Source organism: Lynx rufus, unplaced genomic scaffold (assembly GCF_022079265.1).
Source record: "Lynx rufus isolate CCGP_SWC_20201006 ecotype Redwood Valley unplaced genomic scaffold, mLynRuf1.p SCAF_9, whole genome shotgun sequence".
In the NCBI taxonomy this organism is placed as follows: Eukaryota; Metazoa; Chordata; class Mammalia; order Carnivora; family Felidae; genus Lynx; species Lynx rufus.
This window is the reverse complement of record NW_025814897.1, coordinates 60,569,909-60,641,997: the sequence shown is the minus strand read 5'-3', so window position 1 is coordinate 60,641,997 and position 72,089 is coordinate 60,569,909. Positions and strand designations below refer to the sequence as shown.

General features: G+C 40.3%; 5 protein-coding genes across 6 annotated transcripts; 2 read left to right on the top strand and 3 right to left on the bottom strand.

The window, feature by feature from the left end:
- Positions 1–1,537: 1,537 nt before the first annotated feature.
- Positions 1,538–2,488, bottom strand: LOC124506455 (olfactory receptor 52K1-like). The gene has a single exon (XM_047072522.1). The coding sequence runs from the start codon at positions 2,486–2,488 to the stop codon at positions 1,538–1,540; it is 951 nt and encodes a 316-aa protein (XP_046928478.1).
- Positions 2,489–23,087: 20,599 nt separating this feature from the next.
- Positions 23,088–24,035, top strand: LOC124504576 (putative olfactory receptor 52P1). Its single transcript, XM_047070012.1, has one exon. It carries the CDS (start codon positions 23,088–23,090, stop codon positions 24,033–24,035), a length of 948 nt encoding a protein of 315 aa, XP_046925968.1.
- Positions 24,036–38,628: 14,593 nt separating this feature from the next.
- Positions 38,629–39,582, bottom strand: LOC124504855 (olfactory receptor 51H1-like). The gene has a single exon (XM_047070449.1). It carries the CDS (start codon positions 39,580–39,582, stop codon positions 38,629–38,631), a length of 954 nt encoding a protein of 317 aa, XP_046926405.1.
- A 12,358-nt stretch (positions 39,583–51,940) lies between these two features.
- Positions 51,941–59,516, top strand: TRIM21 (tripartite motif containing 21). 2 transcript variants are annotated; one of them, XM_047071483.1, is made up of 7 exons: positions 51,941–51,983; positions 53,059–53,513; positions 53,996–54,091; positions 55,174–55,404; positions 57,198–57,220; positions 58,331–58,431; positions 58,714–59,516. In XM_047071483.1, exons 2-7 carry the CDS (start codon positions 53,106–53,108, stop codon positions 59,262–59,264), a joined length of 1,410 nt encoding a protein of 469 aa, XP_046927439.1. In that variant the 5' UTR covers positions 51,941–51,983; positions 53,059–53,105; the 3' UTR covers positions 59,265–59,516. The 2 variants fall into 2 exon arrangements, with proteins under 2 accessions (XP_046927439.1, XP_046927440.1); XM_047071484.1 differs by lacking the exon at positions 51,941–51,983 and adding an exon at positions 52,053–52,480.
- Positions 59,517–70,282: 10,766 nt separating this feature from the next.
- LOC124505716 (olfactory receptor 52B4-like) lies at positions 70,283–71,221 on the bottom strand. Its single transcript, XM_047071726.1, has one exon. The coding sequence runs from the start codon at positions 71,219–71,221 to the stop codon at positions 70,283–70,285; it is 939 nt and encodes a 312-aa protein (XP_046927682.1).
- Between the last annotated feature and the right edge of the window lie 868 nt (positions 71,222–72,089).

Here is a 72,089-nt window from a genome sequence, read left to right as displayed (position 1 = left end):
TCTACAGGCTGGTGACATTCCTCATGTAAGTCATCAGAAGGACAAGAAGACCTCTGTTTGGAAATAGCTTCTTTCAAGTTATACACTGTGTTGTTAGTATTTGCAGTTTTTAAGCTTTCCACCTGTACCAACTATGCTCAGAAGAAACGAGAGGTTTTAACAAAATAGAAACTAAAGGTAGAATACCATTTCCGTGTGTGTGTGTGTGTGTGTGTGTGTGTGTGTGTGTGTGTGTGTGTGTGTGTTTTGGTGTCAGAGGGAATTATAAAAGCAGAGATGTGAACTAAGCATAAGATCCTGGGTTCGTGCTACAGTCTCCCCTCTTTGAAACTTCCATCCTTCCATACCCCACCTGACATAGGCTCAGATTCTTTCAAAGCTAAATAATGTCTAGATATATATGTAGACCCAGAGACAGAAATTAAGGCAGAATAAGATAGAGATATACAATTTCTAAAGAGTAGTCTGAGGAAACAAGGGACTCACAAGATAAAAATAGAAGAATGCATTTGTGGAAGATGGTGTATGAGGGCCTATATGATCACACACAAATTCTAGTTGTCAGGATTAACATTAAAGAAATTTTCTAGCATGTAAGTTTGCATCGGATAGAAGAAAAGAAAGAGAATACAGTTCGATATCCCCATCTCCTGTCTGTTTTGCCTACCTAGGTCTTTCATGATACTGAGCCTTGTGATGGGCAGGTCAGAGACAACAACCTATTATGTTTAGCATTTCCTCCTTTGTCCTGGGACATAGACATAAGTGCAGCACCCCCACCTTAATATGTATTCCCAGCACAGATTTAGGACTCAATAATGTTTTGTGACTGGATTATTGAATGAATAAAGAATTCACATTCTTGGTGAAAACATAAGCTAGATCTGTGTGCAAAGAGTTGCATGATGTGTAAAGAAATGGCAGGGGACATGTTTTACTCAGAGATTGGTCATGAGAATATAGAGGTCAAAATAGGTCAAAAAATACATAGGCTGACTCAACTGAAGAAATAAATTTTAACAAGCAAAACTGTCTGACTTGGAACCTGTAGCCCAGGAAGATTATGAGTTCCCCAAAACTGGTAATGTTTAGCTAGATACTGGACATCAACTTTCAAACTGTATAGGTACTCTTGTCTCAGATGAAATGTTGGTCTTTCCCAGCTCATGATCCCAGTGGCTCTGAATAGAAACTCAGATTCTCACAGTCTTATTAAATGAACTTGAAAGCATCTTTGTGTCTTTGGATAATGTTACCAAGAGGAGAGTGGGTCAAGGCTTTGTCAAGCCTCCTAATAGAGTGGGCTCTTTGAGAAGGCAGCAAAGTCAGCAGTCAGCCTTTGAATTCAAAGGCAACCAAAGAATACAGCCCCATGAGTCCTGATCAGACTGGTGACTGAGTTTCAGGACATCATTAAATTTTTTCATTACACCAGGAAAGAACTAAACTGGCATCCCTCCACTTCCTATCATACCCCCACCCCCAGTTCAGCATTCAGTCTGTCCCACTCTTTTTCCACCTGTCCCTAACTCTCCATTTATACATCCTTTCTTGAGAATAGTCCTAAGGCTCGCTTGCGAATCTGCTTGGTCTTGACACCATAGATGATGGGATTAATCATGGGTGGGAAGAGCAGATAGAAATTAGCAAAGAGTATGTGGACATGAGGGGCAGCCTGGCGAGCCACACGGTGCATGACTGAGGAGATGACCACAGGTGTGTAGAAAGCTAAGATAGCACCTATGTGAGACACACATGTCCCAAAGGCCTTGTAACGGGCCTCCTGAGAGGAGAGCCGTAGAACTGCTCGAAGGATGAAGATATAAGACAGGATAACAAAGAGCAGGTCCAACACCACTATAAACATGGCCACAGCAATGCCATAGATATTGTTGAAGCGAGTGTCCCCACAGGCAAGCCTTACCACAGCCATGTGCTCACAGTAGCAGTGGGCAATTAGGGGGCCTCGGCAGTAGTGGAAACGTCTGAGCAGAAAGGGGAGTGGAGTCATTAGTGTCACAGCCCGAGTCACAGCAGCCATGCCAATCCTAGTGATAAGGGACCCAGTCAGGACTGTGGTGTAGTGCAGTGGCTTGCAGATAGCCACATAGCGGTCAAAGGCCATGGCCAGAAGCATTGCTGACTCCATGATAGAGAAGGAGTGGAGAAAGAACATCTGGACCAGACAGGCATAGAAGTTGATCTCCCGATCTCTGAACCAAAAAATAGCTAGCATTTTGGGAAGTGTTGTAGAAGAGAGAACCAGATCAATGACTGCCAGCATGGCCAGAAAGAGGTACATGGGCTCGTGGAGGGCTGCATCAGTCTGGATGATGAAGAGGAGGGTGCAGTTGCCTAGCAAGGCTAGAGTATAAGCTGAGCAGAAGGGAATGGAGATCCAATTATGTAGGTGCTGCAGGCCTGGAATCCCCATCAACACGAAGACTGACGGATGGGTTGAGGTGATGTTGGAGGCTGATGTGACCATTGGAAATCCTCTTCTGTTCCTATTGTCTACTTCCACAGGACCTGTCCAGAGAGTATCCTGTGTCAGCAGAGTTCTAGCACTCAAGTTTAAGCTCTGATCACTCACATGGAAGGATTAGCCCTTGATATCATTCTAGACCTTAAATTAGAAAATAATCCTAATATATAAATACCATTTAACTATTATCACAAGGCAACCCTCATTGAGGAGTTGAGTGGAAGAACTTTGTTATCTTTGTGTGACTAAGGACCACTTTGTAAAGGTCTAGCTTGTCTGTACGAAAAATAATTAAACCTAGCCCCTTCTAATAATTTACTTTCCTCCAAGTTCTATAAATTTTTCTCTAATAGGGGCTCAATAGGCCTTTGACACTCAGAAATTTCACCAACTAAAGCCCTACTTCTAGCCAATTTGAGAACATGAGAAGATCTATTATTGTTTTCCTTCACCTAACTTTAACTTCCATTCTACATGCTTCTACCTTCACCCACTTTGCTTTCTAGCATCCATGACATTCAAAGGAAGAGATCCTCCACCCCCATCTTTTTGCAAGATTGACCTCTAAACTTCATACCATTCTTTTTCATTCTGGTGTCCTTTATCTTTCTATCTCATTTTTGTCCCTTTTATCGTTCTCTTTGAAAAAGCGTAAAGATTTGTGTCCCACAATTTTATCTGTGCTTCCCCCTTTATCAGTTTATATCTTAAAAGTTTCTCCTTAGAATTGAGATATTGTAAAACTATTAGCACAATGAATGAATGGATAAAGAAAAGTGATACACATAGGAATATTATCAGCCATAAAAAAGAATGAAATCTTGCTATTTGCAACAACATGGATCTATCTAGAGAGTATAACATTAAGTAAAATAAGCCAGTCAAAAGAAAGACAAACAGCATATGATTTCATTATGTGTAATTTAAGAAGAAAAAACAAATTAACAAAGGGGGGTGGGGGGAAGAGACAAACCAAAGAAATGCTCTTAACTATGGAGAACATTGGGTTAGTGGAGGGTGGAGGTAGGTGGGGGATGGGTAAAATAGGTGGAGGGGATTGGGACTATTTTGATGAGCACTGAGTAATATATGGTCTCTGCTCTCAAGGTGCTTTAAAATAAATATGGAATTGTTGAATCACTATATTGTGCACCTGAAATTAATATAACTGTGTGTTAACTACATTGGAATTAAATTTCTTAAAATGAAACAAAATGGACTTGTAGCTGCTAGGGATGGGAGAAATACGTGAAGGTAGTCAAAAGGTACAAACTTCCAATTATAAGTTCTGGGGATGTTATGTATAGCATAATGACTACAGTTAACAACACTATATCATACATTTGAAAGTGGCAAAGAAGTAGATCTTAAAAGTTCTCATCACCAAAAAATTGTCATAACTATGTGAAGTGATGGATGCTAACTAGACTTTGGTAACATTTTGCAATATAAACATATATGAAATCATTATGTTGAACACCTCAGACTAATACAATTCTATGTCAATTATGTCTCAAAACTTAAAAATAATTTTAATTTAAAAATAAAAATAAAAACCATTAGCCTAGATCTGGAATTTAAAGATGTGCTCAGTAAATATGGGCATTCTTTTTCATTGAGAAAGTTAAGGTTAAGTTACTTACTGACAATCATATGTTTGAAAAATGTCAAATATTAAACTTTGAGAACTCGTTTCCTGCTTTCAAATCCAATGACTCAAATCACTATATTCTTCTGCCTCTACCTGGTTGTTCCACAGACAGTTGAAATCTGGAGTGTTCAAGTTAAAGAAATAAAACTCTAACTCATCACCATGGTACAGGGAAAAGTTTTAGAATCTAAAGACTTAGTCTCAAGTAATGATTGTGCCATCAGTCTACCTACTAGCAGAAACTGACATTAATCTGATATTTTTTAAGTTTTAGCTTCTTGATCTGTAACTGGAGACAATAACCATACCTCCCATGATCATCTCACCATGTTATTGTGAGGAAAGATGAAATCATATAAGAATAAACCTTGTAAACTGTGAAGCATTTTGCACATGCTATTTGTCATTACTATCTTACACACAAATCTGCCCCCCTTTCTACAGTGTTGATCTTGATTAACATCAACACCATCCTGTATTCTTCAGCTTTATCTCTTCCATCTAACAACCCCTTAACTCGATTCCCCTTCACAGCACAACTTGAATAAAAACTTGACTGTATTTGATCTCTACACCATTTACAACCTCATTTAATTTCCAATCCTTTCCAAGCTAACTTCCATCTCCACTCCTTCCCTTATACTGACCTAGCTATTGCTACTTTCCCCTCACTCTTTCTTTTCTCTCTGTTTTTATTTTCCCTTTTATTGTCCTGCTACCTTTCTAGGTCCTCCCTTTTTCCTCTCACTTTTTTCTTTTGGTTTTTTGTCTTTTGTGAGTTTTGTTGTTGTTGTTGTTACTATCTATGTTCGGGGAATTGCCAATTGTATAGCTTCTACTCTGAGTTTCAGACGAGTATATTCTACTGCCTTGGACCTCTCCAATTTAGATGTTCCATGACAATCTTAAACAATACAGCCAAAATTAAAATCTTATCTCCCTACAAACAATTTCCTTCCCATGCCTTGCCATCTTAGCACATATTCTGGCCATCCATCCTGTAGCAAGGTCAGAAACCCAGGGATAATCCTTGATTTAATCCCTTCCCTCTTCCATAGTATCCAGTTCATTAGCAAAGCCTATCAATCTGCAAAATGTATTTTACTCCCTACTCTTTTCCTTTCCCCTGACAACGTTCTTATTTAATTCACCATCTTTCGGGGCGCCTGGGTGGCGCAGTCGGTTAAGCGTCCGACTTCAGCCAGGTCACGATCTCGCGGTCCGTGAGTTCGAGCCCCGCGTCCGGCTCGGGGCTGGTGGCACAGAGCCTGGAGCCTGCTTCCCATTCTGTGTCTCCCTCTCTCTCTGCCCCTCCCCCGTTCATGCTCTGTCTCTCTCTGTCCCAAAAATAAATAAACGTTGAAAAAAAAATTAATTCACCATCTTTCATCTAGACCACAAAAGGCTCATAACTGGTCTCTGTGGTCTGAATCTTGGGCCCTCTAGGCTCCACTTTCTATACTGTAGCCAAATAATCCATTTAAAAATGCAAATTATACTATTCCAGGCCTTGCCTCAAGACCTTCATGGAATTACCATTGCACTGAGAATGAAATCCACATGCTTAACTCTGGCTTACCAGTCCCTGCATAGCCTGGTCTCTACTCACTATTCAGCTTTATCCCCTTCCACCTTCATTATGCTTAAGTCATAAAGCCTTCTACCAGATGCCAAAGCTTCTGGTGTTCTTTCTCAGTCAATGATACCCCTTGATCCTGTCCCTAAATTGTCTCCATGCTGCTTTTCTCCTTTCCATACTTCTTGTCTTCCCAAATTCCATCTCTTGCCTGTGTCATTACAAAGACCTCCCATTTAAATAAATTGAAGATGACACAGAAAGGAAGATATACCATGCTCATGGATGGAAGAACTAACATTGTTAAAATGTCCATACTATGCAAAGCAATCTACAGATTCAATGAAATCTCTATCAAATACCCACATCATTTTACACAGAACTATAATAAACAATCCTAAAATGTGTATGGAACCACAAATGACCCCAAGTAGCCAAAGGAGTCTTGAAAAAGAACAAGGCTGTGGGGGTATCACTATCCTAGATTTCAAGATACACTACAAAGCTGTAGTAATCAAAACATTATGTACTGGCACAAAAATAGACACATAGATCAATGGAACAGAATAGAGACTCCAAATATAAACCCACAATTTATGGTCAATTAATTTATGACAAAGGAGGCAAGAATATGCAATGGGGTAAAAGTCTCTTCAACAAACAGTATTGTGAAAACTAGACTACTTGTTTCACCATATATAAAAATAAATTCAAAAAGGATTTAAAACCTAAATATGATACCTGAAAACATAAAATTCCTAGAAGAAAACACAAGCAATAATTTGTTTGACATCAGCCATAGAAACATCTTTTGACACCTTGTCTCCTCTGGCAAGGAATACAAGAGCAAAATTAAGCTATTGGGACTATACCAGAATAAAAGGCTTTTGTACAATGAAGGAAATTATCAGCCAAACAAAAGGGCAGCCTACTGAATGGGAGAATATATTTGCAAATAACATATCCAATAAGGGATTAATATCTATAAAGAACTTATTCAACACCAAAATAATTGGATTAAAAAATGGACAGAGGACCTGAATAAACATTTTTCCTAAGAGGACATACAGATGGCCAACAGACACATGAAAAAATGCTCAACATCACTTATCACTGGAAAAATGCAAATAAAAACCACAATGAGATCTTACTTTATACCTGTCAGAGTAGCTAAAATAAAAAAAAAAAAAACAAGTGTTGGCAAAGATGTGGAGATAAAGAAACCCTTGTGCACTATTGCTGGGAATGCAAATTGGTACAGCCACTGTCAAAAACTGTATGGAAGTTCCTCAAAAAATTAAAAATAGAATTACCATATGACCCAGTAATTCCACTACTGGGTATTCACCCAAAGAAAATGAAGATACTAGTTCAAAAAGATAGACACCCCAGGGCACCTGGGTGGCTCAGTCAGTTAAGTGTCTGACTTCAGCTCAGACCATGATCTCACAGTTTCTGGGCTTGAGCCCCACGTTGGGCTCTGTGCTGACAGGTCAGAGCCTGGAGCCTGCTTTGGATTCTGTGTCTCCTTCTCTCTCTGCCCCTCCCCTACTCAAGTTCGTTCTCTCTCTCTCTCTCTCTCTCTCTCTCTCTCTCTCTCTCTCTCTCTCCCCCCTTCAAAAATAAACATTAAAAAATATTCACCCCTATCTTATTACAGTATTGTTTATAATAACCACAACATGGACACAAACCAAGTGTCCATCCATTATGAATGGATAAGATGTGGTATGTATATACACACACAATATGGAATGTTTCTCAACCTTAAAGAATTAGATCTTGCTATTTGCAACAACATGGATGGACCTAGAAAGTATAATGCTAAGTGAAATAAGTCAGAGAAAAACAAATGCCATATGATTTCACTCCTATGTGGAACTTAAGAAATAAAATGAAGAAAAAAAAAGACTCTTAAATGCAGAGAACAAACTGGTGGTTGCCAGAAGGGAGGTGGGTGGAAGGATGAGAGAAATAGGTGGTGGGGATTAAAGAATATACTTATCACGATGAGCACTGAGTAATACACAGAATTGTTGAAACATTATATTGTAACACCTGAAACTAATATAACACTGTTAATTATATTTGAATAAAAAACCTCCTCTTTAGTTTTCCACCCCTACTCAATCTACCACTGCAACGCAACAGACCACATGTTCTATCCCTACTGAAAACCACTTATGAGACCTCATTGCTACAAAAACAAAAAAACAAAAAGAACAAAAAAAGACTCACAACCTACTTAATACACTTACAAACTTGTTCCTGCCTAAATTATTAGCCTCTCTTCTTACCATTCCCCTAAACATTCATCCTAGATCCAGCTACAGTGGATTATCTGTCACTTCCTGAAAGTTACGCTTGTGGCTCATACTATGTATCTGGAATGTTTCCTCTGCCCATTTTTATACCTGGCCAAGATCCTGCCACCTTCTTGGTGAAGTCTTCTCAGATTCCTCCAGGCAGATTTTCTCAGTGTTTTCAATGAGGGCTCATTAATGCACTGAATTAAATAACACAAGGAGAGCATAATCTGTGTTGCCAGTACACATGCACTATCCACTCACCAGACTGAGTACTTTTAATACAAGAGCTCTGACTTATTTCTATATTCACACTCTACTGAATATTGATGCTCAATAAGTGGTTTGCTTTTAAAATTTTTACTTATTTTGAGAGACAGCACATGCACACACAAGCAGGGGAGGTGGGGAGAGAGGGGGAGAGAGAATCCCAAGCAGACTCTACACTTTCAGTGTGGAGTCTGATGCAGGTCTAAATCCCCTGAACCATGAGACCATGACATGAGCCAAAACCAAGAGTCAGGTTCTTAATCAACTGAGCCACCCAGATACCCCTAAATAAGTGCTTTTTAAATAAGTATATGAATGACTCCCTAAAGAAACTTTCTCCACTCCTTTGGTGGATAATATACTACCATCTAATCCAAATTGAAGCTTACTAAGTAACCCCTGATTTTAAGCACGTCTACAGATGGAAATTCTATGAAATCTTCCATCAATTTTGGTTAACTAGATCATCAAAAATCCTCTTATTAGAAACTTCTCCAAATCTAATGTGTATCTGCATTTTCTCTAAGATAGCATTGGAATGGGCAGTGTGGAAGCCCCATGACAAAACAGGGCTGTGCTTTTTTAGATTTACTGCCACTGTCTTTATGGAACCTATAGAGGGACTTGCTAAATATTTCTTGAATAGTTGAATATCCTCCTATGCATGTTGTCACCTGTGCCCTAAGTTAATGTACTTCTCCAATTTCAAATAGGTTTCTCCCTTCCCTGAGCGCCCCTGTCTCTCTTCCTGTGTGTTCTTGCCACCTGTCTCTGGTCTTCCAGTTTATTTTCCCCACACACCTCAACCTCACAGATAGCCTATTCTGTTTAAAATGCCTAATAATCCATCAACCTTCCCTCTTTCCAGGTTTAACTGAAATATACCTCTAATTCTGTTCACAATCCTACTCTGCTTATCCAGTCTCCTCCTGCCCCAGCACCCTTAACCTGCTTGGCATGAGTGTTTGGTCCAGTCTGTACATGTCATTGTCCTATGCTTCCTGTTTTCAGAGTCAAGACATCAGCAAATAACAAAAGGAAGCCTGTTTCACTTATTTCTTTGTCTCCCCCAGAAGTGTGTGTGGCTCCATACCTATTCAGTCAGTGCTATAAACTATTTGATAGACTACACCTTTAACCTGAGAGGACTTTCAAGTGATAGAATTGAGAATCTGAGTCCCCAGGTGATCACAGAGGAAGTCAGTAGCAGAGCTAGGACTAAATTTCATAACTTCTGACTCCTGTGCCAAGATTCCATTTACAGGACCATGCTGCAAAGATATAGCTAGTTGTTGCTAAAACCTTTCTTTTTTTTTTTAATGTTTATTCATTTTGAGAAAAAGTGTGCATGAGATGGGGAGAGGGGGAAAGAGAATCCCAGGCAGCCTCCACACTGTCAGCACAGAGCCCAATGCAGAGCTCAATCTCACAAACCTCGAGACCATGACCTGAGAAGAAACCAAGAGTCAGATGCCTAACTGATTGAACCACCCAGGCACCCCATTGCTAAAACCTTTAATAAGTATAACTGGCCTGTCCCTTCGATATCCTTATTTCAGATTTTTCCTTTTGTCCCAGGACTATTACAGCAGCCAGGACTGTGTTGAGGCCAGAATATGAAGTAGGAGGAAAGAAGGTAGCACTAATGAGAGATTAACTAACCTGGTCTGGGTTGGTTAGTTAAGGCTTTCTTGAGGTGGTCAGTAATACACAATACAGGAGCACAGGCCTGGGAGGCAGAAAAAGATTTCTTCTAATGCTGGCAAAAGAGGATCTGAAGCTTATAGAAGATAAAGTCTTGATGAGAATAGAAAGCAGGTCCTCTGTTAGATAGACAAACATTGGATGAGAAGGCTAGAAGACAAGAATCAGGAGGTCAGACAATTCCTGAGATAAGGATAAACTGTTTGAGCATGAGAGGCATTGAGAAATGAGCTCTGCCCTATGAACTCCATGGCTCCCCACCTACACACACACACACACACACACACACACACACACACACACACACCCCTAGCCTATTCCCTTCAAACATTAAACAACTCCTTCCAGAGGTTCTCTACTCAGCCTTTGGGTATTCCCTCTAGTCATTACTATTTTCAGTCTGATTTCTGCTATTATCCTGGTTATTCTAGTTTCCTCTGCTAGCCCAGCTCACATGGCCTCTTTCCTTGACCTATGACCCCCAGGTACCCTGTTCCAGCCCTCTAGTAGCCAGCTGACTCAGCAGAAGCTTGCCTCCCTGGTCTGCTTGCCCCTCATCCCACTTGCGCCACCTCCCTTATATGCTTGGTCTCTCCTACCACCATGGGCCCGATGTGTTCTCACCCCTCAGCATGAGGCTCAATTCATTTTCTGTAGGCTTCAGGAAAAGCTGATGCCAATTTGACAATAAATTTCATATTTTTTAAAAAACTGATGCAGTTTTCCTTGTGAGAGAAGGCTGGAAAAGACCGTTGGAAAGGAGAGGTCTGGCTATATTCTCATAATAAGCTACTCTTGTCCCAAAAGAAAAAGAAAGAGCAGGTCTGATCCCTGAGGAACATCCTGAAAACAACCCATGATGGGCCTGGTGTCTTCTCTGGAGGTGACTTTAGAGACCTCTGTCCCAGTTCCCATTCTTCTGGGATTCCTGCCCCTGGCTTCCTACAGATCCTACTCCCTCACCATTCTCTGGCATTCAGTGCCTCCCTTGAGGCAGAGTGTAGTCTGGTTTTGACAATTATTGTGCCTCTCTCCACCCTCTCTTCCCTGCAGTGCCTTCCTTCCCTGCAGTGCCTGCTGAGAAATAAAGCCTCCTCAGAATATGCAAATAGATGCCTGCTGTGTGCTTTGGATCCTGATTTAGAAAGGTGGAGTTCAGTTATAACTAGGTCAACGTTATCTGTTTATTTGGTTTGGAGTCTTGATGTTTTGTTTCATTTTGTGGACAGAGCTGTGAGTTGAGGTTATGAATGGGAGATTAGGTTTAAATCCCAGTTTGTGACTTTGATGAGGCACTTAACCTCTCTGTTTCTTGGATTGTTTCCTTACTATTCTATGGGGACAATAATCCTAACCCTGCCCATCTCTCATCATTTGGGAAGAATCCAATGAGATCACTGAGCTGTAATAATCCATGTTATTATTCAATAACTATCAACCATTAATAACAATACCAAAAGGGATATTTTTCCTCCCATGACTAGTCTCAGCATCTGCTTTTTGCCATAGTCCTGAGAGGGGAAGTTGATTTTCACAGGGACTCCTCTGTCATTTAACCTGAATTCTCCATGAAACATCCCAACAGTTCCTACTGACACTGTATACTTCTGGCTTCCCCTCTCATCCCACAGAAACATCCAGATTTTGTACTAGATGTCCTAAGCCTTATCCTTCAGGAACAAGCACTCAACCCTCCACCTAGAGTCTCCAGAACACATTGGGTTGAGGTGAGCCTTCTACAACAGGGCTTATATTGAAGTCTGAGTTAGGCTGAGGAGATGGACTATGTAGAGTTGGTGAACCTGACTTGAGGTTCACAAGCTGATACTGGGAGCAGTCAGGGAAGGATATACCCAGGTTGAATTAGGGAATGATCATAATTTTATGTTTAATTTTTTGAGAAATTGCCATGCCATTTTCCACACCAGCTGTACCATTTTGCATTCCCAACAAAAAGGTACAAACTTCCTATTTAAACACCTCATTAACACTTAGTATTGTCTGGGTTTTTTTTATAATAGCCATCCTAATGGATATGAAATGGTAGCTCTTGGTGTTTTTGTTTGCTTTTCCCTAATGATTAGTGATGTTGAGCATCTTTTCTTGAGCTAATTGGCCATTTGTTTTTGTTTTTTTAATGTTTGTTTATTTTTAAGAGACGGAGTGTGAGCGGGGAAGGGGCAGAGAAAGAGAAGGAGATACAGAATCCAAAGCAGGGTCCAGGCTCTAAGCTGTCAGCACAGAGCCTGATGTGGGGCTCAAACCCACCAGCCGTGAGATCGCGACCTGAGCCAAAGTTGGACGCTTCACTGACTGAACTACCCAGGTGCCCTGCTAATTGGCCATTTGTATAATTAGCTAAATGGCTAATTGACCATTTGTATATCTTTTTTGTAGAAGTGTCTATCCAAGTCGTTTGCCCATTTTGAATTGCATTTTTTTGTTGCATTGTAGGAATTCTTTATATATTCTAGATATTAATCACTTATCATATATGACTTGCAAATACTTTCTCCCACTCTTTAGGCTCTCTTTTCACTCTCTTGGTAGTGTCCTTTGAACAAAAAAATTTTAATTTTCATGAAGTTCAATTTATTTTTCTTACCTGTATTTTAGGTGTCCTATTCAAGAAATCATTGCCAAATCCAATGTTAGGAAGCTTTTTACCCATGTTTTCTTCTAGAAGTTTATAATTTTACAGCTTCCATTTAGGTTTTTGATCCACTTGAGTTAATTTTTGAATAAGATATAAGGTGGGAGTTCAACTTTATTCTTTTGCATGTAGGTGTCTAGAATTTCCAGCATCATTTATTGAAAACACCAATAATCAATTTTCCATCTTTATTGAGGTATATTTGACAAAAATTGTATGTTTAGGGTGTCACAACTTGATGTTTTGGTATACATCTACACTGTAAAATCCTCACAATCTAGTAACATTGTTATCATTTTTATGGTAAAAACACTTAAGATCTACTATCTTAGCAAATTTCAAGTATATGATACAGTATTGTTAACTATCAGTAATCAATTCTTAAACCCTATGTTACTCAACACTCTGGTAGCATTTGGCAGATATGTGCACTCTCTACTTCCTGATTTCCTAAACACTCTAAAGGTTTTCTTCCTACTTCATTGTGTCACTTTCTGAGTATCTTTTACTGTCTAGTTCCTCTTTTCCCAGCTTCTGATGTTGAGGTCTCTTGTCTCTACTCATTCCTTAGGTGATTTTTATCATTTCTCATGCCTCTAACTGTTCTTTCATGCCTCCCAAATGTACATCTCTAATTCAGATAGTTCCCCTGGACTTCAAATTTGGTAAATATAACTTGGTTACCTGACAGCTATTCTTGAAGGTCTAACATATATTTCCAAGCTTACATATTTAAAACAGAATTCTGATTCCTTTCTACCTCTACTCTTTAAACCTACTTTAATCTCAGTGTTTCCCATTGTACTGAAGCCCTTCCATCCATCCATCCATCCATCCATCCAATTGGAAGGCTAGAAGTCTCCAACCTGAAGCCCATCATATCCTCATGACCCTGCATTCAGTGAATCCATCAACAAATTCTATTTGCTGCATCTTCAAAGCATATCCCAAGTGTAATCACATTTCGTTGACTCTGCTGCTTCTACTCTGGTTAAATCACCATCATTTCATTCTATGGCTATAACAATAATTTTTGAACTAGTTTTCCTCTTTCATCCTTATTTCCCTTATGTAGAATCCAATATAGACCTTTTATTTTTATTTTTTTTATTTTAGAGAGCACGAGTCGGGGAGAGGAGCAGAGGGAGGGAGACAAAGAATCTTAAGCAGGCTCCATGCTCAGCGTGGAGCCCAACACAGGGCTCGATCCCACGACACTGGGATCATGAACTGAGCCGAAATCAAGAGTCAGATGTTCAACTGACTGAGTCACATAGCCACCCCAGTGCAGACCTTTAAAAACGTAAGTCACAGCATAACAGAATCCTGTTCTAAATCTTCAAATAGATTTCTACCACACTTCAAACAAATTCCAGTTTTCACCATGGCTTACAAGACCTTTTATTACCTGGACCTTGGCTACCTCTCAAATGCATCTTCTTTCTTCTTAGTCACTCCACTCAACCAAGTAGCCTGGTGTTATCCCTCAAATTCACCACATTTCAGACCTCAAAGTGTGTCCATCTGCTGTTCTTCCTGGAGCACCGTCCTTCATACAGCTGCATGCCTTGCTCACTGATGTCCTCAAGATCCCTACTCAAATGTCACTTCAGAAAGTTCTACCATGGCTACTCTAAAACTATGCTCCTTGTCACTTTCTATCTTCCTGTTTTATTGTAATTAGCACTTTTCAATACCTATTTGTTACATGTTGACCGTTTTTTTTTTTTCCTTAGGTAGTTACTACTTTTTTCTGTTTTTTTTTTTATATGAAGTTTATTGACAAATTGGTTTCCATACAACACCCAGTGGTCATCCCAAAAGGTGCCCTCCTCAATACCCATCACCCACCCGCCCCTCCCTCCCACCCCCCATCAACCCTCAGTTTGTTCTCAGTTTTTAACAGTCTCTTATGCTTTGGCTCTCTCCCACTTGACCGTTTTAATGAAAGTCTCCCTTACTAGCTTAGAAGTTCTATCAGAACAAGGACTTTGTCTTCGTCGTTCACCACTACATTCCTAGTACTTAGAGAAATGTTGACACATAATAGAAGCTTTATAATATTCTGTAGAATAAATCTCATTAGTTGAATAAAGATCCACCCAATGGTATCCCAAGTTAACAATGAATAACCATGCCTATCCATGAGCTCCATCAAGATAATGGAGATCCCTTCAATAAGGAGATAAGTCTAAAAGTAGCTTAATTAGTAGTATGTCAGTCTTTTCCACCAAATAGTAAAAAGAAGAGAATTTTAATTATAACTAAACCATCATTCTCCTCCAAACAAGAGGAATATCTTTAATTCCAAAAGGATAAAAGAAGGAAAAATATCCCGCATGCAGCTTTTAGAATGACCTCTCACAATTTTCTGCTATTAACAATTTCACTTAATAGACGGTCTTCATTACCCTAGAGATAAAGGGTAGCAACAAGGAACACAAAGCTTTATTTTGAGTGTAGCCCCAAACCCATTAGTTTAAAAGTGTCAGTGTTTTATGCTTTTAAGAAACTGTATAAATTGCACATGTTTGTGTAAGTTCAAATGTGTGAACACAAATGTCTATTGTCTATGAGGAAAGTTCACACTGAGCTTCGAGTGAATTGTACAATTGAGCTCTAAGCTAAGCAGCAGCCTCTGCCAAGCTAGCCATTTTGGTAAGTGGTCCTAAATTTCATACAGGAGCAAATAATTTTTTGTTTTCCCAGGGGGAGAAAGCTCTGTTCACAGAGTGCAGACCAGTAATGATTTTTCTTTCTTGTTGACTTTGCTTTTCTTTTTTAAACAAAAGAATCAGGCTGTGATTTTTAACTTCTTTTGTTAAACCTGTGCAAAAGACCTAATAACCTGTGTCCTTAAAGCCCTGCCTTATTTTTGCTCCAGATACCATTAAGATCTTTTTCCACTCAGCAATTTCTCCTTGTTTTTGTTTTTGTTTGTTTTGTTTCTATGGGTTTTTTGTTGTTGTTGTTGTTGTTGTTGTTGTTGTTTTTAAGAAAGAAAGGGAGTGAGTGGGGAGGAGGAGGTAGAGGGAGAGAATGAGAGAGGAGAAAAAAAAAGTCTCAAGCAGGCTCCACGCAGTACCACAGAGCCTGACGCAGGGCTCCATTCCACAACCCTGGGATCATGACCTGGGCCAGAATCAAGAGTCAGAGGCTCAATGGACTGAGCCCACTCAGGTGCCCCAATTTCTCCTTTCTAAAGCAGTAATGGTAGTTCAGTGTTTGTATTCCCAGAGAACTCCTTGGAATTAATGTGGTTAACTTCTTCTGTCTTTTTAGCAATTTAGTGTCTTTCAAAACTATATTAAATACAACATAGCCTCAGAGAAGTTACTCAAATTGGTGAATAAATCTTTTGAGTACATTCTCCATTAAAATTTAATAGCTAGCACTAGGGATTCTTATGATGGAATTATCCTGTATCTTGAGTGTGATGGTGGTCACACAAATCTACACATGTAATAAGTGAATAAAACTAAATATAAACACATACACATACAAACAAATGAATCCTTTTAAGGATGAATCTAAATAAGGCTAATGATCAATGTCAATTTTCTGGTTATGATATTATATTACAGTTATGCAAGATGTTACCATTGGGAGAAACTGGGGAAAGAATATATGGATCTCTCTGTATTATTTCCTATGACTACACATGAACATAAAGTTACCTCAAAATAAAAAGTTTCAAAATGTAAAAAAAAAAAAAAAATGGAGATCCTTGGCTTGGCTCTGAGCACTGTGGTGCTGGCAGAAAATTTAAGAGTCCTCTCATTTATCTGCTATTGCCACTTATTCCCTCTATTAGAATCAGATGTGTCTCTGGAAGAACTAAATGGGGGAATGGCCAAACCTTAGAATCCCTGAAACTGAATTCTTGAAGTATGAATATCCTGTGAGCTACCCAGGGAATATATGCTCAGAGAACAAAGTCTGCACCTTCCTTTCCATCACCTGGGCCATGCAATCTCCCACTAGCTCTTCCCTTCACCATCTTCACCATCTGCATTTAAAGCTCCTTAAAACAGGAATCTTTTCTGTCTCTCTGTCTCTCTGTCTCTCTCTCTCTGTCTCTGTCTCTCTGTGTTTGTTTCCTATAAAGGAATGTATTTGTAAATCATTCATATAATTAAAACTTAAAATAGGATTAAAGAACAAGTCATGTAATAGAATTATCTTAGATCAGTATTATCATACTTCTTAAAATACTAGAATCTCTCAAATCAAATTTCATATAAAACACTGGTAAACACCTGTTGTTTCTCTTCTTTGGTATAGAATTCAAAAATAAGATAGCTTGCTTCCTGGGAACCACCTTCTTTTCACATTTTTTTTTGGAGTAAACACTTGTATTTACAAGAAAATATATAAGGATTTCACATGTTTACTTCATATAACCCTTCTAACCATCCTATGTTCTATCACCATAAATTTTCCCAGGTTTATCACTTTCTTTTTTCCAGTTATTTTATTTTTTACCCCTTTTAAAAAAGTCTTTACTTTAATTCCAGTTGATATACAGTATTATATTTCAGGTGTACAATATAATTATTCAACAATTCTATGCATCACCTAGTGGTCATCATGATAAATGTACTCCTTAAACTCCATCATCTACTTTACCCATAATTCCACCCACCTCCCCTCTGGTAACCATCAGTTGTCTGTAGTTAAGAGTCTGTTTCTTAGTTTGTCTTTCTCATTTTTTTCCTTTTGCTCATTTTGTTTCTTGAATACCACATATGAGTGAAATAATATGGTATTTGTCTTTCTCTGACTTATTTTGCTTAGCATTATACTCTCTAGCTCCATCCAAATTGTTGCAAATGGCAAGAATTCATTTTTTATGGCTGAATAACATTTGTGTGTATGTGTGTGTGTGTGTGTGCGCGCATGTGTGTGTGTGTGTGAGATGATATATCCCCATTTTTACAGATGGGGAACAAGAGGTCAAGAGCTGTTACTTGACTAAGGTCACACCAACAAGATTTAAAGTGACCCTATCACACAAACAGCATATAATATATATATATATAACATAATATATATATAATCTCACACTAAAATGTTCAGCCATAAAAATGAAATCTTGCCATATATATATATAATCTCACATCTTTATCCATCAATCAGACACTTGGGCTGCTTCCATATATATTGTAATGATGCTATAAATAGAGTGCATGTACCCCCTTGAATTAGTGTTCCTCTACTCTTTAGGTAAATACCCCGTAGTGCAATCGCTGGATCATAAGGTAGTTCTATATTTAACTTTTTGAGAAACCTCCATACTGTTTTCCACTGTGGCTGCATTAGTTTGCATTCCTTCCAATGGAACAAGAGAGTTCCTTTTTCTCCACATCCTCACCAACACCTGTTGTTTCTTGTGTGTTGATTTTTAGCCATTCTGATAGGCTTGAGGTGATATCTTTTATAGTTTTGATTTGCATTTGCAGGTATCTTTTCAATTATTTTTATCTCTAAGACCCTGTCAGATAAATATTGAGTCCTCAATAGGTGTGTTGCCTTATTGCCTGAAATCGAGCTTCATGTCTGTCTGCCTAGCCAACGTTTAACTAGAATACTATCTGCTCATACAACAACCTTCTCCCTATACCTAACGCCATTATGATCTTCTTTTAAGTACTATCAAAGACCTTAATTCACCCTGGTCTCTGCCTTCACAAAGCCTATTGAGTAGAAAGATGACTGAAAGATAATAATTTAATGATAGCAAATCCTCAACAGATTGTTGTTACCATGTCACATAAACCGTATTAAGCATCTTCCGTGTAATATGATAGCTCTCCCCATTTTTACAGATGGGGAACAAGAGGCTAAGAGCTGTTACTTGACTAAGGTCATACCAACAAGATTTAAAGTGACCATATCACACAAACGGCATTTGGTAAGATGGTGTATGGATGAGAGGAGAGAAAGGACACTTACTATGGCTCAGAGTATCTCTGATTTGCATTTCTCTGATGAGTGATTGTGAGCATCTTTCCATGTGTCTGACCATCTGTATTTCTTTAAAAAAAATGCCTACTCAGGTCTTCTGCCCATTTTTAATTCAATTTTTTGTGTGTCATATAAGTTCTTTGTATATTTTGAATACTAACCTCTTATTTTCTATTCAGTAGGTTGCCTTTTTGTTTTGATGATGATTTCTTTTGCTGTACAAAAGATTTTTATTTTGATGTAGTCTCAATATTTTATTTTTCTTTTGTTTCCCTTGCTTAGGAGACACACCTATAAAAATATATCTATGACCAGTTGGAATTTCTATTGACTTAAAGAATAAGAAGTAATTTCTGCTGTGTTCTCTTCTAGGATTTTTATAGTTTCAGGTGTCACTTTAAATGTTTAGTCCATTTTGGGTTTTTTGGTCTGGTGTTAGAAAGTGATCTAATTTCATTCTTTTGCATGTAGCTGTCGAGTTTTTCCAACACCATTTATTGAAGAGACTGTCTTTTCCCCATTCCATATAGTCTTCTTTATGGATTAATTGACCATATAAACATGAGTTTATTTCTAGGCTCTCTGCTCTGTTGGGATGGGCAAAATGGGTGCAGGGGAGTGGGAGATTCAGGATTCCCATTATAAAATGAGTAAGACACAGGAATAAAGTAGAGCATAGGATATATAGTCAATGATATTGTAATAGTGTTGCATGGTGACAGATGATAGCTACACTTGTGGTGAGCATAGCATAATATATAGAGTTGAATCACTGTACACCTGAAACTAATGTAACATTAAAAATGTACTTTTTTTAAGTTTACTCATCTTGAGAGTGAGCACGTGTGAGCGGGGGAGAGGGGTAGAGAGAGGGGGAAAGAGAATTCCAAGCAGGGTCCATGCTGTCAGTGCAGAGCCCAACATAAGGCATGATAGTGAGATCATGACCTGAGCTGAAATCAAGAATTGGCCATTTTACCAACTAAGCCACCTAAGCACCCCTAAAAATTTTTTTAACTAAACTTTGAACTAGGATGCACTGACTGCCAGAAAATGCCCATTATCTCTTGTCTGCCATATTTTTACACGTGCTTTTTTTTTCTCTCCTTCATGTGCACCTTCCTCTAAGTCCACTTTCTATTTCTGAATCTTTGACTAAGTTGTACAGCACTAACCCCCTTTCTGCTAAATGAACTTGTGTCTTTTTTATATCTATATATCTCTTGTTGAACTATAATCTTTTATGTCTGCCGATCCCAAACTGGACTGTGAACAAGGGTGCGATCCTTCAACTCTCTGCTCTAACATCTAGCATAGTTCTTTGCATATGGTAGATGCTCGGTCAATGATCATTGAATTAAATAAAATAATAAAATTAAAATTTTTACCAGGTGCTTGGCATAGACCAGGCAAAATGATAAATGCCTTCCATATACCATCTCATTCATTGCCTACCCCTTTTACAGATGAAAAACTAACATTCAGAGAAGCTAAAAAGCATTGAGAAGCAAATATTTGGGACATGTGGAAGGGGCCAAGAGAAAAAGCAAAATCAGCAAATTTTCTAAACAGAATTCCTATGCCAGAAAGCCTTTAGGATTATTTGTGTGCAGGGTTCTGTATGCCTACTCCCTTCCTATCTACTCTGAACTCTCAGTGTAAATTTTCTCCATTATCCTACTCTTTTGGTTGGGTAGGGTAAGGAAAGACCCAAACATCCTAGCTTCAATTTTCTGCCTCTTTCCAGCATCCCAGAGGTGTTTTTAGTGCCTTTATCCCCAGGGAATTTTTAATCTCAGTTAGGGCCTTAATAACAGGATAAATATTCCAGCCTTTTTGCTCCACACTCTCTAATCCCTGCAGGACCTGAGACTTTACTACCACTCCCTGTCCCAGGCCTGGTAAGTCTATCTCTGTATGTCACCCTACAGTAAGCACACTACAAACAGGCCAAAGACCTGGAGAACACTAAGATAATTTTCTCACTGAGGTAGTCTCCACTTCATATAAAAAGGACTTACAAATGAATCACACTTCTTTACCATTGCTATATGCCATGTAGTGCTCTTCAGATGAATGTCTCCCATAAGGATTCCTCACAGTAGCCTCTGAAGTAGGAATGAACTCTCCAGGTCACAGAATCTGAAGCAGGTTGACAAGAGGTTAGGTGACTTGACTGTGATCACATAGCTGGTGAGTTAGCAGAGCTGAGATTTGAAAAGGGCTGCTCTTACTCTTCGACTAACAAAAGTTGAATCCTGGGCAGGTGGCTTCCAGATGCTCATAAGCACTTTCAGTGATGAATAGTGTGTTCCTTTCTTCATGAGACAGCTTTGTTCCTGAACATTTTTCATGAGCTCTAACTCAAATATCAGTGAGAAGGACAGGAAGTGATGACCCCAAGGCCTTCACCTTGATCTCTCTTAGAATCTTGGCATACTGTGCTCCACATGTTTTTCCAACATCATTTTCCCTATCTGTGCAAATGGGGCCGAGGCAAGGGGGGCATGCAGTCATTGTGCTGCGTAACTACAAGGATAGAGCAAACATTCTTTGAGAGGCAGCTCAGAGGCTGAGGAAACTTGATTCAATTATTAAAAGACTGGAAGAAAAGGTGGGGGGAAAAAGCAAGTCTCTCCCATTTATGTCTAGATTATTCAGCTCTCAATTTTCTCCACACCAAAGAAAGGGCATTGAAGTATGGACACTCTAAAAACAATGTCTTATCTAAATGTACGTACCATGTCTGAGTACAGCCTTGTTCATGCATTTTATACAGCAACATATACAGAGTCACATGCTGAACTAAATAAATACATGGTGTGCTCAGAATGGAACAGCTTTACATATACCATTTTACAAGGACTCCCCACCCCCCACCCAGATTTCTCTCTGTCCCTGACCCTTCATCTACCACCAAAACTGAAATACCATCTGAGTATTCTTGGTCCCAAGCTCTCTGGTAGAAACTCAGGAAGGGAAATAGCACAGAAGGAAAATTTTAAATGCATGGAAGAAGGGATGATAAGACATAAAGGGACAAGATGTTTGTCTCCATATCACAGTAACAGCCACATTGGGCACTGAGATGGCATCCTGGTCCAGGGTTCCTTCCCCCAGACCACATGAGAAGACCTTATCCTTTGCCTTCTTGCCTCTTTCTTTCTGGGTATGGATAGCTGATGGAAGCGATTGCAAGGAGTACTGCAGCTTAAGGTTAGGGATATAGATGGACTTATCTCCAGAGGGCTCAAGCAGTTCCACCCTCTCTGTTCCCACTAACAGCCAGAACACAGTCACATCCCATCATATTAGAAACCAGTGTGAGAAAGGTGTACTGTTCTCTCCCGAATATCTCCTGTGTTTATTCCTGTGTCTTGTTCTCAACTTTCCTTTTCATCCTCTTCTCTCCCTCTACTATCCCCTTCCTGACTTTTTAATCAAATTCTTTCTCAAACTCTCAATTACTGGCTGGCTAGTGGATCAGAGAATAGTGAGAAGGTACTTTTAGGTAAGGGAAGATCAGGGAATATAGAAAGTGTGGGTAATAGGCAAAGAGATGGGGTGGACATGTGTAGAAGCTCCATGCCATAATCTGACCAAGCTGGTCTCCATATTTGCTTACAGTTAACAATTGTGTTCCCAGTGATTAAAATTTACTTCTCATACCCTCTTCATGTACCTTTGATTTTTTATAAGACTGTGTTTTCATTCCTCAGTAACTTTATCAGATCACCTATTATGGCCAAATTAACTTGACATCTACCACTGACCAATTCTGCATGATCTCACCTGTTTCACACAGAAACCTATGACAAGCGCAGGATTCTAGTACTAACATAAGCCAGGCAATGTTACGGCTTTAGCAGACTACATGAGACTCAGCCTTTCACCGTGTGTTTGTTGTTCTGAGCCTCATCTGTGAATAACCATGGGCTCAGTGGCTTGAAAAAACCCATCCAACAACACCCCCCCCCACTCTGCTTTCTCTTATCTCTCAGTCTTGATCTTCCCATCTTGAAAAGTAACCACAAATCAAATGTGCCTGACCTTTGATTTTTATATTATTTTATTGTCACATAGGCATATCAGAAGAAAATAAGAGTACAAGGCAGAATTGGGTTCACAGGCATAGAAGATTCTCCATGGTGAGGATAAGTAACAAGAGTGAGTTCTACAACCATGTCACTCACCCTACAGCCTAGCCTAGACATTGTTGAATCAGACTTAAGTGGAAAGGCTCCTCTGATCCCTGGTAATGATAAATTCACCTCCTGTCATGCATCACTTCCCAATGCTATACAACCTTCTTATCCTGGATGTTTTTTATGAGATCTAACTCAAATTTTTTCTGCTATCCTTTCAGTTTCAGCCACAGAATAAGAATGAATCCCAATGGCTTCATCTGTCAGAGCTTCCTAGGGTTCAGAGCAGGGCAGTAAGGTCTTCTCTACCTACCCTACCTGGACCTGACCATGCATTTCACAAACCACAGCCATCAGAACCCAAACTCTTTTCTGCTCATGGGAATTCCTGGCCTGGAGGCATCCCACTTTTGGATTGCATTTCCCTTCTGCTCCATGTATGCCCTGGCAGTGCTTGGAAACATGGCAGTGCTGCTGGTGGTGCGATCAGAGCCTGCACTGCACCAGCCCATGTACCTGTTCCTATGCATGCTGTCCATCATTGACCTGGTGCTCTGCACTTCTACTGTGCCCAAACTCCTTGCACTTTTTTGGACAAATGCTACTGAGATTGACTTTGGGGCCTGTGCTACTCAGATGTTCTTTATCCATGGCTTTTCAGCTGTTGAATCTGGTATCCTGTTAGCAATGGCCTTTGACCGCTACTTGGCCATCTGCCGGCCACTGCACTATGGGTCATTGTTGCCCCCAGAGGCTGTGGGCAAGCTGGCAGCTGCTGCTGTGTTTCGTGGCTTGGGCCTCATGACCCCACTCACATGCTTATTGGCAAGGCTGAGCTACTGTAGCCGAGTGGTGGCCCACTCCTACTGTGAGCACATGGCTGTGGTAAAGCTGGCTTGTGGGGGTACACGGCCAAACAACATCTATGGCATTACTGCTGCCACGCTAGTTGTGGGCACAGATTCCATCTGCATCACTGTCTCCTATACACTAATCCTCCGGGCTGTGTTAGGCCTCTCCTCCAAAGAGGCAAGAGCTAAGACCTTTGGCACTTGTGGCTCCCACCTGGGTGTCATCCTTCTCTTCTATACACCAGGGCTCTTCTCATTCTACACTCAGCGCTTTGGCCAGCATGTGCCCCGGCACATCCATATCCTCTTGGCTGACCTCTACCTTGTTGTACCACCCATGCTCAACCCCATCATCTATGGCATGAAGACCAAGCAGATCCGGGATGGGGCCCTCCGACTGTTGAAGCGGGGCATTGTTCAGTCTTAAATCTCCAACCCCACCCTAGAACCTTGTCTTCTTCCTTTAGGTTTGGGCAATTGTTGGAGTGGGCCATTGGGAATATGTAGCCACCAGTTAAACTGTGAGCTAGACTGGGCAATTGGAGGTTCCTCACGCCTTCGCCTGTCCCTGGAATATACATTCTACCCGCTATTCCCACGGTGAGAGCTGTTCCATGAACACAGCCTTGAGAGAGTAAGGTATTGTTGAGCCCATCTGGCCAATATACATGACTGAACCCAGTTAAGACCTCTCTATAAACTTTTAAGATTTGACAGGTGGGTACTTGGGGTCACTAACACAAATCTCATAAGTAAGTTCCCTTGCTTTTTAAACCTGCCACCTACACATCTGGAGTGGCCTGCCTCTTGCATTGGTCTCCTCTTGTCCTCTGTGTATGAGGGCCAGTTTGTGAGTCAATGGTAATGTTTAAGAGACCAGTGGTTCCCAGCATGGTGGAGAGAGAAGCCCACACTCAATAGTATCCTTACTTTGATAAGGAGATAAGTAGCACAAGTCTGAAGGATGAGGAACCATTAGGTATTTCCCATTTGTGATGTAGATATGATTACAAAGCCTAGGGATCCCATGTTTATTGGGAAACATGGTCACCAAGCTGATGATCACCTCCCAGGGAATTCCACACTGCTGTTCTGACAGGACTCCTCCCTTCTAGGAGACCTTGATAAAATAAAAAAGATAAGACTCACAGTCTGACAAGAAGAAATAACCTTCATCCACAGTCAGGTGCTCCTACCCTGATATGGATACATGCATGCCTCCCTCAGTGAACTCTCAGTTTGACAGGAGAAACACACAGAATTAGAGAAACAGAAATGGAGACCTAGCACTCAGCAATGGGCTTTGGGAAAACTGTGCCTGCTGTACAGAAGAATAGGCAACAAGGTATAATGTCAATCTAGGAAGGTTCTCTGGAAGGTGAGAATTTTCATCTTTTTTACTGAGTATACACTATGTTAAAATCTAGGTATGGACATGATATGGTCAAAAGTGCTCATGGAGACTTTTCACTGTTGGAGGAGACCTACATATAGGAGACAACAGCAAAACCAAATAAGTTAAGCCAAATTAAATGAATATTAGGATAAGCACAGAGACAATGGGTACTGAGTAAGGACATCTAACTTGTTCAGGGGAAAAGAGGTCTTAGGACCCACCTCATCTCATTCCACTTCTGTCCAAATAGGAAAGGCTGCTTTCTCAGAAGCCTTCAACCACACCTGAGTGTGAGGTGTGGGAACAAAGTCTCATACTTCATGACTCAAGTCTGATATCCTTAGTCTTTTCTTCTAGTCCGTGGGGTGGCCATGTGGAGCTGCCACCAAGCCTCAAAGGTCCAGGGAAAAGACCAAACCCCTTCTTTAGAGATGAAATAGAGAAAACATTCCAATTTGACCTCCCGAGCAGGTTTTTAAAAATGAAAGTGATGGCTGTGATTTAGAAGGTCCATTAGGATCCAGAGTTCTCAGTCTCTGGTTCTGACATCTGTGCTCAGACTCTACAGGCAGATTGATAGGTATTTAATACGTATTTGGCTCCAGGGTAAAGCATTTTAGTAAGCTAGGAAAGAGCTTTACAAAGGAGAAGGCCACTAGCAGGCTCAAGAAGACCTAGGTCATCAGAACTTCATCTAGTTACAGCAGTGGATTAGTTTAACACTCTTCAGTGCCTTAGGAGGATGTACATCGTCTTATTACAGCCCCATAACCATCTGATGAGCACATAACTACCCCCCTTTATAGAGTCAGAAGATTAGGAAGGTAATAACTTGTCCAAGAAATCAAATATCAGAGCCAGGGTTAAATCTCTTTAATTCTAAATTCTGTGGTTTTTACTCTTTACCAGGTGAGTTCCTATAAATCTACACCCTGAGACCAAAAATCTAATAAGATCTATTCTTTTCTTAACATCACTGACTTTTCTGAGAATATGCAATATGCTAAGCACCATTCTAGGAATTGGAAATATAATGATGATTCAGGAAAATAAATCCCTGGTGACAGATTGAATAGGAGACATCTGCAAACCCACCACTACCACCCTATCCCATGCAACATACTCTCAGTGACTTCCAAGTTAACATAATAGTTCTTCCTTCACTCAAGGGCTCAGCACACACAAAATTAGTAGTTTTAATTTACCCATAAACATCCCAGGTTGCCAGACAACTAGAGACCACAGAATGGCCAATAAATTCTAGTCCCCAGGATATTTAATTCAAATTAGGGGGGAATCAAGGAAACCAGCTACACTGTATTTGGGACCATTGGTTACAATTGGATTTATTTTTCCCAAACTATTCTTTAACGAGATATAATTTATCTAAAATAAAATGCATATGTTAAGTATATAGTTAGATGATCTCTGACAAATGTGTGCATCAGTATAACTACCACCTTAATCAAGATACAGAGCATTTTTATAATCCCAGAAATTTCCCTTGTGTTCTTTCCAGGTAATACCCTTAGGGCTCACCCACTGAGAAAACCACTGTTTGATTTGGATTACCTTGTATCAAACTTACTGTTCTAAAAGTTCATATAAGTGGAATGATACATATTCTATGTGTCCAACTTCCTTGACTTAACATGGTTTTTTTGTTTTTATTAATAATTTTATTAATTTACATCCAAGTTAGCATATAGTGCAACAATGATTTCAGGAGTAGATTCCTTAATGCCCCTTACTCATTTAGTCCGTCCCCTCTCCCACGACCCCTCCAGCTGTTTGTTCTCTATATTTAAGAGTCTTTTAGGTTTTTTCCTACCCCCCCCTCCATTTTTATTATTTTTGTTTCCCTTCTGTTCATGTTTTGTATCTTAGAGTCCTCATATGAAGTCATGTGATACTTGTCTTTCTCTGACTAATTTCACTTAGCATAATACCCTGTAGTTCCATACATGTAGTTGCAAATGGCAAGATTTCATTCTTTTTGATTGCCAAGTAATACTCCATTTTATTATATATATATATATATATATATATATATATATATATATATATCACATACATCTGTACACCACATGCATTTTTATCCACGCATCTGTCTATGGACATTTGGACTCTTTCCATACTTTGGCTGTTGTTGATAGTGCTGCTATAAACATTGGGGTTCATGTGCCCCTTCAAAACAGCATACCTGTATCTCTTGGATAAATACCTAGTAATGTAATTGCTGGATTGTAGGGTAGTTCTATTTTTAACTTTTTGAGGAACCTCCATACTGTTTTCCAGAGTGGCTTGCACCAGTTTGCATTCCCACTAGCAGTGCAAAAGAGATCCTCTTTCTCCACATCCTCGCCAACATCTGTTGTTGCCTGAGTTGTTAATGTTAGCCATTCTGACAGGGGTGAGGTGGTATCTCACTGTGGTTTTGATATGTATTTCCCTGATGATGAGTGATGTTAAGCATTTTTTCATGTGTCAGTTGGCCATCTGGATGTCTCCTTTGGAGAAGTGTCTATTCATGTCTTTTGCCCATTTCTTCACTGGATTATTTATTTTTTGGGTGTTGAGTTTGATAAGTTTTCTATAGATTTTGGATACTAATTCTTTATCTGAGATGTCATTTGCAAATATCTTCTCCCATTCTGTTGGTTGCCTTTTAGTTTTGCTGATTGTTTCCTTCGCTGTGCAGAAAGAAGCTTTTTATTTTGATGAGGTCCCAATAGTTCATTTTTGCTTTTGTTTCCCATGTCTCAAACATGTTTTTGAGGTTCCTTTGTATTTGTCTGCATCAGCTGTTAATTCTTTTTTATTGCTGATATTCCATTGCATGAATACATCAAAGTTTAACTATTTTGGGACACTTGAGTTGCTTTCTTTTTTTTTTTGCTATTATAAATATGCTATGAATATTAAAATTTCTGGGTTATAAAGTAAGTGTATGTTTAATAGAACCTGCCAAATGGTTTTCCAAAGTAATTGTACCATTTTATACTGTCATGAGTGATGTATGACACTTGGTTGTTCCACATCCTGATCAACCCTTTAAACTATCATTCTTTATTATTTTACCCATTCCAATATGTATAAAATAGTGATTTGTGGTTTTAATTTGCTTTTGATGACTGACGTTGAGCAATATTTTATACACTTAACTGTTCATGCATATACCTTCTATGAAATGTCTGTTAAAGTTTTTTTGTCCACTTTTATTGAATTTTTTTGTTTTGATTATACTAGCTATTTATATATTCTGAATACAAGTCATCTGTCATATAAACATAGTGAAAATATTGGCCAATTGTGTGGGTTGCCTTTTGATTTTATTACTAGTCTCCTTTGATAAAAAGAAATTTTAGTTATGATAAAATTAACAATCTTATTCATGGTTAGTACTTTGTTTTATAGATTTAGCTTTTAATTTTAGGTCTGTGATCAAACACAAATTATAATTATATATGGTGTGAAGTAGAGATCAAGATTTATTTTTTCATTTATGGATATTCAGTTCCAGAATTTGTTGAAAGACTCTTCTCAAAATTTCCTTGACAACTTTGCCAAATATCAGTCAACTTTTTATGTATGGATGTATTTCAAAATTTCCTTGACAACTTTGCCAAATATCAGTCAACTTTTTATGTATGGATGTATTTCTGAATTTTCTTCTCTCTTTTGTTAATCTATTCGACTATCATATAAATCTTATATCCTCATATCAACACTGTCTTAACTTTATTATAAGTCTCGAAAGGAGGTAGTGTAAGTCTTCCGACATTATACTTCCACAGTGGTTCTGGCTGTTCCATGTTCTTTACATTCCTATATATGTTTTGAAATCAATTTGTTAGAAATCATATCAAAACCCTAGCAATAATTTTTGTAGAAATTATTTTTTCAGATTTCATACTGGCTAGGATCTCTGAAACAATATTCAATAGAGTTAAGCAAACATCCTTGCTTTGTTTCTGATCTTAATTATGGTAGATTGAATACTTTCCTAAGTATCATGCTAACTGTAGGTTTTTCAAAGGTTCCCTTTACGAATTGTTGAAAGTTATTATCCAGATGATGTTGAATTTAGTCATCATATTTTTTTCATATAGTTAAGTGATCACATGATTTTTCTCCTTCATGCTATTAATGTAGTATACTAATTGACTTACTTTTAAGTGGTAAACTACCTTACATTCCTGGAATAAACCCCACTTGGTCATGATGTGGTACCATATTTGTATATTGCTGGAATTAGTTTGTTAATGTTTTGATAGAGATAATTGTGTCTATGTTCATGACAGATACTGATCTTTTAAGTTTCTTGTAATTTTCTTGTCAAGTTCTTATATCAGGGCTTTTTTTTTTACTCATAAAATGTAATAAAGTGTTCCTTATTGTTCTGTTTTCTGAAAACATTCATGTAACATTTATTCCTTAAACATTTGATACAATTACACAGGAAAGAAATCTGGATCTGAAGTTTCCTTTTTTTTTTATTTTACATTTATTTTTCTTTAATGTTTATTCATTTTTGAGAGAGACAGAGCATGAGTGGGGAAGGAGCAGAGAGAGGGAGGCACATAATCCAAAGCAGGCTCCAGGCTCTGAGCTGTCAGCACAGAGCCTGACGCAGGGCTCAAACTCACGAACTGCAAAATCATGACCTGAGCCGAAATCAGACACTCAACTGACTGAGCCACCCAGGCGCCCCTATTTTATATTTAATTTTTAATGAATTCTATTCAAATGTTCTATTTTCATAATCTTCCCACTTCGTCTAGATTCTCAAAGTAACAACTGTTATAATATACCAACATATGTATAAAATTATTTATAATATCCCCTTATAATCCTTTCAATTCTGTAGGACTTGTCACCACTTATTCTATTAGTTATTTGTGTTTGTTTTGTCCTGTTTTGTCATGCGGGGGGTGGGGAGAGGAGGTGTATCAATTTAATTTTTAGAACCAGACTGTGGTTTTGATGATTTTTCTTTTTTCTCTATTTGTTTTTCTTTAATTTCTACTCTTTATTTCCATTCTTCTATTTACTTTGGGTTTAATAGTCTATTCTCTTTCTAGTTTCTTAAGGTGGAAACTTAGACCATTGATTTTAAACATGTTTCCTAATAAAAAAAAAAAAGAGTGTATGTATAAACTCTCCATGCTTTGCTTTAGCTGCATTCCACAAATTTTGATATGTTCTGTTAAAAAATTTTGTACTATTTAATTTCCCTTATGACTTTTTTTTGCGACCCATTGGTTATTTTAAGTGTGTTGCTTACTTTCCTAGTATTTAGTGATTTTTCTATATTATTTATTACTATTAATGTATCATTTAATTCCATCATGGTTGGAAAACATACACTGTATCTCAGTCCTTCAAAATGTATTCACACTTGTTTTATGGCCCTTTATATGGTCTATCTGGGTGAATAGTCCATGTGCACTTAAAATGTTCCTGCATATTTGGAGTGTGTTTTAGGATTATCACTTAGGTCAAGTTGATCAATGATCAACTTTATCATATTAAAGATTTTTTTATCTGATTCTTCTGTCAGTCACTGATGCAACTGTTAAAATCTCTAACTACAGTTGTGGATTTCTCTATTTTTCCTTTTATTTCTGTCAGTTTTGCTTCGTGTATTTTGTAGCTTTGTTATTAGGTGCATACAAATGTATAATTTTTATATATTCTTGATGAATTGACACTTAACATTATGAGTAGTAATCTGCATTTAAGTCAATTTTGCTGATATTATACAACCTATGTTCTTCTGCTTAAATTGTACATTGTCTATCTTTTTACTTTTAAACTTCAAGTGGCTTTATATTTAGTTAACTATAAAGAGCATAAGTTGGGCCTTGATTATGCATCTAGTCTGATAAATTCTGCGTATTAACTGGAATATGTAATCTGTTTACTTTTAATGTTATAATATACTTAAGTCTATCTTACTATGTGTTTTGTATATGTCTCTTGTATTCTTTGTTCCCTTATTTCTCCTGTATTGCATTTTGGGGGGTTAATTGAACATATACTAAAATACCATTTTATGCCCTCTACTTGTGTTTAGCTGTACTTCATATTATTGTTCTATTGGTAGCTCTAGGATTTATCCCATTTATCACAATCTTCCTTGAATTAATGTTATACCACTTCATGGAAATCATAAGAATATTACAACAGTTTAGTTCTGTCCTTTGTTATTTTTATATATATTTTACATAAAATGTATATTTACATATATTTTATATACATTATAAACTTCAAAAACTAAACCAGCTTAAAGGATTTAATAAAAGAAAACTTTTGTATATATATTTACTATTTTCAGTGCTCTTCTTTCCTTCCCATAGTCTAAATTTTCATAAAGTATTTCTCAACATGAATCATTTACTTTAACATTTTTGTAGTATAAGTTTATTGGAAAGAAAGTCTCTGCTTTTACCTGAAAAAATTTTTCCTTAAAATTTTTACAAATTTTTTTAAGTCTATTTATTTTGAGAGAGAGTGGTGGGAGGGGCAGAAAGAAAGTGAGAGAGAATCCTAAGAAAGCTCTGCACAATCAGCACAGAGCCCGACATGGGGCTTGAACCCACAAACTGTTAGATCATGACTGAGCTGAAATCAAGAGTTGGACTGACTGAGCCACCCAGGTGCCCCTGAAAATTTTCTTTGGTAAAAAATATTTTGTTAGTTATAGAACTCTATATTGATGGGTTTATTCTTCCTTTTAGCACGTTAAATATGTTAGTCCTTTATTTTTTTATCTCATTTTTTTTCTTACAAACGTCAGTCATCATTCTTACCATTATTCCCATATATGTAATATCTTTTTTCAGAACTTTTGGTTATATTTTCTTCTTTGTATTTGGTTTTCATCAGTTTGATTTTGTATCAATGTATAGTTTTTTTTGTATTCATTTTTCTGGGGGCTCAATTTCCTGGGTCTGTGGGTTAATTTTATTATTCTGTAATGAAATTTGAAAAAATGTTTTAATTCATTCACCAAGTATTTTTCTGACCCATTCTTCTCCTTCTTGGACTTCAAACACCTATCTCTAAGACTACTTGATAGGGACCCAAATGTCATTCCATTTATTTAAACTATTTTCTCTCTGCTTCTATTAACTAGTTAATAGAATACTAGTTAACTAGTTAATATTAACTAAGTAATAGAATACTAGATAATGTTTATTAACTTGGTCTTCATGCTCTCTATCCTTTCCTTTGCATTGTACAATCTCATGTTATTCCCAAAAATGATTTTACTTCAGATATATTTGCAGATCTAAAAGTTTCATTTGATTCCATTATGCTTATGCAGTTTCTAAATTTCTCCTTAAATCTCCATATCAGGAGAACTGCTGAACCCAGGTAACCAGAGGCTCCTCTCCTCTTCCTGGGTCCTTAGGATGTATGCTCTGCCTCCCACTCTCACACTGGGAGCTGTTCCAAGGACATATCCTTGAGAGAGTAAGGTATTATGTTTGTTTTATTTTGAGAGAGAGAGAGAGAGAGTCAGGGAGGGGCAGAGAGAAAGAATCCCAATGCAGGGCTTGATCTCCTGACTGTGAGATCATGACCTGAGCCAATATCAAGAGACAGATGCTTAACCGAGCGAGATACCCAGGTGCCCCAAGAGTAAGGTGTTTTTGAGACCATTTGTATGATATATGTGACTTTGCTCAGCTAAGTCCTCTATATAAACTTTTAAGATTCTGGTGAGTGTATGCAGAGATCAACTCACCTTATGGCTGCCCAAGATGAGCCTCATATGTAAATTTCCTTGCTTATTAAATCTTCCACCCACCAATCTGGAGTGATTTGCCTTTTTCTTCAGTGTCTCCTTGCCTTCTATGTACAGGGGCCCATTTCAGATTACAACTGAGAAGCTCCAAAGGAGGTTGCATACTAACAGTTGTCTATTTATCCATATTCTTTGTATTTTTTTTAAGTTTATTCATTTTGATAGAGTGTGAGCAGAGAAGCAGGATAGAGAGAGGGAGAGAATCCAAACCAGGCTCCATGCTGTCAGCACAGAGCCTAATGAATCACTCAATCCCACAACTGCAAGAGCACGACCTGAGTCAAAATCAAGAGTCAACCTTTAACTGAATGAGCCACTCAGGCATCCCCTTTATATTTTTTAATTGTTTTTATATTTATGCTGAAATATTTGTTTTAGTTTTTAATTCCAAACACAAAGAGAACATATTTTTATCCCAAAATATGGGTTATGAGAAGTCTCTTTCTGCTTTTTTTCCTCTTGATTGTGCCTTTTTTGGTATGTATAGTAATTTTTCAATGTATACTAGACATTGTAAATGATTGAAAAAATTGAAAAATCTCTGGATTCTGTTATTTTTCCTTGAGTGTTTTCTGGCAGGAATACTTAACTTATTGGTGAATCAATGATCTTACCCTATGAAGTTTAACTTCAGGCTTTAAGACTTTATTATTTCATTTTATCCTTATTCCAAGATCACAGCTCTTAGTGTGTGGATGTACTATTAAGACACAGCTTTTCTGAAGATTTAATCAAAGTCTGAGGTGTTACCAATTGTCCCCAACTTAGTGAAACTAAAATGTCAAACTCTGTTTCCCAAAAACAGGAAATTTCAGATATCAGGGATGCTACCCTAAATAAAGCTATGTGCAGTTACTTCCTTGCAGTCTCCCTGACCTTGTAATACAGGAAAAATTACACCTAGTGGCCAGGATTATTGCACTCTCTACTCGTTTCATTCTTGTCCAGCTGGTTCATCTAACATGTACTGTACTATTGTCTCATCTGTTCCTTAGACCCACCTGTTCTCCTCACCTGAAGGTCAGTTTTAGAGCCCTTTGGTTTCTTTGTCCTTTCTGATACCCACTATTTAAGCATTCTCCTAACAGGATTATAAGCCTTTCTCATGACATCACTTTTCTCTGTTTTGTAACTCCAATAGGCCTGGGGCCAATATTATATCCTATTCAGATGAGTAATTAAATAGGCCTAAACAAGTTATTGCTACTAATAAGTGCTCTGAAGCAATGAGTAGCTATAAAATTACTGCCTGGACCATCTCAAGAGTCAGAAGACATACTAAGTGCTTTGGTGGCTAGAAACAGAATAATATCTGTGTGAAATGGGTCGAGACAATCCATCAGTATTTCTAAGAAATAGAGACAGTTGCCAAAGACTTAAGATTGGTATACAGAGCCTGAGCCACCGTAAGATACAGGGTCAGAAGAGGAAAAGACAGCAAAGAAGGGAAGACACTGGTGAAGTAAGAATCTGTATAGGAATTTTATTATGTTAATATAATGTTTCTCAACTGGAATTCAGACTTCTGGCACTCTTGATGGGGGGAGATAAGAGGTATACTATATTTATACATTCTACAATTTTCTATGCATGTAAGTTATGGCCTCTAGAAGCAAATACTGTCTTTCTCCACCTACACTATTCTAAGGTATAACTTGGCTTGAAAATAATGAAAAGTGATGAAGTAGAGCTTGAAGAGAGCAACAAACCTCTTGCAAAGCACCTGCTTCAAGTAAGATAATGTCATGATTCCCAGGCATAGGAACTGTTCTCTGCTTGCAAGGGGAAAAGAGACACTTCTGCCAGCCTAGAAAGTTTGGAAAATATTGAAGGTCCAGTAGTATTAGGCTCATTCACTGAAATGCCTCATTTCCTGCTTATAAGGCCCCATACTTTCTGTGTCAGGAAATTTATTTTGATATAGATGATCTATTGAGACTGTAATTCAGTCATCTTTATATTTCTGCCACCCTTACAGTCCTATCCTGGGAATGATTTTCAGCAGTCTGTCTTCTGGCTGCAGAAAATTAGAATCCCTTTTAAAGCTACCATGGAGGACCTCTTCTTTTTGCTGTTATAGTCCAGGAGTAAGATTTTTTTTTAACTCCAATCTTCTTCATGGGTGGGGGAAAGTCTTATTAGCTTAAAGATTAAGTGCAAGGTCTTTAGAATTCCTGTACACAGACTTTTTTAACTAATGACACTAAAACCACTATGTATCACACTCTGATGTTTTAACTGCAAACTAGTAGTTCAGCTTTCTAGAAACCATCTCAGGACCTCACTTTGTGTCAGGCTCAGATAATTCAATAGTTACCATGTCTGTGGAGCAGAAGAAGGCATTATTTGGAATATGCTTGGATGTCTGTGCCCTGAAGATAAAGTAGTAGAGACAGAGACCATCATACCCCTTCCAGCTCTTGATGTCAGTGCAGCCATGGAATGTAGGAATGGTCATGCTACATTGACAGAGATTAAAATGAGAAAAGGTTCCAAGTTTAGTGCTGCTATTGAGAAAAGGTAAAAATGACAAAGCCAAAGGATCCCTACAATCCTAGATTGGGTGTCTAATATCCAAACTTAATTCTGCTAACCCTCATAATGGACTTTTCCAGCCTCAGGGCCTGTATGCAATGTTTTTGTTTTAACTGCCCAAGGCTGCTTGTGATTTTGAACACAATCATGTCAGCTGTGGGTTCCTGATAGACGTTGGTGGACCCTCAGAGACATACTGGCTCTCTGATAGGAACCTCTTGTTATTGGGGTGGAGGGTAAAGTGGGCAGAGGGACCTAGATAACACAGTTGCTTATTTAGTACAAGATTTGTGACCCTGTTGTGTAACCTTGTCATATAGCACAAGCTATATAGCACAAATGACCTCCTCTTCCAAAGTGGCCTGTCAAACTAGACTCTGAAACCTTTGGTTGGCTATTATCAGACATAATATTCTAAAATGGTAACTATAGGGGTGTCTGGGTGGCTCAGTCGGTTAAGCATCGGACTTCAGCTCAGGTCACCATCTCATGGTCCGTGAGTTCGAGCCCCACGTTGGGCTCTGGGCTGATGGCTCAGAGCCTGGAGCCTGCTTCCGATTCTGTGTCTCCCTCTCTCTCTGCCCCTCTCCCGTTCATGCTCTGTCTCTCTCTGTCTCAAAAATAAATAAACTTAAAAAAACTGCTGAGGATTCAACTCAGTTTTAAATAAATAAATAAATAAATAAATAAATAAATAAAATGGTAACTATAAACTCATGATTTGTTATCCTTGCTTCTGGACCTCAATGGGCAAGATCTGTGGCCTTCAGACAGAGATCTGAAGTGGCCTCCTCCTAGTTACTGATAAGCACAGGGTTATGAGTTCTTAGAATCCATGCTACAGTGGCCAATGCAAATACATCTAACAGCAGAAACAAGTTTTCCTGCTAGAACTGCATGTATCAGGTTCACAGTTCCTCACCCTGCCTCCTGCCTCTGAGTTCCTCCTTCTCTCTTGTCTCAGTTCATGAAAATGATACATAGAAATGACAACAATCGGGTGCCTGGGTGGCTCAGTCAGTTAAGGGTCCAACTTCGGCTCAGGTCACGATCTCACAGTTCATGAGTTCAGGCCCTGTGTCGTGCTCTATGCTGACAGCTTGGAGCCTGGAGCCTGCTTTGGATTCTCTCTCTCTCTCTCTCTCTCTCTCTCTCTGCCCCTCCTTCACTCATGCTCTCTCTCTCTCTGTCTCTCGAAAATAAACATTTAAAAAAATTTTTAAAGATGGGAATGCAAGCTGGTGCAGACACTCTGGAAAACAGTATGGAGTTTCCTCAAAAAATTGAAAATATAACTACCCTATGACCCATAAATTGCACTACTAGGCATTTATCCATGGGATACAGGTGTGCTGTTTCGAAGGGACACATGCACCCCCATGTTTATAGCAGCACTATCAACAATAGCCAAAGTATGGAAAGAGCCCATATGTCCATCGATGGATGAATGGATAAAGAAGATGTGGTATGTGTATGTGTATACACACACACACACACACAATGGAGTATTACTCAGCAATCAAAAAGAATGAAATCTTGCCATTTGCAACTACGTGGATGGAACTGGAGGGTATTATGCTAAGTCAAATTAGAGAAAGACAAAAATCATATGACTTCACTCATATGAGGACTTTAAGAGACAAAACAGATGAACATAAGGGAAAGGAAACAAAAATAAAATAAAAACGGGGACAAAACAAGAGACTCATAAATATGGAGAACAAACTGAGGGTTACTGGAGGGGTTGTGGGATGGGGAATGGGATAAATGGGTAAGGGGCACTAAGGAAACTATTCCTGAAATAATTGTTGCACTATATGCTAACTAATTTGGATGTAAATTTTAAAAAATTTTTTAAAATTAACAAAAATAAAAAATCCATGTCTGTATTTAAAATTTTTTTAAAAAAAAGAAATGACAACAATCACTAAATTACCAATTATGTGGATGGCTATAGATATAAACAAAAAGTTTCAAATAACTCTATTGTGGCTTTTTCTATTAGATTTGAGTGGTTATTTTCTACCAGGAATATTCCTATTTTAATTTTCCATGAAATTTTTAGTTGTTTTAGAACTGAACAAGCCAAGGACAATGCTAGAGCTGAAATGGGACGCCCTTCAGTTTCTGGGTAAAATTTCCCCTGGAAATTTGCAAGCAGCTTTGGGAAAATCTCCACAAAAAACTTAATCTCCTCTCTGAGCTTCACCCTTGGAAACAGCCTTCTGGACCATGTGATCTAGACAGAGCCATACCTCATCACCAAGGCCTCTGATATTCATCCTGACTTCATTCCATTGCAGTTCACCAACTGCTCATTCTCCCCACAGGCCTCAGGTATTTGGATCTCTCAGTCTTCTCCATTCCTGGGGATCAGCTCTCAAGATTTTTTCTTCTTCCTTTGTCTTTCCTACTCATTTATTCAATATATACCAAGCACGTATTATATGGTAGACACTGTTCTTGGAGCTGGGGACAGATCAGTGAACAAAACAGTCCCCAAATCCCCAGTCTCATGGGGCTTATATCCTAGCAGATCACCTGCATTGCAAGTGAGTGGCTGTTCCACCTTTACCACTGATGCTTGAGAAACCAGCACTATCCAGAAGTTATACTGAGCATCTTTCCTAAGTTTAACAGGACCAAACTTACTTTCAAGTTCAAAGCAGAGACACACATGAAGAGAATCAAGAGAAAACTATGACTCCCTAGACTACAAATAAGTGCTAGATAAATTCAGCATGTTCATTGTCATCCTATGTGTTTCTCACTCTCCAACCCCTGTTTTCTACTTCTTGTTATGTGAACTGGTCAATACCAAGTTTGGGAGAAGACCAGTGTTAAGGTGAATATAGTTTATTTACATCTAACCTTATATGTAATAGGAATATATTTCTTCCTTAGGTTTAGAAATGGGGGCTGAGGGGGGTGGAATCCAGTGAGGAAAAGAGAGAGGTGCCTCACAAATGGGTATGCACACACATCCTCTCAGTTGCTGTGGTTAGGTCCCCTAGGTAAGGAGATGTCACAGTATATGAGTCTGAAATAGTTTGGCTCTAATCACAGCAATGAGAGGATTATCAAGGTGGTACTTAAATATACTTTTCAATGGTCTCAGTCCCCCAAAATTGTAATTATAGAAGCTAATAGTGCCCCCCACGAAATGCTCAGTAGTAAAAACTGAATCATTGAACCCTCAAACATTAACTCTCCCCTGCTCCAAGACCCAGAGTGCCCCACAGGGGTCATGTACCATTGGATCCTTCTGCTCTTCTAAAAGACATCAACCCTTTTATGCTGGAAGTGCTTTAGGAGGCTCTGACGTATCTTCTTAGACTTGATACAGTAAACTATGGGGTTCATGATAGGCGGGACCAAGAAATGCAGGTTGGCCATGAGCACTGCCAGAGCAGGATAGCTGTGCTTCTCTACCCTGTGTAACACAGACAGCCCCAGTTTGGGCAAATAAAAGATGAGAACAACGCAGAGGTGTGAGACACATGTGTTGAGTGCCTTGAGCTGTTCCCCGGGTGATGCAATGCCCAGTACTGTTTGTAGGATCAGGGCGTATGAGAGCACAATGAGGGAGGAATCAAGGCCCAGTGAGAAGAGGATGGAGACCAGGCCAACCAAGCTGTTGATCTGGGTGTTTGAGCAGGCCAATCCCACAAGGTCACAGTGCAGGCAGTAGCAGTGAGAAAGTACACTGATCTGGGGGAAAAGCAGGCGCCGCAGGAGGATGGGTCCTGGGAGGTTGAGCAGGACAGCCCTCACCAGGATGGCAGCCCCCACCTTGGCCATGGCTGAGTGGGTAAGAATTGTGGCATAGTGCAGAGGTTCCCGGATGGCAACAAAACGATCAAAGGCCATGGCCAGCAGCACACCAGATTCCACATAGGTGAAGGCATGGATGAAGAACATCTGCGCTGCACAGAGATCAAAGGGCAGCTCACGAGCACCCAGCCAGAAAAGCCACATCATGGTGGGAAAGGTAGAGGCACAGAGGCCTAGATCGGAGGCTGCCAACATGGACAGGAAGATGTACATGGGTTCACGTAAGGCTGGATCCGTGCAGATCAGGAGAAGAATGATACCGTTACCCAGGATGGAAAACACACAGATGAGGTTGATGGGGATAGAAACCCAATAATGAGAGGCTTCCAGGCCTGGAAAGCCAGTGAGGAGGAAGGTAGAATGACCAGAAGTGCTGGTGTTGCAGGAGAACATAGTGTTTCCAGGAAGGAGTTGTCCGCCCTACAAGTAAGAGGCATTCATTTATTTGACCATCACTTATAAAGTCCCTACTAAGTGTGGGATGGAAAGGAAGAGCTGCCCCATAACCCTTTCTTAGGCCACGAAAAAACCTCATTCCTCTTAGAAGCCCTATTCCCCTCCATTTCCTGGCTAATTTGGTCTTCTCTTTGGATACAGTGACAATGAATACATTTTAAGAGTTGATTGATCTCTGCTTACTGCTTTAGCCACTGCATATCTTCTCTTGGACCTAGACAACCTCCTTTTTTCACTTAAGCTATACCCAAAGGTCAATCTCCAGAGTGAAGATTAAATAATGAAGAAAGAATTTTCTGTCAATGTTTAGGATGGTATTCAGAATAAGGAGTATAGACTCCATTTTTATTCTTAGAGGCAGGCTTTCCACAGCCTGACATAACTGTTAACAAATACACCAGAAAGGACACATTCAAATAAAGGATGTGTTTTCAAAACCTTCCTCTGAGGAGGCTGGTTGGTTTTTCCTCTGGTGTTGTTAAGAAACCAACATTTTCTGTATTTCTTTCCTGGAAATTCCTTTGAGGCCCCAAAGAGGTTCTTTTGAATCTGTTCAATAGTGACAAATTTCTGTCCTGTGAAGATGGGTTGGCTTAGAGGAGGTATGCAAGAGTTCTTCAAGCTAAGTCTAGTAAACAAGACGGGAACTCAGATGATTCACTTTTGTTAAAACACCATCTTCCCCAGACCTATCTCCACCTCACGCTGGCTGCTTGAAGCTTGCACATTTTCTTCCGACTCTGCTTTTGAGATAGTCCTGTGGACATAGCTCTTAAATATCTCTTTCAGCCCTCTTACCATAAACACGATTATGACAGCACCAAGTACTTTGAAGTTCTCCTTGGTGTGGGCAGAAGGGTGAAGCTGACCAGTCTGAGGGTTACCACCTGAAGAGGATTAATAGTGCTCAACAAGGAGCCCAGAGTGCAGTGTGTGAAGTCCTCTGATCCCATAACTTCATGTTGCACCTTCAGGCTTTCTAGTTTCCCCAGGTTCTCTCCTCAGGACTGCATCTCCATGTACCTGCTAAGTATTTTCACACTGGTTTGCCTTATAAATTGAATGTCTCATAGAAGCCCTAACTGTAATTCCCCTACTTTGTCCCCAAAGTTTACCCTCTAATACCTGTCAGGCCTTCCTCCCATTCCTGTTATCTGTGAAATCTCCAAGGAAAACAAAAAACCTAGCATCTCTTTTCATTCCATAACTTATTCCCCAAATCCATTGTATTTGAATACACCCCCCTCCTCTCAGAGCACAATAAAACTAAAACTTGCCATCATTTCACTAGATATTATAACAGCCTCCTAACTGTCCTACTTTCTTCATTTGGTCTCTCTGTATTGATTCATTGTCCAAATTTCCATTAAACTAGCAGAATAGTTAAAAGGCAAGTATGGACATTTAAATGAGTATATGTATAGGCAGGAAACACAGTGACCAGATTTGTTATAGAAGGGTGTCTCCTGTCATAACTTTAATGATCTCCTGGCTCCTGATTCTGCAGGACCAGGTCGAAGATCTTTATACTGGATGCAGAAGGGAAGAGACCTTGTCCATCATACATTTGTAGCCTACTCAGTCAACTCTCCCCTAAGCATCATAAACATTACTACTAACATATCTTTCTATTCAGCAAATTTACCATATTTGATAATTCTTAGAATATGTTTTTTGTTGAAATATGCACAGAAAATATGCACAGAAAAACCTAAATATTGTAAGTGTAAAGATTGATGAATTTCCTCAAAGTGAACACATCTGTGTAACAAGCACCTAGATCAAGAAAACAGAACACTGTCAGCCCCCAAGAACGTTCAGAAACCCCTTCCAGTCACCCCATCCTGCCAGTGATTACCACCTTTCTGACTTCTAATACCACAAGTTTGCCTGTATAATAGAATCATTCTTTTCTATCTGTCTTCATTCAATTTTGCCTATTTGTTGAAGGAATGAACTGATGATTTGTCCTATAAGCACTAAACTGACTTTCTGTTCTCTGAAAATCACTGTGTTAGAAATGGCACATAGCAATGAAAATTCATATTAGGGATATCCTAAAGGGATGTGCTGTTTTGTTCCAATATAAGTGTGCACAGATCAACACATCAGTTTCTGATGACAAGAATAGTTGCTATCATTTATTGACCATCTGCCAGACACTAAGTAAGGATGTTATTGACAGTCATCACAATGAGTCTCAGGTTGACTAACTTCTTGTAAGCCAAATATCTGGTAAGTGAATGATCATGATCTCCACTCAGGACTGATTCTCAAGGCCACGTGCTAGTAGACAGCTTATGAAATTTTTCCCAAACTGTCAGACATAATGCATAAGACATGCATTATCTAATAGACCAGAGCCCAAATGGAAAGGCTCTTTCTCTGGAAACAACTTAGTCTACTCAGCAAAACAGCAGCTTAGGGCCCACCCAAAGCCATGTTTTCACTGACTCTCATTCCACACAGCATCCTATCATTTTGTACAAAGCTTCTGTCCACGGCAGAGTGAAATGACAACCACACGCCCACAATCACACGTGAAGAAAGTTCAGAGAACTGCCATCTCAGGTGCTTGGAAGCTTGGACATGACCTTTCTCTGATTCCTAGAGATCCCTAAATTGGTGTGATGGAGTTAAATACACTTTGCTGTTTCCCATTTTTTCCTGTTTGCCATGCTCCTTACTTCAGTGTCCTGAGTTCATTTTCTTACAAAATAATAGTAAAATTCAGAAACAATACATTTGTCTTTTATAAATGCTCTGTACACATATTCTTGCTTAATCCTCTAACCCTGTGGGATATTTTTCCATTTTCTCATGAAAAAAAATGGGAGCTCCAAGAAGCTAAATAGTTTTGCCAAGGTCATGAAGCTAGGTGGTAGATCCAGGATTTAAATCCAAGCTGGCCTAAAGACAAAGGCTATTTGCTTAATTGTTTTATATAAGAAGATGTTTTGACACTTTATAGTTACTAGATCCTTTACCCTTGAGACAATTTAAAGGCTAGTTTTTTTATCCCCTCCCTCCAACCCTATCTCCTTCCAAAGCAGATACAGGGGTTTGGGACTGGAGTGAGGTCACCCACTAGAAGTGGTCCTCAGGTCAAGCCAGCTAGGCCTCTCTTCTCCAATCATGTCCAGTTTTTCCAGCCTGTCCACAGAGATTGTGGCTTATCCTCTGGATGCAGTGGCCAAGTCACTTTCCACAACCCACCTGTGCCCAAGACCCAAGAGTGCTGCAGTGTCTGATACAAGGGAGTTTGCTCCCTCCTCCCTGATTCCAGTGCTGCAGGGTGACAAGGAGTTCACCAAAAAAGGTGTTCTTGTCATTGAAAAAGGACAAAAATACCAACCTCACCAGAGGGTGAATATAAGAAAGACTATAAACTGTTTAGCACATGGTAGGCATTTATTAAAATGTAACAACAAACAGAGATACCCTAGGATTTTACATCCATTAACTCATGAAGTCTTCCTCCTTCCGAAGCCTGTGAGTGGCATCATCACCCTACAGATGGGGAAATAAAGTCTGAAAGGTGAGGAAGCCTGTCCAGCACCACACAAAGAGTCAGCAGAAGAGAAGACCAGCTTCAAGCTCTGTCCATTTGACTACAAACCTCATGCTTCTGTCTGTTCCTTAGCATTCTCACCTCTAAAATCTTTGAAAACAATACTTATTCCTGGAGATCATTGTAAAGATTAAATAAGAATATATGCAAAGGACTTAGGACAGTGCTGGGAATGTAATAAGCACACTTAGTTTGCATATGTGAAAACTGAGCTACCAAGTAGTTGGAAAACTTGCTTAAGATCATGATGTAAGAAAGTGGATGAGCATGGGTTCAAATTTAAGCAGTCTGACTCCAGAATTCACATCCTTAAGCACGGTGTTACGCTGCTGCTTTGTGCTAGCTATAATGGTTATTAATGTTATTAGTAATTCAAATGTCAAAGAATATGAAATAGGATTACAGATGTATGGGATCTCCTCTTTTACCACCTCTGCCTCCTCTCTGATCACTTGTATGCATCAACCCGTCAACTTCCTCATAGAAAAATCCTAAGTTTATAAGGGGCCCATGTGCTTATTAACTTCCCTGAGTGTGAATTTAATTATAGGCTCATGGTTTAGGAAGAACTTTCTTCTCATAGTAGTAATCTCCTGAGTGAACAAAGGAGAAACATGATAAAACTATATCTGGAAAGAAAAAACAGGAAGACAAAAAGAGGGAATCAATGCCAAGCAGACCCTTCTTGAGGATGGGGGGGTGGTAATTCTAAATTACACTTTCTGCCTCTCTACAATCTTCCTCATTCAGGCTCCGGAAGACCATGAATAGTGCAAAGACTTTATCTTTCTCTGATGGGGGAAGTCTGTCGCCAAATGGCCTATAGCCAAACTATGAGCCACTGTAAGAAACGACCCAGCTTAGAGAAGGCTGGAGACCCTTTTCCCCCGAAACAAGATTTCTATAGCAATTAGACGTCAGTCTCCAGCACTGAAGGGTATGGAAGCCTTTAAGCCTTCGGATTTGCCAGCTGAGTCCTAGGACTGAAGAAGCCCCAAGCCTGGGACCAAGAGGAAGTTTACAGAAAAAAAGGCTGTGGCATGATACTCTAGCCTAGCAGGGACCATCAGGAGCTGGGAACCCAAGGTTTCCCCAAGCCCATGATGTTGTCATGCTTTTGCTGAGATGAGCTCTATCGCTGCTCTGCTCAGAAATAAGTTTAGCATAAACCTGCTTGGGCTGCACACCTGTAACTGGACAGTCACAAACCATCTGCAGGGTCTCCAGTTCCCCCAGAAACAACTCAGGCTCCTTCCACCTCCAGCTGCTTTCTAGCCATTTGAAGCTGCTATTATGATCTGTGAACGAATGAATGGGAGATGTATGGGGAGATTTCCTAGCCTCCATCTATCCTTCCTCCTCAGACCACATGTAAACAGATTCTCAGAGGCTATAGCTTGAATATAGGACTTAAATCCTAAAATCTATCAGTGAAATTGCAGTAAAATCTGAGTAAAGGAATAAAATTGGAGTTTCTCAAAAGGTTTTCACTTCCTTACAGATTTGGGATCCACATAGTTAAAAAAAAAATCATGATTATTAAGTAAATCTTATCCTATTAGTCTTTTATTCTTAATCTCTTTAAATATTTTTAAACAGTAGATCACACCTTCACATTTAATTATATGTATAGCCTCATTTCTAAAGTTGGCAACCAAAATCCTTGATTAGGTTTAACTGATGAAGCCTGATTATTCACAAAGAGATGCCAAGGTCTGGAATGGAGTGGAAATATGTCTAGTATTGAATGATATTAAATTTAAAGTGATAAAATCATGCCAGTGTACAGGCCTGTTTGTAAATCACTGGCACCTGTGAATGTGTTATAATCCAGCTTTCTGTGATGTTCCCTCCGGAATTAACATACAAATCTGCTGAGGGGCTCTAAGATGTCTGCAAAAGTGATCTCTCCAACTTCCTGAAACGTCTTTAATAGCATGAATAATGTATGTTCTATTAAAATCCAGTGTCTCCTCACATTAGCATATCAGAGTTTGGGACAGGTTGGCATCTTACCTGTATTTTATCCTGGGTAGGCGGGACAGAGTAGAAGTGTACGCAGTAAATCCAGACTGCCTGGGTTTGATTTCTGGCTTTACTACCAATTAGCTACATGACTCTGAGCAAATTTCTTAACCTCTCTGTCCAAATCTTCTGACCCATAAAACCTAATGTGAGTACTTCCCTTGAGTTTTGGGGAAGGTTAAACGAGTTCATCAGGATAAGGGAAGAGAAGCAAAAATAATACAAAAACAGGGAGAAGGACAAAAACATAAGAGACTCTTAAACAGAGGGTTATTGGAGGGGTTATGGGGGGGGGGGGTAATGGGCTAAATGGGTTAGAGGCATTAAGGAATCTACTCCTGAAATCATTGCTGCACTTAATGCTAAGATGTAAATTTTAAAAATAAACAAAATAAAAATAAATATGAAAGAAGTCTTACACATAACCAAAATTACCACCATGCTAGGCATTAAATATTTTTCAAATTCCGTTAGAAAAATGAGTTCATCAGGAAATCATAACATTGAAAAGATTAACTATGATCCTCTGTTACATAACTGACTGCCTTCTTGACTTGAATTAACGTAGAATGAGATAGTGACCCCTCTGTACTGGCTCAAACTAGTCAGAATGTGCTGTCTCAAGGGAGGTTTTCTGACACAGCTGGACTCCAGATTGAGGCGGAGTACATTCCCTATGCGTGTCTTTGCCCCCTAATCATAAGCCCCACAATAGGATGAAGGACTCCTGTCAGATTCAGCCTGTCCTCGGAGAAGCCACTGCAGGAGAGACCCTGGAGATTTATCTCTACTTGATTTTGCCCAGGTCTGGCCAGTTAGTTGAAGACTGAGAAGGAATAGTGTTTCCTGTCACCATGAGGTAACCATGTTTCTCAGCTCAGATCAGCAAGGAATGGTCAAGCTCAAAAGAAGGTGTTGTTTGAGGTAATCAGAACTCCTTACAGAAGACCACCCAAGCCCATGATGTTATAAGAAAAAGGATTGACAAAGGCCTTGAAGTAACACTTACCTCTCAGGTTTTGTAAGGACCAAAAGGATGGTTGTCTGTCCTAAGCAGCAGCTGCTCTGTTAGGCCCAGAGGCAGAAATGCTGATGCAGGCTGGAAATACAAGTCTCCATGCTCCACCTCCGCGCCCCGCCCCCCAGCTTTGACCCTCCAGTCCCAGCACTCACCATAGCTCCAGAGTGTGTGTCTCTTCTCATCCGTTTCTCTGTTTGTGAAAAACATTTTTTGCTGTGTCAATAAAGACCAACATTTTATAAACCTCCTGGTAGAAGTAAGGGAATAACAGGTCTTCTGGGATCCGAATGCAAATCCAAGAGATTTTCATAGTTGAACTTCCTGAAACCCCTGAGTGCTGGGCCAGGGTGCTCTGGGACTTGGAAGGAAGCACCAAACAGTAGTACATGCTGATGATTGTTCACAGGGGCGCACCAGAGGAATATTCAGTTGCCCCATACTGAGCACCTTCCCTTCCCAAAGAGCCAGCCCCATGAATAGCCTGGTGACAGGTGGGGACCAAGAGAGTAGAGATGAGGACACACACACTGTCCTGCTGGAACACCAGAGGCCATGAAGAATTTCCATTTCTAGAGAGAATAAGCCCAAGCTCTTTCCAAATTCTGCCAGAGAGAAACCAGGCAATGTAGCCAGAAATGTGCATGAGTGCTTTATACATATGTGTCAGAGAGGAGGAAAGAAGTTCTCTTTTCGCCTGTACCTAGGGAATGAAGGTGGTTGAAAATGAAGCTATAATGAGGAAGCAATCTCTCTCTCTCTCCTGGTAATAACCTTAGAGGTCACACATCAAGCATGATGGAGTAGAAAAGCTGGGATCTATTTCTGGATCTGTCTCTTATCAGCTGTGTGATAATGAGCAAATTAACTCCTTGAGCCTTTTAGGCTTCACTTGTAAACTGGGAATAATGGTTATTTCATGGGATTGTTAGAATTATGCTAGACTATGAAGGCACTCAGAAAAGGTCTTGGCACATCATATAATTTCCATACATACTCTCTTTCCTTTCCAATAGGAAATTGAGAACAGGCTTCAGTGATGTCTTAATGCCCCTACATTGCCCATCCAAAGGTCACTTTTCCCCCACCACTCATAGAGGGTTTCTTTTGGGGGGGGGGAGGGGGAAGAGGTTAAATAAACTTATTGGGGGATACATTTGGATTTACAGAAGAGTTACAATACAGTTTCTATATTTCCCTCCCCTAGTTTCCTTAGTGTTAACAAATTACATGAACATGGTATATTTGTCAAAACTAAGAAATTAGTAGTAGTGTATCATTACTAACTAAAGTCCAGATTTTATTTAGATCTTGACAGTTTTTCCATTAGTATCTACTTCTTTGGTCCTGGATCCAGCATAGGGAACCACATTGTAATTAATCATCATGTCTCCTTAATCCAGCCTGGTCTGTGACAACTTCTCAGCTTTTCCTTGGTTTCCATGACCTTGAGAGTCTTGAAAAATATTGGTCAGTAATTTTGTTAAAAGCTCTGACGTTCTAACTCACTAACTTCAGCCATCCTTTCCTCCTTTCTCACCCCCCTGGAGAGGAGGACAATGTAGAGGTGCCAGGCTATCCTGCAGGGTGTTCTGACTCCTCTTTACTCCCCTCCAGGTCTCCATATGTCCTGCAGATTCAAGAATGGGACATTTCAGGGTTCTGTCTGCTTGAGGTCATTAGCAGTTCCTGAGGTTTTCCTGGAGGTTCTCCCAATTAGGAAACCAAACTCTGTCCTCCATGGGCTGCACCCCAATGTAAGACTTTCCCATTTCTATCACATCCCTTTTTTCATTCATTGAAATTTTAGACATTTTTCAGGTTCTTCTCATGCTCCAAGCTCTAAAAGGTAAAGAGATCATTTTTTAATGGATTCTTAACTGTGTTGAAATACTGACATCTCTGATGAAATCATTTCTTTAGCTTTCCTGGCATTGCATTCTGAGAGGCATTCTTTGCCTTAAAATAATAAATATGGCTAATGCCAGGTTGTCTCTCAAATCTGGCATTGGAGGGAAAATGATAAATGGAGGTAAATTGGTGAAACCTGAGACCAATTCCATTTGCTCATGAGAGATTGATCCCTGTTGTGTTGATTCCAAAATCTACATTATCCAACAGTCTTTGAAATGGTTCACAATATTGGAGTTCCTTTTATTCACTGTGCTTTACCTAGAGATTAATCAGGTACCAATCCTATTCTTTAGTAGACCATGCCTTTGAAAGAGTAAAGCATGTGCAAAACCTAAAACGGACTTGACAGACAAGAGAAAAATAAAGAAGTCTTTATATAAATAAGATGGTGTTTGAGTTGGCCTTAAGATCTGGAAATAAAAGGCTTACCAGGATTATATTAGTTAAGAATATTGTATATGGAATCAAACAGGGTTTAAACTCCTTATTACTACACTAAATACCCCGTCCCAGTTACCTAGACTCTAAATGCATCAATTTTAATTAGTCATGGGTAAACAAGAAGACCCATTCTATGGATATTGATCGGTCTCTGCCCCAGGCACCTATTGCTATTCAGTGAGCTCCTGTACAAGTGTCCATATTAATAGTTGTAAACAAGGAAGCCTTAGGAGAAACCTATGCTCAGGCAGAACCTCTATCCCTACTGCTATGGATACATACATTAAAGGACAACTCTGAGCCTGATTTTTCACTATTTCTAGGAGAGTCTAGACAGTCTTCTAGTGGCACATTAATTGTATTAAACTGATTTGTATTGCCCTTACAATATAGGTGGTAATATTCCATAGACAGATTCATTTTCTTTCCTACACTGCTTCTGCCAACACCACCATTTTAGATTTACACCATCAGGATATCCCAAGAGCATCACTGGCAACCAAGGAACTGATTTTGTAATCAAAGAATTCTGTTAATGGGCTTGCCCTATGGAATGCATCGGTCTTACAATATACACCATCAGGCAGAAAAAGTTGACCCAATAAAACTATGAGATGCCCTGCTGAAGGCTCAGGTGTGACACCAATTTGGAAACCCCACCCTATGAGATAGGAAGGTTGTCCTATAAATTCTGGTACATGATCAAAATCAACTAATATATGGTTGCATTTTTTCATATGCACTATATACACACACTTTAAAGAATCCATGGGGGGAGGTGTAAGTGACCCCTATCACCATCAAACAAGTAACTCATTTATAGAACATTCTTTCCATCTTCCAACATAGGACTCAGCCCTGTTTTAGAGGGTGTAGTAAAAAAAAGGGGGGGGGTTGAAGGGGAGAGAAGACCTACCAGAGTAAGCAAACTTGGTTCTAATAAACTGGAATTTGCAACTATCCCCTGGCTCTATGGGGCTTCTTCAGCCACTGATTAAAGAAGCACAGGATGGAGTTTCTATACTGGCTGGAGTGACTTATTTCTAATACCAAGGAGAATTTAAGTTGTTGGTACATAATGGGGCAAGGAGGATCTTGCCTAAAACCCAAAATATACATTGGAAAGATTCCTACTTAGGATTGCCTGATAACAATAACCAGTGCATTAAAGACAGGAACATTAAGGATACTGATCCTTCAGGAATGATTTGGATTACCCACCAGGGAAAGAACACTGAAGTACTAAACGTACTGGCAGTGAGTAAGGGGAATTTGGAATGAGTGGCAATTTTGATCTTCTAGACAATACCAAGTTGGGGACTGTTGCAGCATATATATGTTATATTGATCTGTGTGTATATTATTGAACATGTACAAAGCAACCCTGTGGTGTGTATATTAATATCTTTATTTAATAAATAAATTGTAGCTCAGAGGGATGGCACATGGCTGGTAAATAGCAGGGTTAGCACTGAATCCATGTCAGCACTATCATGAGATCTATGCTCTTTTCTTCCCCACCCCACAGCAGCTTGCTCGGTGCCTATAGGAATGAGTGAGGGTAGTGATGTGAAGTACTCATTTTCTGAGTGTCTGCTAATTCACATATAGGTTTCTTTTTCTTCTCCTCCTCCTTCTTCTTCTCCTTCTTCTTTTACTGTTTCCACTTTTCTTTCTGGAACTATGTTCCTGGAATCAAATCATTACAGTGATACAATTTGAATATTAGATGTCACTTGATAACCTTCCACTAAGCAAATTCTCATAAAAACAGAACTGTAATTTACAAAGAGGCATGAAGTGTTTTTAGGTTTCCTAATCTATACAAAATATTAAACAAAGTTCAACTGATGTTTTTAAACTTAAGTTATACAGGGACCAAAAAAAAAAATCTGAGTTGGAAGGAATTGAGAATCCTAGCCTCCTCACCCTTCCTTTTTTCTCCTTCCTCCTCCACAGCTTGTGACCACATCCCTACCAGCTGCCCCTACAGCCTCTGCTTGAGCTGACAGGGCAGCCTGTCTTCTCTGGGCTGTCACTAAAATGAGATTCTTCCCTGCACATTTTAATTCTCATACATCTACTTTGTCACTTCACTCCATTCAGCCTCAGTGTCCTCTCCTGTAACATGAGTTTAATAACTCCTGAATCACTAAATTGTTATGTGGCTTAAATAATATAACCTGAACATAGCAACAGTATTCACAATGGTCAAAAGCTAGAAGTCACCCAAGTGGCCACTGACAGATGAATGGGGAAACAAAATGCACATACAGACACTGGAATATTATTCAGCCTGTAAAAGGAAAGAAAGTCTGTCATGTTATTCACAACATGAATAAACCCTGAGGACATGGTGTTAAGTAAAATAAGCCAGTCACAAAAGGACAAATACTGTATGACTCTACTTCTATTGGGGCACCTAAAGAAGTCAAATTCATAGAGATGGAAAATTGAATGGTGGCTTTCAGGAGCTCAGAGGAGGAGATAATGGGCAGTTATTGTTTAATAGGTAACAGAGTTTCCAATATGATGAGATGAAAAAAGTTCTATGGACGATGCTGATCTGATGGTCACACAATGAGGTGAATGTATTTAATACCACCACTGAACTATATACTTAAATGATTACGATGGTAAATTTCGTTATGTAATTTTACTATAATTTTACTACAATTTAAGTAATTGCAATTTTTTTGCAATCTAAGAAATAACTTTTTACTACAATTTTTACTATAATTAAGAAATACAATTTACTACAATTTAGGAAATAACCTGTGAAAATCCCTAGTTCAGTGACAGGTACACAGTTGGTGCTCAATAAATGTCAATTCCTTTCTTACCACTCACTGGTGTGATACCTGCCTTTGGGTCATGCAGTATAAATCCTTCACCCCTTGATGTTAAAAGAATATCAACGCTCTCCTGAAAAGGACTGGTTTCTGGAAGTAGGAAGCACAGGATGGCACTTTAGGAAGAGCTCCAGGCACTCTTGTCGCCATCCAGACCTCCTTAGGAGCAGCTCCCACACGTAGGCACAGCATAGGGCTGTGGAGCGATGGTGACCAGCGTCAAAGAAGGCAGCACGAATCCTCCATCTAGTAGATGCTGAGGACCATTAGATACTGAGGACCTGGGAGGGAGCGCTCAGCAAGGCTGAAATGCTGAAGAGCTTTCGCTTAGTGTCTGCCCGGGGCGTCTGAGCCTCCTCCACCCACTGCCCCTTAGCTCCGCCCTGCGCATCACCCTCTCCTCCCAAGCTCCTCCTACTCCCTGCCCCTCGGCCCGCCTCCCTTTCAGACTTGCCTCTGAAGGAAAATCGAAAGTGAAATAGGGAACTTGCCGCCAGCTGCGGACTCCCCTGAAAAGGTGAGTGACTTGCCCAAACCCAAGCGCCCCAGCCCTGGCTGGGGGACATCTCCCCCTTGCCCCGGATCTGAGGGTCCCCTTCCACCCAGGTCTCATCCCTAGAGCCTGGGGTCCCTGTTCTCCCTTCTCCGCAGAGGGACTGGTCTCGATCAGCCCAAGCCCAGCGGTTCCTCCCGGGCTGACAGCCTGCCTGGGAGGGGGCCTGGCTGTGTACGTGACTTCCAAGTTACAGGAAAGGGAGAAGGGGCGAGGGCTGCCTTACTGCTGCTGCCTCCTGGGCAGGGAGAACAGGGCAGCAACCTAGCCTGGAGCGTGGTCTAGGGCAGCCCAGCGTGGGTAGGTCCGCAGTCCTGGAGACCCTCCTCTCCACAGTTCCCTTCTGGGAGGGAGAGGGGCAGTGTGGTAGATAGGTCTGGGTCTGTGCCCCAGAGGCAATGAGGACAGTTACCAGGTTCCGGAAGCTGAGAGGAGAGCCCGGGAAGCGCTCTACCACGTGGGTGAGTGGGTGTGAACACGTACATACACATACAAGCACATACATGTATACGTACTACACGTATATGTACACACTTGTAAACATATTCTTATGTATGCAGTCCTGTAACCTGTGCATAATGCCTGCCATTATCGCGCAGACTAACGAAGACGTACGCAAAGCACGCAGCACCTCCTGTAGCGCATGGAGAGTGCGTGGTAAAAGGCCGCACCTGTTACCACGAACTGCTTGGCAGTGCACTGGCACCCGACATGGGAGAAGACGCACAGGAAAAGCCCAGGGGCCGAGGGTTTCAGTAGCGGTGGACCTGATGAAGATGGAGTTGCACACAGCTCTATCTCTGAAGTTCCCCAAAACAATCTTGCTCTCTTTTGGACACCGAGTTTCCCCGCTGTCTGGCTGGATCAGTGGATGAGACTAGGGAGGAGAAGCTCTTGTTGCTCAAGTTAACGTTCTCATCTTATTTTCACACCCTCCGCCTCACTCTTCCTCAGGGTTTCCTTGGGGTTGCTTTTTTTTTTTTTTTTTCCTCACACAACCCTTCTCATCTTCTCTTTTCCTTTTCTCCCCTCCTACTAGGCTTCCGCAGGCTCTCCACAGGGCTGCCTCATAGGAACGTTACCGCAATGGCCTCAGCAGCGCGCCTGGCGATGATGTGGGAGGAGGTCACTTGCGCTATCTGCCTGGATCCTGTCGTGGAGCCTGTGAGCATTGAATGTGGCCACAGCTTCTGCCACGACTGCATCTCTCAGGTGGGAAAAGATGGGGGCGGCGTCTGCCCTGTGTGTCAGCACATCTTCTTGCTCCGGAACGTCAGGCCCAACTGGCCGCTGGCCAACATGGTGGACAACCTTAAACAAATTGACCAGAGTGCCAAGGAGGGCATGCAGCGGGAGCGGTGCGAGGTGCACGGAGAGAAACTGCACCTGTTCTGCGAGGAAGACGGGAAGATCCTTTGCTGGGTGTGTTCCCAGTCCCAGAACCACCGTAACCACCACATGGTCCCGATTGAGGAGGCTGCTCAGGAGTACAAGGTGAGGCCTCAGCACAGAGGCAAAAGCATGTAGAAGGAGAGGCATCCCTGGTGGGTGCTTTGTTCCCCAGAGCCGGGGAGGTGGAGTCACCTGTGGAGTTGAGGTGTTGGGGAAAGGAAGGGTGCCTCCCACCTTCCGTGTCTAACTTAAGCCAAGAACTGCAAACTTGGTACAACTTTCTCATTTCCCAGGAGTGGGGAATACACTGAGGAAATGATACAAGAATCACATTTCCTTGTCTCCTGATTAATTAGGAATGAGCATGCCCCCTACCAACAGTGTGGCTCTATGTTGTAAGAAACATTAGGCTTTCTCCAAAGTCTTTCCATCCACAGAATTTCCACCCCAGTCAGACTGTAGTCTCCCCTCTTTCTCAGCACTCAGTCTTTTCAAAGAACCAGCCTGGTTTTCTCCTTCCTTATACCACCCCACCCCACCCCACTTCTTGGTCTGATTGGGCACTAACCTATCGTTCTCTACAGGAGAAGCTCCAGGTGGCATTAGGGAACCTGAGAAAAGGACAACGGTTGGCGGAGGAGTTGGAAGTGGATATTGCAATGAAGAGAGCAGCCTGGAAGGCAAGAATCATGTCCTAAAAGGAATCTCAGATCAGAAGCCAAGGCAGAGTCCAGCGTCCCAGACTCAAGGTGTAACCATAGCTATGCCCATCTGAGGAGTGATAGTCAGTATATCTCACTCTCCAAGAACCAGCTATCCTCTAGGCCTCCTGACAGAGAGGAATAAAAAGGACAGAGCTCCCAATCAGATAGAAAAATCAAGAGTCTTAGGAAAAAGTGCTGAGAGGAACAAGCCATACCCTAAAGCTCCTGCTCCCTGAACCCAGTCTTAGGAAATGACAGAATCACTGCCTCAGCGTCTGGGACAGAGGTCTCCCAGGAGAGATGCCCGATGGCCAGGCCTGTCAGTAAATGACAAGGGCTGTGAGGAACAGACTTAAGGGAATGACCAAGATCAAATGTAGAAAAACCAATCTGACCAGGTGGTTGCTTAACCACATCCAGATCACTGTTCCAAAGTAGAATGGAGACCTAAAGCTTGTTCTATACCCATAACTTGGAGGCAGGGTAGTCAGGGATTAGAACAGTGGAGGGAACTCATGGCCTGTAGAGCCCAGAAAGGGAAGATTTGGGATCAGAGAAGGATGAGTCAGGCTGTGGTGGCAAAAGGAGTCATCCTGTGTTGTAAGGTGACCTTCCAGTCACCAGCAGGAGAGGACAAGCAGAGATTATCCCAAAGACTCCCTTTCCTCAGGACTTCAGAGCAGTGTTGTGAGCCTGTCTTTGTGAGGTTGTTGGGGGTAGGGATGGATGTGACTGTCTCAGGAACTCCCTGAGAAATGAAGACACGGGGGCACATTTGGGTACTGAGTGGGTTTTGAAAGTCTGCTACCATACATATGCGACTGTAGGACAGCTACAGTGTGCCCCCCCCAAATAATCCCATTCCCTTCTGAGCCCAGAAGCCTCACTCACTTATCTCCCCAGAAAAATTCTGTGTGTGTGTGTGTGTGTGTGTGTTTGCTCTTAGACCCAGAGTCTGAGTGATGAATCTACAGGGAATAGAAACCGATATGAGTACCTTCATTCCTGAAGCTTAGGAGATTTTGATAAAAACCTCTCTCTTTCCATTTACACCAAAGAGTCAGGTTGAGACACACAAACTGCGGATTCACACAGAGTTTGTGCAGCAGCAGAACTTCCTGGCTGCAGAGGAACAGAGACAGCTACAGAAGCTAGAGATGGAGGAGAAGGAGCAGCTGAGAATCCTGGGCGAGAGGGAGGCCACACTGGTCCAGAAGAGCCAGGCCCTGCAGGAGCTGATCGTGGAGCTGGAGAAGAGGAGCAGGGGCTCAGCCCTGGAGCTGCTGCAGGTGAGCCATCCCCCTCCCTGAGGTTCAAGGAACAACTGAAAAAAGGCTAAACCCGGTCCCTGGAATATTCCCAAACTGGAATTCAGACCCATGCTTGGTTTGCGCTCAAGTCATGGGAAAGGTGCAGAGTTAGGAGGAAATATTCCATACAGCAATTCAAAGAACCAGCCATCCCAGGTGAGTGCCTGCTCTGACACCTTCCAGGTTCATGACCTTGAGAAAGTTCCATAACTTTTCTGAGTATCAGGTTTCTCCTATGTTAAATGTGTACTATAAGGTTACATATCTCAAGGGATTTTTGTGAGGATTAAATGAGAGAAACCACAAAAGCTTTTACGTGAGCATTTGACCATGAGCAGGTTTTCATAAATGCAACTAAAGACAGTGCCCTGGAAATTAAGAGACAGTGGCCCATCCCCAGCCCTGCCACCAATTCGCTCCATAATTCTAGGTTAGTCCTTTCCTTTTCCTAGACCTAATGTCTCCATCTGTGATACAAGTGGAGGGAGTGGACTGAATAACAAGGATCCCCCAGTGTTAGTCATAAATGTACCCTCTTCCCACTTTCTGCTGCTTCTGTGAACTACCCAAACCTGTTGGCATATGTTTGTTCTTTACATCTCACTCTTTCACCTGAAGAAATTTAGCTTAACAGGAAATTTGTCCTAAGTGATAGGAGCCAAGAAATCCTGCGTTGATAAGTTACTGATTTTTTTCTAATTTTGTAACCACTGCCGATTCTTAAATGGCACATAGTATCTGCCTCTGTGTACTCAGGCTGTCACAGCAATACAGTGAGTTGGATGCCGTTATCCCCATTTCATAGATGAGAAAACAGAGGGGCAGAGATGTTGAGAAACTTAGACACTACAGCTAAATAACTTGACCAAGTTCACCCAAATAGTAAGTGGCAGAGCTGAAATTAAAATGAGCACATAACTATTTTTTAGACACTCATTGATGTGTGTGCTACTTAAAATCCTCTCGCATCCCTTAATGTGTTTGCCTCGTTTGGGGAAACTATTGACTAGCGGGGTCTCTAAAGTCCCCTCTGCTCTAACCTTATACAGTTTTTCTCTTCCCAAACTTGCCAGTGTCTCTGTCAGATGTGGTCATGAAGCCATTTTTTTTATTTGTTTAGTTTGGTTTGTGCAAAAAAGGCTTCCTGGATTGGCTTGACTTGGTAGGCCCTCTTATTGTCTAAATCTTGCTTCTGCCCAACACTGAGCCACACTTTCTAATGCACTTTTGACTGGGCCTAGGAGTGTGCCAATTCCTGGGTAAGGGTTCCCAAGCCCTGCAACAGCATATTCTCAAGTATTTGATTTCACATACATATGAGAAGGCAGCATTAACTCCAACATAGAACAGAGCCTTTCCTTCCCCCAAATGCAAGCCTGCAAATGAGATAGAGCAGTTTCTGTGCATCCTGACTTGGCCATTCTTTCCCTGTGACTGCCTCTGGGACTCAGCCAGGCTGGGCTACTTGTTCCTTTCCACTCTTCTTCCAGGAATCGGGGCTTTCTAATTTGTCCTCTGAATCAGAGTCCTTAAACTGGTCATCCTTCTCTTAGCTATAGGTCACACCCATGGTGGTTACCCTGGTTACCCCACAAGCATCCACACCCCTTCTGCTTCAAGCTGGTCAGAAATGTCTTTCAGGCATTGGCCCCAGAGGAATGGAGTAAAGCAGTGTCCTGTGGGTCTTGGGGGCTGGGGGGATCACCTAACCCACAGAAATGAGGTCTAATGGTAAACCAGTGATTCCAGAATTTACTCTCTTTTCTCCTCAGGAGGTGAAAAGTGTCCTGGGAAGGTAAGGAGTTTTCTTTGTAAGAGGAAGGGGCAGGGGGGTGCCTGGGTGGCTCAGTGGGTTAAGTGTCCAGCTTTGGCTCAGGTCATGATCTTGTGGTTTGTGGGTTCGAGCCCCACCTTGGGCTCTGTGCTGACAGCTCAGAGCCTGGAACCCACTTTGAAGTCTGTATCTCCTTCTCTCTCTGCCCCTCCCCCACTCACACTCTGTCTCACCCTTTCAAAAATAAACATTTAAAAAAAAGGAGGAGGTGGTAGGAAGCACATATACCTGTGGAAAAGGTTTTTGAGTTAGAAAAACATGCACTCATTTCCCCCCCATTCTCATTCCTATTCTCAAATACCCAAACCTCCGTAAAATATTTTCTGTTGTGAAGCTAATTAACAGACATCTTGGTGAGCTGCCGAAAGTAATTATACTATATCATCCTTACAAAGTGAAGCCCCAACCAACAGGGAAATTTCTATTAAGTTCTGAGTCTACAGCCAGTTATGAATCTCCTAGAAAGAGCCAGAGAGTGGGGCGCCTGGGTGGCGCAGTCGGTTAAGCGTCCGACTTCAGCCAGTCCGGGAGTTCGAGCCCCGCGTCAGGCTCTGGGCGGATGGCTCAGAGCCTGGAGCCTGTTTCCGATTCTGTGTCTCCCTCTCTCTCTGCCCCTCCCCCGTTCATGCTCTGTCTCTCTCTGTCCCTAAAATAAATAAACGTTGAAAAAAAATTTAAAAAAAAAAAAAAAGAAAGAAAGAAAGAGCCAGAGAGTAAGACCCATGATATGGGGAGACGCCTTTAGGTTCCTTACAGAAGTGATTCCATCTGTATTAGATGCCTTGTGATAAAATGAAACTGTAAAACAGTGAGTGCCTGCTGACCTCAGGCTTGGAGAGGAGATACAAACTATCCATAGCTGCAGGGGCCCATGTAACCAGTAAGGCCTAGAAAGGAACTAAATCCTACCTCCTTTTGCCTCCCACCCCCACCCCCCAGGGATCCCAGCAAAGGAGGTTTTTGTAAATTTGCATTGAGTGAAATTTTCATCCACAAGGGAGGTTATAGTGTCAGGGTTCAGGAGGGTGAGGTGGGAGTTGGGGACAGGGTCTGTAACTCTGTTTGCCTCAGGAGTGAGTGTTGGAACCTGAAGAATCTGGACATCACCCCTCCAGACCTGAGGAGTGTGTGCCTCGTGCCAGGACTGAAAAGGATGCTGAGGACTTACGGAGGTGAGGCGACCACCAAGAGACTGGGACTGGGGAACGGAAGTGGGTGATGAGGAAGCAGAGTCCCAGAGTCAGGGAGAGAGAGCAGGTCAGGGTAGGTGAGGCAGGGACAGGTAGAGAAGGTGGTTCCCTCAAAGGTCAGGCCTGGCTGGGGGTCATTTCCTTCCACAGTGAGGCTCACAGATACCTCCTTATCCACAGCCCCTCATCCTCATCCCCAACCAGAGACACCAGGTTCCTGATTCCCCACACTCTCCCAGCCTGACTCTGGTCCCCTCTCTGCAGTACACATCACTCTGGATCCGTACACAGCCAATCCGTGGCTCATCCTGTCAGAGGATCGGAGACAAGTGAGGCTTGGAGGCAGCCGGCAGGAAGTGCCTGAAAATGAGGGCAGATTTGACACTTATCCCATGGTCCTGGGTGCCCAGTTCTTTGACTCTGGAAAGGTTTACTGGGAGGTAGATGTGACAGGAAAGGAGGCCTGGGACCTGGGTGTTTGTAGAGACTCTGTGCGGAGGAAAGGGCATTTTTTGCTCAGCCCCCAAAATGGCTTCTGGACAATTTGGCTGTGGAACAAACAAAAATATGAGGCTGGCACCAGCCCCCAGACTCCCCTCCACCTTCGGGTGCCTCCGTGCCAAGTTGGGATCTTCCTTGACTATGAGGCCAGCACTGTCTCCTTCTACAACATCACTGACCACGGCTCCCTCATCTACACTTTCTCCGAATGTGCCTTCGCTGGACCTCTGCGGCCCTTCTTCAGTACTGGTTTTAATGATGAAGGAAGTAACTCAGCCCCTCTTGTCCTCCGTCCATTGGGGGTGGGTTGGTAGGGATCCTCTGACCACTGGTAGCTCCCCCTCTGTGGGTGCCCTTCTCAGCCACTGACCCTGCCTCATCTCCGCATGAACTCTGAACCACTTTGTCTCTGCAGACCTGTCAGGACACCAGCAAGCAGACTTTGGCAGGGACTTCACTGAAAATTTATGTCAGATGACCTTCACCATCAGCGTTCCTCCCTAGATTGCTTTATAATTCCCTCTATGAAACAAACTAATTGGCCCAAATCTTCTGGATCAACCAAAACATGTTTCTGCCTTCTTTATGTGACTCAAGTCTCATTTTCTCCTCTCCATCGCTAGGCCTTTAGTCAGATCTCGGTTATTTACCTTTGCAGAGTTTGCAAAGGGGCTTCCTTTGTACGTGGGGCCTCAATCTAACCCATTCGATCCTTGTTCTCCTACATCTAGGATTATTGTTCCAATGTACACATATATAAGTGGCTCCACACCACCTGTAGAAAAACAGCCATACTTTGAAAATAAAGGCTGAATGATCCAGACCTTAGACTTCCACATTACGTATCCAGCCTGCTGTACTCCCCATCCCTGCCATGCTCTCCCAACCACATCTTGTTGATATTGGAGTTGGTTAAGGGGCGCATCAATCTAAATCGAAGGGGTAATGGTTTTTTGATAGGTCAGCTTGGCTAGGCTATAAGCCATCAGGTTTTCAATCACTAATCTAGATATTGCTGTGAAGGTATTTTGTAGGTGTTATTAAAAGTCCATAATCATTTGACTTTAATGGAGATTGTCCTGGATAAATTGGGTGGGTCTAATCCAATCAAGTGAAAGACCTTAAAAGCAGAACTGAAGCTTCACTGAAGATAATCCATCTATGAGTAGCAGCTTCAGCTCATGCCAGAGTTCCAGCCTGCCCCTCCTAATGGCCTGCCCTGCAGATTTAGGTCCTGCCTTGCCAGCCCCCACAATTGTATAAATGCAATAAGTCTCTGCATGTCTCCTACTAGTTCTGCTTCTTTGGTTGAACCTGATTGGTGTGAAGGCCAGGACTCAGGTAATGGCATCAGCTGGTGACAGCACTTTCTTGAATTTAAGCTCTTAAGGTTGGAATGAAGCTCTACACCCAAGCAATAGCAGGCTGTGAGAGAACCACTATTCTTCAAGCAACCTGATTCTTTGTCTAAAATAGAATCTCAGGGGGAGGCGGGGAAGATGACAGAGTAGGAAGACCCTAAGCTCGCTTCATCCCATGGATACAACTAGATAACACCCACATCAGCATAAATAACCCAGAAAATGACCCAAAGCCTGGCAGAACAAACTCCACAACTAAAGGCAGAGAAGAGGCCACACTGAAGAGGGTAGAAAGGGTGGAGATCAGTCGGGAGATAAACAGATGGAAAGCTGGGCCCTCCACAGGAAGAAGGGAGCCAGTGGCACAGAGAAGGGCAAGAAGCAGCCTCTACCACACTAGGAAACCTGCACAGGGAAAACAAATTCCCATAACCTTTGGCTTTGAAAACCAGAGGAGTTGAATTTCATTAAGTTCTTACAACCAGTGGGACTTAAAGCCTGGCATTTTACAAATCAGCTGACTTAGCTTTGGGAGAGACAATAGGAAGCTGAGTGCCCGCCTTAAAGAGACAGTGGGACAAACAACCCTCAAAAATACAGCATAGAAGCAGCAGTTTGAAAAACATCTGGGGCATATGGAAGGGAGACTTACTCCTCTCAGAGCCTGTACCTGAAGAGCAGGGTATGCTGAGGGACTCATCCAGGAGACACCATTCACCGGCACATCTCTCTCCCACAATGCCCAGAATAAACATGGCAATCTACAAGAAACAACATGATGCCAACACTCATTACCTAACTTGCTTATACCAAGTCCCACCCACCCACATAGCAGTGGGTCTGTCCTTTCCAGTCATGCTTGCCTCAGTCCCAGCGCTGCTGTCCCCTCCCCCAGAAGACGAGTGCAAACCATACCAATACTACAGCCCTCAACCATGCACTTTGTGCAGCCTTGGTCCTGGCGGCAGATGCAGCAGGCCCCCTCCTGAGGAAAAGAAGCACACACCTTATTAAAATTGCTTGTTTCACCCACCTGCTTTGCAGATCAGCTCCTACGGACCTGGTACCAGCAGCTGCAGTGGTAGTAAGTCTCATTTCACAAGCAGACCATGGTGCACCCTGTTAAACCATGGGCCCTACCCTGATCAGCCTGGTTTCAGGGGTGGCAGCAGGTCCCCTCTTGCTGGCATGCAAACCTTGCAGGCACAGCGCAGTCCACCTCCTCCAACATGCTCTTTGCCAGAGGCCATTCAAACTGGGACCACAAGCCTGACAACGTGACTCCAAAGTGACTCCTTTCCTGGGTTGAGGGGAAGACAACCACATAATGTCAGTCAGAAGGGTGCCCCAGCAGTGAGCTGGGGGAAGACATCTGGTCTGACAGCAGACCGTGCCCAATAACAAAAATTTCTCAGGAACAACACAGGAAAGGCACCTTGGTGCTACTGCATCTCTGGCAAATGTATGATCTAACTCCAGATGAAGGAGGCTCCCAGCTGGTCTAGTAACACCACAGAGACAAAACACTGCCCACGATAGGCAGAGAAAACCACTGGAGACAACTGGGCTAAAGGAAAAAGCACCTAAGACACAACAGCAGGGCATATGCACACACATAGGAGATACTTCTGAAGTGCCAGATTCTGGTGAACAGGGGACACTGCATTACAGGGTACTACAAGACCTCTCCTTCACATGGCTGTTACTTTCCAGAGAAGGAGACATAGCTGACTGTCCTAACACACAGAAACAGAGTAAGACAAAATGAAGAGACAGAAGAATATGTCCCAAATGGAAGAACAGGACAAAACCACAGCAAGAGACCTAAACAAACCAGATATATATGCCTGATAGGGGATTTAAAGATACTGGACTTGAGAAAAGAGTGGGGAACATCAAAGATACCCTTAATAGTGAGATAAAGAACCAATCAGAAAAGAACACAATAAAAATTTTAAATACAGTAGATGGAATAAATAGCAGGCTAAGAAAGCAGAAGAATGAATTAGTGACCGGGAGGACAGAGTAATGGAAAGTAATCAAGCTGAACAGATGATAGGGAAAAAATTAAAATGCAAAATGAGAATAGACTTAGGGAACTCAGTGAGTCCATCAAGCGTAATGACATTTGCATTATAAGTATCCCAGAAGAGGAAGAAGAAAAGAGAGAAGAGAGCAGAAAATTTATTTGAAGAAATAATAGCTAAAAATGTCCCTAATCTGGAAAAGGAAACAAATCCATATTCAGGACAGAGGTCCCCCAATAAAATCAACCCAAGGAGGTCCACATGAGGACACATAGTAATTAAAATGGCAAAAAGTAGTGATAAGGAGACAATTTTAAAAGCAGCAAGATAAAAGAAGACAGTTAAATACAAGAGAAAACACATAAGGCTATATGTATATTTTTCACCAGAAACTTTGTGGGCCAGAAAGGAGTGGAATGATAAATTCAGAGTGCTGAAAGGAAAAAATCTGCAGCCAAGAATATTCTATCCAGCAAGGCTATCATTCAGAATAGAAGGAGAAAGAGTTTCCCAGACAAACAAACGCTAAACCACTAAACTAGCCCTCCAAGAAATGTTAAAGGGGACTCTTTAAAAGGAAAGGAAAGACCATAAATAAGAGTAAGAAAAGTAGGAAGCACAAAAGCAGTAAAAATGAGTATATCTGTAAAAAACAGCAATAGACTCACAAAATAAAAAAATGTATGACACCATTACCTAAAACATGGGGGAGAGGAGTAAAGAATGAGTCCAATCTTAAGCAACCATCAAGTTAATATAGACTGCTATATGCAGATGTTACATACACAAACCAAAAATCAGTAATAAACATGCAAAAAATAATAATAAAGGAATCCAAGTATATCACTAAAGAAAGCCAGCAAACAATGAGAGAAGAGAGCAAGAGAAGAAAGGATCAGAGAAGAGCTACAAAAACAACCACAAAACAAGTTTTAAAAAGTGGCAATAAATACATATGTATTAATAATTATTTTGAATATAAATGAACGAAATGCTCCAATAAAAAGACATAGGGTGACAGAGTGAATTAAAAAAACAAGACCCATCTATATGCTACCTACAGGAAACCCATTCCAGACCTAAAGACACATGCAAATTGAAAGTGAGGGGATGGAGAAACATTTATCATGCAAACAGATTTGAAAAACAAAGTAAGGTAGCAATATTTGGACAAAATAGACATATTTTGGGACATATCACAAAACAAAATCAACAAGAAACAATGGCTTTGAATGACTCACTAGACCAGATAGATTTAACAGATATATTCAGAACATTCCATCCTAAAACAGCAGAATACACATTCTTTTCAAGTGCAAATGGAACATTCTCCAGAATACATCACATATTAGGCCATAAAACAAGTCTCAACAAATTCAGAATATCAAAGTCCTACCATCTATTTTGACCACAACATTATGAAACTGGAAATCAACCACAAGAAAAAAAATCTGGAAAGGGAACAAATACATGGAGGTTAAATAACATGCTACTAAACTATGAATAGGTCAACCAAGAAATCAAAGAAGAAATAGAAAACTACATGGAGAGAAATGTAAATAAAAACCCAACAGCTCAAAACCTTTGAGATACAGCAAAAGTTCTGAGGGAAACTTATAGCAATAAAGGCCCATCTCAAAAGCAAGAAAAATCTCAAATAAGCAACCTAACCTTACACCTAAAGGAGCTAGAAAAACAACAACAATAAAACCAGTAATAAAGGATATAGAAACAAAAAACACAATAGAACACATCAAAGAAACCAGGAGCTTTGTTCTTTGAAAAATCAAAATTGATAAACCTCTAGCCAGACTCATCAAAAAAAAAAAAAGAGTACTCAAATAAAATCACAAGAAGGAGAAATAACAACCAACATCACAGAAACACAAAGGACTATAACAATATGAAAAATTATATGCCAACAAGACAACCTAGAAGAGATGGATAAATAACTAGAAACATATAACCTACCAAAACTAAAGCAGGAAGAAACACAAAATCTGAACATACTGATTACCAGCAAGGAACCTGAAACAGTAATCAAAAAAACCTCAACAAACAAAAGTTCAGGTCCAGATGGCTTCACAGGTAAATTCTACCAAACACTTAGAGTCAATATCTATTCTCAAACCTAAAAAAAAAAAAAAAAAAAAGAAGAAGAAGAGGTAAAACTTCCAAATTCATTCAATGAGCCCAGCATTACCCTGATGCCAAAACCAGATAAAAACCCCACAAGAAAAGAGAACTACAGGCCAATATCCCTGATGAGCATAAATGCAAAAATCCTCAACAAAATATTACCAAACTGAATCCAACAATACATTTTTAAAAAGCATTTAGCACAATCAAGTTAAATTTATTCTCAATGGATGCAAGGGTGCTACAGTATCTACACATCAATCAACATGATACATCACATCAATCAACATGATACATCACATCAACAAGAGAAAGGATTAAAACCATATGATCATTTCAATAAATGCAGAAAAAGCATTTGACAAAGTACAACCTCCATTCATGATAGAAACATTCAACAAAATAATTTTAGAGGGAACATATCTCAACATAATAAAGGCCTTATATAAAAAAAAAAACCCACAGCTAACATCATCCTTCCTGGGGAAAAAGTGAGAGATTTTACTCTAAGGTCAGGAACAAGACAAAGATGTATGTCCGCTCTCACCACTTTTATTCAACATAGTACTAGAAGTTCTAGCCACAACAATCAGACAACAAAAAGGCAACCCAATTGATAAGGAAGAAGTAAAACTTTCACTATTGCAGCTGACATGATACTATGTATAGAAAACCCTAAAGACTCCACCAAAAAAAAACCTGCTAGAACTGATAATTCAATAAGGTTGCACCATACAAAATCAACATTGGGGCGCCTGGGTGGCACAGTCGGTTAAGCGTCCGACTTCAGCCAGGTCACGATCTCGCGGTCCGTGAGTTCGAGCCCCGCGTCAGGCTCTGGGCTGATGGCTCAGAGCCTGGAGCCTGTTTCCGATTCTGTGTCTCCCTCTCTCTCTGCCCCTCCCCCATTCATGCTCTGTCTCTTTCTGTCCCAAAAATAAAAATAAAACGTTGAAAAAAAAATTTAAAAAAAAATCAACATGGAAATCTGTTGCATTTCTATAAACAATGAAGCAGCAGAAAGAGAAATTAAGAAAACAATTCCATTTACAATTGCACCAGAACAATAAAATACCTAGGAATAAAAATAACCAAAGAGGTGAAAGACCTGTACTCTGAAAACTATAAAAAATTGTTGAAAGAAATTCAAAACAACACCAAGAAATGGAAAGACACTCTATGCTCATGGGTTAGAACAAATATTGTTCAAATGTCTGTACTACCCAGAACAATCGACACATTTAATGCAATCCCAATCAAAATAGCATTTTTCACAGAACTAGAACAAACAATCCTAAAATTTGTATGGAACCACAAAGGACCTTGAATAGCCAAAGCAATCTTGAAAAATAAAATCAGAGGCATCACAATTCCAGACTTGAAGTTCTATTACAAAGTGGTAATAATTAAAACAGTATGATACTGACATAAAAATAGATGCATTGATCAATGGACTAGAATAGAAAACCTAGAAATAAAACCACAATTATATTATCAATTAATCATTGACAAAGGAAGAATGAATATCCAATGAGAAAACGTATCTTCAACAAATGATGATTGGAAAACTGGACAGTAACATGCAAAAGAATGAAACTAGACTACTTTCTTTCACCATACACAAAAATTAGCTCAAAATGGTTTAATAGACCTAAATGTGTGGCCTGAAACCATAAATATCCTACAGGAGGACACAAGCAGTAACCTATTGACATAGGCCATAGAAACTTTTTTCTAGGTATGCCTCCTGAGGCAAGGAAAACAAAAGCAAAAATAAACTATTGGGGCTACATCAAAATAAAAAGCTCTGCTTAACAAAGGAAATAACCTAAAACTAAAAGACAACCTATTGAATGAGAAAAGATAATTTCAAATGACATATCCAATAAAGAATTAGTATCCAAAATATATTAAAAACTTACACAATTTAATACACAGAAGAAAAAACCCAAATCATCTAGTTAAAAATGGGCAGAAGATATTAAGAGACATTTCTCCAAAGAAGACATAGATGGCCAACAGACATATGAAAAGGTTCTCAACATCACTGATCATCAGGGAAATACAAATAAAAACCACAATGAGATATCATCTCACACCTGTCAGAATAGCTAAAAGCAAAAACTCAAGAAACAAGTATTGGTAAGTATGTGGAGAAAAAGGAACCCTCATGTACTGTTGGTGGGAATGCAAGCTGGGCATCCACAGTGGAAAACAGGATGGAGATTCCTCAAAACATTAAAAATAGAGCTATCCTACTATCCAGTAATTGCTGTACTGGATATTTACCCAAAAAAAAAACATGAAAATACTAATCCGATGGGATATATGTACCTCTATATATTTATTGCAGCTTATTTACAAATAGCCAAATTTTGGAAGCAGCCCAAGTGTAATTGATAAATCAATGGATGATAAGATGTGGTGTGTATATATATAGGAATATGTATATTTTATTATATGTATATATTGGAATATTACTCAGCCATAATAAAGAATGAAAATTTGCCATTTGCAACAGCATGGATAGCACTAGAGAATATAATGATAAGTGGAATAAGCCAGTCAGAGAAAAACAAATACCATATGATTTCATTAAAATGTGGAATTTAAGAAACAAATAAAGAGAGACAAACAAAAGACAGACTCATCACTATAGAAAACAAACAGATGGTTACCAGAGGGGAGGTGGGTGGAGGAATGGATGAGACAGGTGAAGGGGATTAAAAGTACACTCACCTTGATGAGCACCGAGTAACGTAAGGAACTGTTGAATCACTATATGGTACACCTGAAACTAATAGAACACTGTATGTGAGCTACACTGGAATTAAAAATTTTTTAATAAAATAGAATCTCAAATTTCCTTCAGGAAATCTGCTAGTCTTTAGTAAATCTGCTATCCACTTCATGAAATGTAGATACTGTACAAAGATATCAGCGACCTTAAAATTTAGTGATGAGTTATTTGTAAGTATGAGTGATGGTCTGTCTTAACACTGGACAGAAGGTACTTTGAAGAAAAGATAAAGAGAACAAAATCCTCAGGTGAGATGGCAACATTGCAGAGCTAAATCAATATAAGTTGACAAAATTAATCATGCTTTGGTTGATAAACTGAAGGAAGAAAAGGAGAGCTCAGTTCTCTATGAATGGGGATATAACTGGGGAATGGTTGGATTCTGCATGTCAAGGTTATAGAGAAATTTTTTTAAGGGTAAATTATAAAATATACTTTTCTGCTTCTGTCTCTTTGGAGTTGACCAATGTAAATGATGATTTGTTCCCTTTAATTGATATACTTATGGGAGAAAACTATCATAATGATATAAACTTAAATACTCTCATTTCTCAAAATCTGAATTCTTTGGCATATCAGGTTACTCCAATACTTGGAGATGTCTATTACACAGATGACATACTACCATTGCTTTGGTCCCCAATGAAAGAAATTAAGTGGTAAAGATAATAGTATCTTGATTTCTATCCCCATCAGTAGTTACTAACAAGTGATCTGTATACCACACAGATCACACAAAATTCTCTTGAGAAATGAAGATTCTACCAGCACCAATTCCAGTTATGATTAATATTTTCCTTTAAAATGCAAATAAGGCCTGTTAACTTTTGTGATCTCCTTTGATTCCATAACTTCTTTTTGAATTAGAAGAGGCAGAAATTATTGCACTACATTTTAAAAGATAAGCTAAGGTAGAAGTTAAAAACTTATCCACTGCTTACTCTATGTCATGCATATCAAGATCCTGTTTATATTTTTAGTTCTATCACAGCCCTATGATAAAGGTATAATCAGGGAATTTAGAGATTGTGGTGCCCATCCCTTTATGAAACTATGTATTTAATTTTTTTCCAGCTTTATTGTGGTATAAGTGACATAAAAACTGCATACACTTAAGATGTACACTTAAATATATATGCATATTTTGTAAAATGATTACCACAATGAAGCCAATTGACAGATTCCTTGCCTCACATAGTTACCTTTTGTATATGTATAGTGAGAACACTTAACATCAACTCTCAGTATATATTAACTATAGTCATCATACTGTACATTAGATCCTCAGAACTTATAACTGAAAGTTTGTAACCTTCAACCAATACCTATTTCCCCCACCCCTGTGCCCCTGGAAACCACCATTCTACTCTCTGCTTCTGGAAGTTTGAGGTTTTTAGATCCCACCTGTAAGAGAGCACACAGTCTTTGTTTTTCTGTATCTGGCTTATTTCACTTGGTATAGTGTCCTCCAGGTTCATCCATGTTATCACAAATAGCAGGCTTTTCTTTTTATGGTTGAATAATATTCCATTGTATATATGTACCACATTTTTTTCATCCAGATTTATTAAGGTATAATTGACATATAACATTTTGTAAGTTTAAGGTATACAACATAATGATTTGACACATTTATATTGCAAAATGATTACCACACAATAAAGTTTGTTAACCCATCCACCACCTCATGTAGTTAAATTTTTCTCTGTGTGTGGTAGGAACTGTTAAGATATACTCTCTTAGAGACTTTCAAATATGCAATACAGTATTAACTGTAGTCATCATGTTGTACATTACACTCCTAGAACTGATTCATTGTATAAGTGGAAGTTGTACACTTTGACAACCTTCACCCCTTTCTCCCATCCCCCACTACTCATCTCTAGCAACCATCAAACTGTTCTGTTTCTATGAGTTCAGTTTTAGATTCCACATACAAGTGAGCTCATATAGTATTTGTCTTTCTCTGTCTGACTTATTTTACTTAGTTTAATGTACTCAGGATTCATCCATGTTGTCACAGATGGCAGGATTTCCTTTTTATGACTGAATAGTATTCCAGTGTGTGTGTGTGTGTGTGTGTGTGTGTGTGTGTGTGTGCGCGCACGCCACATTTTTTTTCTCATCTGTCAGTGGACACATAGGTTGTTTCCATATCTTGTCTATTATAAATAATGCTGCCATGAACATGAGGGGGTACAGACATCTCTTCAAGATAGTGATTTCATTTCCTTCATATATATATACACCCAGAAGTGGAATTTCTGGACAATATGGCAGTTCTAGTTTTCAGTTTTTGAGGAACCTCCACACTATTTTCCTTAATAGCTCTACCAATTTACATTCCTACCAACAGCGCACAAGGGTTCCCTTTTCTCCACATCCTCATCAACATATATTATCTCTTTTTGATAATAGCTATGCTAAAAGGTGTGAGGTGAAGTTTCATTGTGGCTTTGATTTGCATTTCCCTGATAATTAGTGACGTTGAGAACTTTTTCACGTACCTGTTGGCCATTTGTATGTCTTCTCTGGAAAAAAAAAAGTTTATTCAGGTCCTTTTCCCATATTTAAGTCAGGTTATTTGTTCCTTTACTATTGAGTTTTGTTATTGAGTTATATGGATTTCTTATATATTTTGGCTATTTACCCTTTATCAGATAATGATTTGCAAATATTTTCTCCCATTCCATATGTTGCCTATTTGTTCTGTTGAGTGCTTTCTTTGCTGTGCAGAAGCTTTTTGGTTTGATGTAGTCCCGCTTGTTTATTTTGCTTTTATTGCCTGTACTTTTGATATCATATCCAAAAAACCTCATGCTCTTTTCTAAACACTACCTTATAAAGGCAACATGACAATCTATCTTTCAAAGTCATGATAAATCCATTTGTTCACAGTCAGTAGAACCCTTAGTTAATAAGTTTCTACAACATAGGAAAACAAAATGTGAGACACCATAGTGGTGAACATACCACCAGATCAGTCACACAGACTCAACATGTTTCTACTGTGAAGACAGAGTACTGACCACACAGTCTCGAATCTGCCTGGTCTTGACCCCATAAATGATAGGGTTCAGCATGGGAGGGGCTAATGTGCAGATATTGGCCAGCAGAATGTGAGTATGGAGGGGAACATGATGCCCAAACCGCTGGGTAATTACAGTAAAAATGCCAGGCAAATAGAACATGGAAATGACCCCAAGGTGGGAGCCACATGTGCCTAGAGCCTTTTGCCGAGCTCCTTGGGAAGGGAGGTGGAAGACTGCATTGAGGATGAGGGTATACGAAACCAAGATGAGCAAGGCATCTGGCATTACAGTAGAGAGAAGAACAGACAAGCCATACCAGACATTGACACGAATATCAGCACAAGCAAACTTGGCAACAGCCATGTGCTCACAGTAGGTATGTGGTAACACATTGCTATGGCAGAAAGGCAGTCTCTTCACCAGGAACACATCTGGGAGTATCACAGAGAAGCTTCTCAGGACCACAGCCAGACCAACCTTTATGATTACTGCATGACTGAGCAGTGTAGTATATCGCAGTGGGTCACAGATGGCCACATAGCGGTCAAATGCCATGGCCAACAGAATCCCTGATTCAGCAATGAAGGTGGCATGGATGAAGAAGATTTGAGTGACACAGCCATCAAGGGAGATCTCCCCAGCATGAAACCAGAATATGGCCAGGGCTTTGGGCACAGTGGTAGTGGACAGGATGAGGTCAGCCACAGCTAGCATGCAGAGAAAGAAGTACATGGGTTCATGGAGGCTGCGTTCAGTAATGATGATGAAGACAAGGAGGCTATTCCCAAGGACAGCAACCAGGTAGGAAATAAAGAAGGGAAGAGAAATCCATATGTGCTGGTCTTCCAGGCCAGGGATGCCCCGCAGAATGAAAAGTGAGTGGCTGGCACCAGTGTGGTTAGGGGTTGCCATTCCCAGGACAAGTCACCTAGATGTTGGTGTATAAGATTTGCAGTCACTTCTATCTTGCCAAAAAAGGTGAAAAGGGTTGAAATAAGGGAGGTAGGAATAGATCATTTGTCACTGGATGAGCAGTGGAAAGGATCCTGGTCAGAAAGTCAGGAAACATGGGTTAAAACTCTTTGACATTCTATTTACTATTTGATCTCAGTAAAATACGTCCCTGCTCTGGATCTCTCTCTTATCACCTTAAATCTAATGTTGGGGAGAAACTGGATTAGATCATCTGTAAGAGAGTTGTTCCAGCTCTAGAACACCATAGATCTTAGTCTGAGGTTGTTATAAATAGTTAAGAGCTGTGAAAAACAAACACTGCCATTTCTACTTTGACCATCTGAATGTGATATGTATCTCAAAACCAGTCACTGAGTTGACTATAATTTAATAAGCCTTACTGAGCACCTACCATGGCTCCTAGAGAACCTACCTGGAGGATAAAATTAAGCAAAATATCTAAATGATAAGGACAATGTAAAGGAAAAGTTAAACACAATGAGCTGTGGAAACATGGAGAGCTTCCCGGAAGTTCAGAAAAGATTTTCTAAAAGTGCCACCCTAAGTTGAACCTTGAAGAAGAAGTAAGGTTTTGCCAAGTCAAGTCACGTGAGGAGGGAATAACATGAACAAAGTCACAGAAATCTGAAAGGATATAGATTATGGAGGAAAATTATAATGATTCAAGGTTACTGTAGCAAAGAGGGCTTCACACAAAATGGTAGAAAATAATGTCAGGCAGTGAGGTAGGGGCCAAATCACTGAGGATTTTGAGTATAAGTGTAAGAAGTTTAGAATTTATGTTGAAGCAGTAAGAGCCACTGAA

Bases quoted from the DNA above. Each gene is read 5' to 3' on its own strand.
- LOC124506455 (XM_047072522.1), bottom strand. From the start codon at position 2,488: ATGGTCACATCAGCCTCCAACATCACCTCAACCCATCCGTCAGTCTTC.
- LOC124504576 (XM_047070012.1), top strand. From the start codon at position 23,088: ATGCATTTCACAAACCACAGCCATCAGAACCCAAACTCTTTTCTGCTC.
- LOC124504855 (XM_047070449.1), bottom strand. From the start codon at position 39,582: ATGTTCTCCTGCAACACCAGCACTTCTGGTCATTCTACCTTCCTCCTC.
- TRIM21 (XM_047071483.1), top strand. From the start codon at position 53,106: ATGGCCTCAGCAGCGCGCCTGGCGATGATGTGGGAGGAGGTCACTTGC. The intron at 53,514-53,995 runs GTGAGGCCTCAG...CGTTCTCTACAG, and splicing joins AGGCTGCTCAGGAGTACAAG to GAGAAGCTCCAGGTGGCATT. The intron at 55,405-57,197 runs GTGAGCCATCCC...TTTTCTCCTCAG, and splicing joins CAGCCCTGGAGCTGCTGCAG to GAGGTGAAAAGTGTCCTGGG.
- LOC124505716 (XM_047071726.1), bottom strand. From the start codon at position 71,221: ATGGCAACCCCTAACCACACTGGTGCCAGCCACTCACTTTTCATTCTG.